Here is a 59,427-nt window from a genome sequence, read left to right on the forward strand (position 1 = left end):
GGCAAAATCCGAATAAAACAAAGCGGGATGTCGCAGCCATCTCTTCCCGAAGTGTCGTAGGGGCTCGGAGACGCGGGAGAAGCCAGCGCAAGCCTCTCCTGGTCCCACTTATTTGGGTTTCCTTAACAATTGATTTACAGACACGTCAATGACCATTCAAATGATTGATTTAAAAATAAGTGATACATCGTAAAAGCAATACAAAACAACAACACAAAGCAGGCGTGTAACAAGGGACATCCAGGGGACCAGGCCTTTCCCCTAGTCACCCAATTGCCTCCCCTAAATCTTATTTAGTTTTTCTCTTCCCTCTTCTGGGCGCTGGGGATCCAAATCAGAGCTTTGCATGTGCTAGGAAGTTAGTTTTTAGACCCACTTAATCAAGGCACCGTAGCCAGAACAAACTGAACAGTCGGAGTGAACAGTTCCGTGGCTCTGGGACACGTGGATAAGTCTGTGGAAAGACCACCATAATCAAGAGGGAAAACATTGACATCATCTCCAAAGATTTCCCCCCACCCCTTCCCAGTTAATTGCCGAATAGACTGTCACTGATTTTTAAAAGTATGTCTTTAAAAAGATCTTAAAATATTTTCTGTGAATCTTATCCATTTGCTGCTAATGAAGTTACAAGGTGGGATGCATTTTTTGTTCCCGGAGAGCGATTGAGTTCTGCGGATTCCTTTGCATTTTTGCTGTTGGCGTTTTGTTAGTATCTTGGTGTAAGTCACATACCTAATGCTTTTGGGAGTAAGTTTCTAAAACCGAATTTACCCTGGGTCAGTGGGCACGATCGACTTTGGAGCTCGTTTAAGGGTTTGCCCGATTGGAGGGAGTCACTTCTCGACTTCCGTTGGTTCGCGCTCTTTCCCGCTCCCGGCTCGGGTAGCGGCTGCGGACAGTCCACCCCGCTCCCCCGACGGCGGCAGACCTCTGCCGCCAAACAGCGCGGAGAGGCAGAGCGCCGGCACTCTGCCATCAGTCCTTTAGGATCCTGTCGCAGGAGGAAAATCAGGTGGCATTCGAGTCAGATAACGATTCAGAAAATGATGAAGGGGAACATGTTTTGGGGGCTAGTCCACGCCTGCCCGGCGGGCGCGAATCTCCGGGAGCCGCGGTTGTGGAGGAGCCTGGGCGTGGGCGCTCGGGCTGCCTGCTTTTACCCACAGCTCCAGGGGGCTGCCGGGGGCTGGGCTTGGACGTTTCGCCGCGGCTCCCGGGGGGTGAAGTGTCGCTCCGCGGCTCCCGGAGAGGTGAAGTGTCGCTCCGCGGCTCCCGGAGAGGTGAAGTGTCGCTCGTAGATCTGGGCGGACTCAGGCTCTGGCTGAAACCCCCGCCGCGGTCCCCGGAGCGTCCCCCTCCTGGGTTGCTGAGGCCTGGTCAATGTCGAATTCTGGCTGGAAATCGCCTAGTGGGCGGGGGTTCCAACCCTCCTGGGGTCGCCGCCCTGATTTGCTCCTCATCCTCCTTTCTCCTTTCAGCCTGCTCTGCGGAAAGGCTAGGAAGCTTCCACTGGAATGGAGCCTGCGGTGAACCAATAGATGGCAAATCGCTGCACAGGAAAAACCCCATTCAACTTCGTACAACTGGGTTCAATCAGTAGCTCTTGAGAGTATCCCTGGGCAGGACGCGGGGACCTGGAGGCCAACGAGCTCCGGGATTCCGGAGCAAATTAAGGATCAGCAGCAGGATGTCGCGGATAGCCTTCTGACAAATTGGCAAAATGCGGGGTTTCGGTAGCCAAAAGCGCGCCATCGACACATCCCCTACCTTGAGGGTGCACGTGACAGTGGTAGACACTCAAGCCCTTAAAAGGAGCGCAACGGAGGTTTATGATTTACACGTGTATGGATGGGCACGTTCACAGCGACCAGCACGGCTTCCATGTGCATGTTGATGTGCTTTAGCATACTGAGACCACGCGGGGACACACATGTCCTTGATGCAGTCACTTTTTGTCTCTCTCTGCATGTGGCTTATGAGCGCACGGTCGAAACATTTCCCAAGGGTACAGAGGTGACACGGGAAAGTGCCCGAGCTGCCCCTCCGCTCCTGCGGCCTCCAGACTGCTCCTGGCGCGCACAGATTTGTGCAGTCCTCGGTGGAACGAGTTTGCTCTCCCTGCGCCCTAACTGGGTGTGCAGCCTTCTGTTGTGTGGCCCTGTATCTTTAGGTAGGGAACATCTTTTGTCTCTCGGCAAGAAGCTTTCCTCCGGGAGAGATAAAGTAATCGATAGGGTCTTTTAAATAGCTCCGCGTTTCCTGTCCGGCGAGGAGTATCAGCGTGTGCACCAAATCTGCTCTGGTATGTCACCTTATCTCCCGTCCCCGCTGTTGTCCCAAAACGCCGCCTGTCAAGGGAGACGCCACCCGCATTAGGACCCAGACTGGGGCCCTTCCGCTCGGGGTCAGGCGCTGCGCCCTAGCTCTGGCCCTGCGGCTTTTTTGGGGTCCTGGGGGGTGGGAAGAAGGGGCAGGGGACGGGATGAAGGTGCTGGGGGCTCCCTCCCGGGGAAGCGCGTGGGCTCATATCACTCAGGGATGGGCTTCTGACTACAGAAATAGCGAAGCCGGGCTGTCGCTGGCTGACAGCGCAGAATTGACGGCTTTGCGCACAAGCTGGCTTGCGGGGCCTGCAGAACTAGGCTTGCCCTTGGCGAGGGCTCTGGGATTTTAGAAAGCGCTGCCTGGCGGGTGGCCACCTTCTGCACAGCAGTAAGGTGCGGTTCCGCTAACAACCAGGCGACTTGTGCTAGGAAGACTAGCTTGCTCTCGAGCCCTGAGGGTCGAGGGGACCTCGGAATCCAGCCACGGTTTCCGCAGTTCTACTTTGCTAGCCTGCAGCAAATTGGAGCTGGAGCGGACTCTGGCGGGTCCAGAGGGCAGGGCGAAGGGGAAACGTAGGGCAAAACCCAGGCTGGTCTTATAGCTTTAGCAAAGGTCCTGTGGTCGGCCTCGGTTTTCCTTCCTGTGACAAACCCTGGAACAATCCACGAGGATCTTCTGCGGGCCAGGCTTTGCACCCAAGTCTTGCTAGGGGCTGGAAGAAGCTCCAAGACTCTGTAGACCCCGGGCCTCTTCCCATGTCTAAGCACTGTTACAGGAATCTCCTTGTCCTCATCCCCCATTCAGAGTCTGCTTTACCTATTTTTTTTTTTTTAAGAAAAATAAACCAAATTACAATAATAAAAACTCGCTGTCCCTCCTCCCTCTCATCCCCAAACCAAGCATGAAGCCACTGGCCGTCTAGGCAACAGGGGATAAGCTCAGCCCGTCCCTGTATTTCCAGACTCAGAATTACCCACAGGGCTCCTCCTGGTCAGTCAGAGGAGTGACTTCTTGGCTTCAAATCAGACTCGCTTCCTTCCGGATTGCCCAGGATCATTCTGGATTACTCCAACTGCTGAGGGAGGACCACCCACCAAAACAGCCAGGGGAAACCCAGACCTTGGGAAAAATTGGTTTCCCCTTCATCAGGATTTATTTCTCTAAAATAGAAATTTCTGTATGGAAATAAAGTAGAGGCAAACATCACTTTTCTCCCTCCTGGTGAAGGAGAGCATTCCGGAATCTCCTTTAGTTCTTCCTTCTCCTGGTGGATCTTTCCTTATTGTCTCAGTCCTCATTTAAAGAAAGGAAAGGAAGAAAAATAATTTGATTATTAGCGGTTGCCAGAGGTGGGATGTGCAGGAGGGGAGTCTGGCTGTGTTTTCTGGAAGGGTGGGTCGTGCATACCCTGGGTGGTGCCTGGGTGCCACCATCGCACTCTGGGCCTGGTGGTTTCCTGCACTTCCTCTGCTGTCCCCTGGAGTAACTCTGTTGACCTGGCTGTTCCGGGCCTGGGTAGACTGGAGAAGGCCTTCCTGGAGGCAGAGGGCACCTCCTCCTGGGCCAGGACAGGGTCCTGGGAGGCCTGCCTTTGAGGGAGCACCTGTTAGGAGAGGCTTGAATTCTCTTCTTATAACAGAAGGAGCGGGGTGAGATGGGGAGATGGAGAGTGGGAAGAACAGCTGGGCTTCTGGCAGGGGATCTCCCGCCTCTCCCTAGATGTGGCTGCCTTGTGCGACCCTAGGTCCTTGTCTTTAGGGGAAGCTGTACTGCCTGTTCAGTGGAAAGTGGAAAGGGGAGAGGGACAGGGAAGGTTGGGAACGGCTCCCAGCCTCATCCTGGATCCTGGGCTCTGGGAGATGCTTCCTAGGTAGGAAGGTAAGCTTTCCTATTCAGGGTATTTAGGAAAGAGAGCTTTCCCACTTCCTGCTTAGGAGAGGAAAGTGAGCTTTCCTGGGCTGCGACCAACCTTGGGATGCCTCAGCCCCCTCCCAGGTCCAGCAGGACAGGAGTGTGCAGCTTTGCAGCCTAGCTTTCGGGACCTTTTCACTCCAGCGTCACACGGCAGTGCCCAGAATAAAAATGAACAACCCTGTGAATTTGCACAAGCCCAACGCCGCCACGGAGTAGCACACAGCTCAAGAAATGGAGCATGCTGGTACCGGGAGCCTCCGCGGCGCCTTTCCCTCAGGGTGATCACTGGCTGACCTCCAGCGTGGATTGCTGTTGCTGGTTTTGAACTTCCCAGTGTGTCTGCTCGTGCAGAAGGTGGACCCCGTGTCTGGCAATTTTTATGCAACCTATGTTGGTGAGATTCATCCACATTGTTTGTAGCCCTGGTCAGCCCTTTACACTGCCGGGTGACATTTTATTTTATTAATGTACTGTAGGTTGAGCAGTCCTAACTGAAATGCTCCAGGATCCAAAGCTTTTTGAGCCTCAACAGGATGCCCCAAGTGGGAAATTCCACACCTGACCTCCTGGGATGGGTTGCAGTCCAAATTCAAGTGCACTGAAAATGAAAATATTGTGTAAAATTACTCTCACACCGTGTAGACATGAAACACAATGAGTTTTGTTTTTAGACTTGAGTCCTATCCCTAAGACATTTAACTTTATGTGTATGCAAATACTACCAAAGCTGAAAAAATGTGAAATCTGAACTACTGCTCATCCCAAGCATTTCCATAAGGGACACCTAGCTTGCACCTCTGTTCATACGCTGTTGATGGACTTTTGGGTGGTTTCCAGGTTTTGTTTGGTTTGGGTGCAGGGTCTGGACTCTGGGAGCTGTGCATGCTGTATCCGGTTTTTGACTGTTTGAGGGGCACCATCGTGAACACTCTAGGACTTGTTTTTTTTTTTTTTTTTTTTTTTTTTTTTTTTTTTTTTTTTTTTTTTTTGCAGTGCTGGGGATCGAACCCAGGACCTTGTGCTTGCAAGGCAAGCACTCTACTGACTGAGCTGTATCCCCAGCCCCTAGGACCTGTTTTTTGATGAACATGTGTACGTGTGCTACTGGGTGATAGATGTCTCGGAGCAGAATGCAGGGACACAGGCTCTTCCTAGATTTGGCTTTACAAGATTCTGTTCAACAGTTTTTGAAATTGTTCCTTCAACTACAGTTTTTCCATGTCCTCGCCAGTACTTGGTATTGTGTTTTTAAATTTGAGCCATTCTGGTGGGGGTGTGGGGATATCTTGTTGTGGTTTTATTTTGCCTTTCTCTAATGATTAATGAATCAAACACCTTTTCAATGTTCATTGATGTTTTTCAAAGACGATTGATCTTTATTTTATTCATTTATTTATATGTGGTGCTGAGGATGGAACCCAGTGCCTCACACATGCTTGGCAAGCGCTCCACCACTGAGCCCCAGTCCCAGCCCCATCATTGGCTTTTAAAATAGTCCCTTTTGTGAAATGTTGGCTTAAATCTTTGGTTTTTTCATCTTGGTTAGTGGAGTCTGCTATTTGTTTGTTTGTTTACTTTTTTTATACCAGGAATTGAATTCAGGGGCGCTTAATCACTGAGCCACATTCCCAGCCCTTTTTAAAATATTTTATTTTGAGAAAGGGTATTGGCAAGTTGCTTAGGGTCTCACTAAGTTGTTGAGGCTGGCTTTGAACTCAAGATCCTCCTGCCTCAGCCTCCCAAGCCACTGAGACTTCAGGTGTGCACCACCACACCAGGCTGTTATTTGTATTTTTTTAATTTCATTCTTTCCAAAATTAGTTTTTAATTTAAAATTTATTTTATCTGAACCTAGCATGCATGAGTCCCTGGGTTCAGTTTCATCCCTGCAAAAAACAAAAAACAAAAAACCTGATAATACAATATAACAATTGTTCATTTTTAATGGAGTACCATGTAATGCTCTGATACATGTTATACATTGTGCATTGTTCAAATCAGGTTAGACCTTTCTGTCTCCTCAAACGTTTATCATTTCTTTGTGGGAAAAGCTTTCAAAATCTTTTCTTGTAGCTCTTTGAAATGTGCAGTATATTATTGTTATCTAGAGTCACCCAGAGTCACCTCACGGTGCAATAGCTCACCAGAGCTGCCTGCAGCTTCCTAACTGCAATTTAGAACCCACTGATGGAATCTCGCTCCCATCCCACCTGGTCTGCCTTCTGACTCTCCCAACGACCTTGCACCTATTTTAACTCCCGTCCAGTAACATACTTGACCTTGAGGTTGTGACACTGCTGGTCTGTATCTGGGTACTTGTGGCTGAGATATCCGGGGCTCTGCTGTCCCTGTGAACGCCTTGAAGACAGAATCCAGGACTGGTTCTGTTTGTTTTTCTCCTGGTTGCCAAAGTATTGTCTTTTGCAAGAATATTTTAATAGCCCATTAAAGAGGGGAAACCCCAACAGAACCGCCTGGATATGAAGAAGACGGCTGAACTGATTATCATGTATCCTTTTTCAAAAGAAATAAAGTGGTGGGTTAACATTTACAAACATTTACAAAGCAAATTAAGTAGAAGAATTAAAATTTTACGAAATTTTTTTCAGGTTTGGTGCTAGGGATGGATCCCAGGGCCCCCTGGGTACCAAGCACATCTCTGCCCTGAGCCTACTCCTCCCTGAATTCCATGAGTGTAAGAGCCACACACAGAGTGGACCTGGAAGGGCTGAGACCTAGCCCTTTTATGGCCCCAGCCCGAGCACTCTCTTCCAGGGAGTCTTTCCTGACTGCTGCAGTTTAGAGAGAGTCACTTGCCTCTTGGCACATAAGCAAAGTAAGGAATATAATTTCATCCAATCCTTCTATACTTTGGGAACTCTCATTTTAAAAAGTCTTTGCAAAATATGGGGTGGGAATATCAAAAGATTATTTCAAATTATTTGACTAATTTCAAGCATCTGCCATCCATTTGTATTCACATCTTCTAGTGAGATCTATTGATGTTTGGTCTCTACTAGCTAGGGACGCTTTGTCATTTTATTTTATGCTGCAATATTTTTGCCAGCTTCCCTTTGAAACTTCATTCTTACTCTAAGGCACTTGATGATGTATATGGGGGTGCTCATCGCTGCTGGGGTTGGAGTCTAGCCAGGACTGGCCATGCTCAATGGCAGAGCAAGGTGGGATGCCTCAGGGCTCTGACCACCCTGGCGCTCCCTTCGGGCGTGCAGGAGTTCCCCAGGAGGAAGCCTGCTCCTACTCTGACCGCGCAGAGCACAGGAGCCCATAAATAGCTGACCTTAGAGATTGGCCTATCAGGGGCTCTGCCTTCCTCAAAATTTCCATCCCAGGCTCTGGGAGGGTGAAGATGGAAGGAGGGAGAGTCCGTGACTCCTCCCCTGACAGAAGGAGATTCAGAGTAGGCGACCGCGGAGGGAAGGAGAGTCCACAGTTTAGGCTGGTGGCATTTGAGGAACACGCAGAGGACAGGAGAACAAGGAGAACTGGCAGACATGTTGTCTGAGGGGCAGGCCCCACCCCTGGTTGAGCTCAGGCTCTGTAGAGCTGCATTCGCCTCCAGAAACTTGCTTAACCTCCCCAGACCTCAGTGTTCCCGTCTGTAAAATGGGATATACTCATAATTTCTCAAAAGATCATTTATGAGACTTAAGGAGGACAATGTGAAATACAGCCTCGAATTCTCTGATGCTTTTCCCATTGAGAAACAGGGCCCATGTCCCCTTTGGTAACTTTGCTACTGCTTCAGTCAACAGAGCTCAGTGATTTCTAGGGCTAGGGAGGCCAGAGAAAGGCACTTAGCTCCTTTCTTTTATCCTTCCCCGGAGCCCTGCGCTTCCAGGCAATAAGCCAGTCACTGGAGGAGGCTGCAGGTGGGACTCTGGTGAACAGGTCTAGCCCAGCGGGCCTTCCGGTCATTCCTGCTGAGGTGCCAGACAGGTGAGTGACAGGCCCACTCGCTGATCCAGCACCTCACTGGTCCAGTTTTCACAGCTGAAGTTCCCAGACTTCAAGGAGCAGAGACCAGCCATCCCTCTGGGTCCCTTCCAGGGTTCTGGCCAACAGAATCATTGTGTAGTGAGATGCGGTCTCCACACCACTAAATTCTGGGACGGTTTGTTACACAGCCATTGATAACCAGAACGCAGTCTGAGCAGAGTCCTCCATTTTTCACTCAGTAGTAGGTGCTCAGCAAACACAGCTCTTGGTGTTACAGTGACAGAGCTGTCCCAGTGTGGAGATCAGAGGCTGTTAACAGAGAAAGAGCAGAGGGCTTGCCATAGGCAAGTTGAGCCTGGTGATCCCAGGTTTTCCATTGCGGCTCCAATTTCACCTCCCCTTTCCCTACCCCCAGAGTCCCAAACCGCAAATAGTCACACAAGGAGAGAGTCCGAGGACCTAGACTTTTCTCATCTTCTAAAAGAATTCTCTAGTGGTGTTGGCAGGGATTGCAGGCTGGGTGGAGCTGGGGGTGGTGGGTGGGGAGCAGAGGAGATGCCAGCCACCACTTTCTTGCTGCAACTAGTAAACCTTAATAAGCCAGCAGCCAGGATGATGGCGAGGTAGAGTCACCTAGTCCCTGGCCCCTGTGGGCTGCTTTTCAGCTGATCGTGTGCTTCAAAGGCTGCCTGCGTTTCAGGCCGCAGTGACTCTGCAGCAAGTCCCGGGTATGGGCACTGCCACCTGCACGGGGACAGATCTGGAAATGTTTAAGAGGAAGTTTAGCTATGTTGCCCAGACTGGCCCTGAACCCCTAGGCTCAAGGGATCTTGCTGCCTCAGCCTTCCCTGGAACTGGGATTGGAAGGGAAATTTTGGGGGATGGGGGGGTTTGTGATTCAGGCTTCCACTCTCCCTCTTCAAGTTCACTGGCTTATCCCTCCTTCCCAGGGACTCAGGGAAGAGACAAAGCCAGGAGACAGCTAAGGGACAGTGCATAGGGCCCAGGCCCACAGAGGGAAGTTTGGATTTTTCCGACATTTTTAATTGGTGCGCTGTAGTTGTACATGTCGACGGGATGTGTTGTTACGTATTTGTACAGGCACACAATGTGACAGTGCCATTTCCCTCCCGTCCCCACCCCTTGGGCCCTTTCCTCTCCTGCTCTCCCTTTGATTTTTAGGAGACTCACCCCCATCTTTCTTTTCCCTTTTTCCTCTCTAGCTTCTTCATATGAGAGGAAGTAGGATCCTTCACCTTCTGAGTCTGACTTATTTATTAACATGATGGTCTCTAGTTCCATCCATTATCCTGCAAAATTATAGAATTTTGTTTTTCTTTATGGCTGAATAAAATTCCATTGTGTGTATGTGCCACATTTTCTTTATCCACCCTTACGCTGATGGACACCTAGGCTGGGTCCACAGTTTGGCTATTGTGAATTGTGCTGCTATAAACGTGGGTATGCGTGTGTCACTATGGTCTGATGGTTTCAGTTCTTTAGGATAAAACTGGTCACGTGGTGGTCCATGCCTAGTCTTTTGAGAGGCCTCCAGACAGGCCCCACAGTGTGAAGGTGTCTTTGGCTCTACTTCCTCTCTAGCATCTATCCTCACTGGTGTTCTCCGTGGGGTCTGAGTGGCCCTAGGTGAGATCTCAGTGCAGTTTTGATTTGCATTTCCCTAATGACATCCACCACTTTTCATGTATTTGTTGACCATTTGTATTTCTTCTTTCGAGAAGTGTCCGTTTAATTCATTTGCCCATCTATTAATTGGGTTATTTGAATTTTTGATGTAAAAATTTCAATTTCTAGATATTAACCCTCGCTCAGAAGAGTCGCTGGCAGAGATCTCGCATTCTGTGGGTTCTCTCCTCACACTCCTAATGGTTTCCTTTGCTGAGCAGAAGCTTTCTAAGGCTTTGGATTTGCCTAGCCAAAAGTTCAGCCGGCAGGGCTGTCCTCCTCGTTTTCCTGAGCTGGTGGCCGGTGGCGGCAGGAGGGCGGACTGGGCTGGACTGCGCATCTTCTTGGGTTTCCTGGCGAGCGCCGCCGGCCAGGCCATCCCTCCTGGACTGGGGAGGCTGCTCGTCCCTCCGAAGAGCTGCAGGCAGAGCGGCACCAGCAGATTTTCCACAACCTGGGGAACATCTGGACGGATCGTTAAGGCGGCTGCGGGCTGCCCTGCAGCGGGGCTCCTCCAGCCCTGGTCGGTTGGCGTCTCTGGGCACCTGACCTTGACCTTCCCCTTGGGGAGGCGGACCCTAGGCTGCAGCGTGGAGGAGAGAGGGAGAGGAGATTGGAGGATGGAGAGAGGGAGCAGAGAGATGGAGAGAGAAGCAGATTGAGAGAGATGGAGAGAGGGAGCCCGCCTCTCTCTCCTCCTCCGGTAGATGGACAGCAGCCAGGTGCCAGGAAGGACAGCGGGCATCGGATTATTGGAGGACATGTCGCTTTGATGAAAACCTTCATCTTCTCGTTTAACGGCCTAAGAGAGCTTTTCTTTTAATCAGCAAAGTGCGCTGAGCCGCTGGGTCAAGGGAGGGTCCTGGAAGAGGCGGGCCGGCAGGAGCCGGGTCTGCCACTCAGGCCTCTGCGCTGCCAGCCGACCCGCCCCTTGCTTCAGAGTAAAAGAGGCCCGCGCAGTCCCCGAGCAAGGGGCCCACAGTGGCCGGGGATGTGGCTCTGGGGGCACTGGCTTAGCAGAGAGGCTCTGTGTCCGCCTCCCCTCCCCCGTACAAAGTTTCAGAGAGTTAGGAGAGGTAAGTTTTGAGGTATGTTGCACAGCAGATGACCTTGGCCAATAATACTGAATTATGTCAGAGGAAGTTTCAAATGTATCACCAGAAAAGGTAGGTGAGCAAGGTGACAGGTGTGTTAATCATCTCAGGTAACCACTTCACATTGTGCACACATGTCAAAACCTCGCAAGGTGCCGTCCGTGTGTGTGCAGTTCTGGCTGCCAACCAGCAATACTACTAGAAATGAGAAGAGCAACAATGCCAACTTCCCAAGGGTCGCCGTCACCTGTGTGGCCTACCTGGCTCAGCTCCAGGGCAAGCTTCACCCTCTCCTTTTCTCAGTCCTCCCTGCCTTATTTATTTTTTGTAAAATGGGGCTAATGTTACTTGTAGTCTTCCTTGGGCTATTAAGAGGAATCAATGCATACAAAGGATGTTATGTACATGTAAATGATATTTTTTCACTGTTGAGAATATGCCTTTGAAGAAATTGTCCCCCACCCCTTTATTACTTGTTTATTTACTGTTTGGGGTTGAGCCCAGGGCAATGTGATCTACCACTGAGCTACCCCTCCTTACCCCTTTAAAGAGTGGATTTAACCTTTGGTTTATTTGGTTTATTCCAAAATAAGGAAGAAAACCAAATAGATATAATGCTCTCTCACCTAAGGGAACACCTCTGCAGATGTCCCAAGGTCATCTATGGGATGTGGAAACTGAAACACCTCTTTGGGGCTGAGTGTGGACTTGATGGGCTTGGACCTTCTCTGACGTGGGGGTCAGTGATGGGCTCGACTGGACTGGACACTGTGGAGGGATGGCCTGCTTTTTTGTCACGGGATGTTTAAACAGCCTTCAGGAAGAGTTCAAAAAGAAGAAGATGCAGTCCTCTTCCGGGCCGACAGTGAGAGGCAGGGTGTTTGCATCTCCCGTCTTCTACCAGCTTCTGTTGTCAGGGTTGGAACTGGGCCAGGCTAGGCAGGAATCCTTCGCACGGCGGAGCAGCCTAGAAGCCAGTGATGCCCCTTTGTATCTCAGTGGCACTTAAGGGTCACCTGGAGTTCTCGTTCGAAGCGGATTCTTGCCCTTCAGAAACTAATCTAGCAGGGTTCAGGAGTCTGCACCCTAAAACCCACACTTCAGGCTACTTCGACGGCACTAGCTTTGACCAAGCTTTAGTCTGAATATTCCAGAGCATGACTTGAGATCATTGTAAGGCTCACTTTGAGGATTTAGAGCATGTGTGTGGAAAAAGAATGTAAAACAGCTCATGACTTACTTTGTATTGATTAACATGATCTTTTGGATACATTGGGTTATATAAAATAAATTCCCATGTAAAACTATGACTACTAAGAAAATTTTAAATTACATGTGTGGCTCACGTCACTATTAATGCTGTTCTAGAATTTTCTCTCTCTCTCTCTTGATACAGATGCAGCTATGGATACTGTTGCATGTAGATTACAAAAAAAGAGATAACTGGGATCATCCATTTCGCACTGACCTGCAGCTCACTCTTACCTAATCCGTCCTGGAGATCTTCTGCCATTAACTATGGCTCCACTTTTTTCTTTTAATTGGATTTGTAGTATTCCATATAGATGAACCACAACTTATGAAACCACTTCCCATTGAAAGACATTGGGCTTTTTCCACATTTTTGCTGCTACAGGTCAATGACCATTATTGCACTTTTTTTTTTTTTAAGACCTACATCTCTTGGCTGAAAGGGAAAACTATAGGGTGACTGTATTGCTTAGTGTCCACAAGGCAACATTTGGGAGTGAAAGACACTGGTATCAGTAACAATTATGGTACAGAGGGGACTGGCCTGTGCTGATGGGGACACGTGGTCACTGGAGTCATGGGAAGAGTCCTAGCGTGTGTCTTGCCAGGGGCGATTCACAGGACGAGAGCTGGAAGCCAGCTCAAGCCCTCCCCTCCAGGCTCCAGGTCCACCCCTGCCATCTGTCTGGTAAATGGCGGGCGTTGGGACAGTCTTCTGAGGCTGGGGATGGGACAGCATGGCAGTGGACCCAAATCTCCACAGAGAGTGCTCAGCGAATGGGAGGCTCCCCTGCCGGAGGCTGGGCTCCCAGGAGCTCTGTGTGGTGTGGGTGGTGGGCAGAGGGCTTGCGAGCTGGCTTCACTCTTGACCACGACTCAGGGACAGTCTGAGCTGCTGTGACCTCGAGGTGAAAGGCCCTGGATCTTGTTACCGGTCCCTCCAGGGAACCTCCTCTCTTCCCGCCTCCTTTCTGTGACTAATTTCTGAAATCTCTGTAACTGAGAAGGCATTGGATGAGATTTCCTACCCTGGGAGGGCCACGGCTGCCCGCCTGGGGCCGGGGGGTGGGGTGGGGGAGGCTGAGCCTCCTGGGCGGCCTCCTGCCAGCCCTGCAGAGCGGAGCCAAGCCGAGGCCCGGGGGGCGGGAAGCAGCTGGCGGGGTGTTGGGGTGACCTCACTGATGACGGCAGATACGGTGCCCCGCGTTAGTGGATTCCAGAGGCAGTGTGCTCCTGACGGAAAGGCCATGCTCATTGTCTTATGGGCTCTGCCTGGCCTGGCTCAGACAGTTCTCAGCTGCTCCATAAATCTTCCATCAGTTCCATCTGGCCAAAAAGATGTCATCACCATCTTCTCATAGCGAGAGGCGGGAAGGTCGCTGTGACACAACTCCCTGTCCCCCTCAGCCCAGGAAGAGGAGGGTCCACCCCGGGGAAGGGAGTCAGCTCAGCGGGGCTGCTTAGCTGGAGCCGGGGTCACAGTCACACGTGGTGGATGCTGGGCTCCAGGAACCCCGAGTCTGGGAACTGGAAGGCGTGCTAGCAGTCATTCCGCTCAGTCGCTTTTGATTTTTTTTTTTTTTAAAGCAATGGAAACCTTACTGAAAACGATATTTTGATGCAGAATCTCAATTTGTAAAACAGAGGGACTGAGAGGGTTCTGTGCCCTTCAACCCTGACTCCTGCTGTCCTCGGTGGCTGCTGCTGGAAGCTGCTGTTTCAGGGCTCTGGCCAGCCCGCGAGAGCACTGGGGCGTCCCTCAGAGCTGGTTGTGGTGTCTGGCTCCTGCTTTAGCACCCCAGCGCTTGGGACACCGTCTTCCCCACACCAAGACAGAGCTGCGGCCGGGGAGGCTGGCTTCATGGCAGGACGGTTCTCTCCAGTGTGTGGGCCTGGAGGCTCTGGCAGTGTCCCTTCAGGTCCCTGCTGAAGGCGGTGACTATGCCAGGCTGCCCAGCCACGCTTGGGCTGAGCAGCGATGGAGTCGCACGTGGGGTTTGTCAGGAAGCCAGTCAAGTGCATCCCAACCTGCACCGAACAGACCCTCGGGCTGGGGTGGTCGCATGCACGGTGCCCACCCGGTGCCCGCCCAGGTGGCTCTGCTTGGGAGGTTCCTGGCGGAGATGCAGGGGCGTCCTGGGGTGCCACCCCCTTGCACAGCTCCTCTGTCTGCTGCCCCCCTGGGCACAGGGGTGGCCTTGGATTTTCATGACCCCACACTGAGCAGCAGTGCTGGGAAGGGGTGTCAGCAGGTAGCATCCAGGTTGGAAGTGGTCTCGGTAATTTCCAGAAAACCCCCAAACACAAAAAACAGAAACACCAGAGGCACAGTCATCAGAGGGGACTGGAAGGGGCGTGGGAACTGGACGGGTCCTGCCTCTGACTCGGCCTGAAGGCCGCAGGGCTGGGCGACGTTGGAGACAGGGGTTTGATTGCTTTCCTTGTGTTCTCCGGTGGAGCTCAGTCGGCATTTCCTTTTCCTCTTGCTTTTTCTTGGTGCTGGGATGACCCCGGGTGCTCTGCCCCTGCGCTGTACCCCACCCCTTTTTTTTCTTTTTGAGACAGGGTCTTGCTAAGCGGCCGGGCTGGCCATCCTCCTGCCTCTGCCTCAGTGCACACCATGCTGTGCCAAGATTCTTCTTCCTGATCATGGTGTAGATTTAAGTTCTAGGATGAGGACAAAGAGTCCCAAATGGCTTTGTCAGTATGGTTGGCCCTCTGCTTTGTGGGCTCAGCCCCTGGGGATTAAACCAACTGCAGATTTAAACCCTTGGGGGAAACATTGCTTCTGTTCCAAACTGTGTCTTAGGGATCATGAGCCATCTAGAGGGGACAGAGTGTAGGGGGACGTGCCATTTTACTAAAGGGACTTGAGATCCCTAGAGTTTGGTATGGGGGGATGTCCTGGAACCAATCAGTTCAGATTCCGAGAGACAACTGTATACACAGTCATACTTAAAAAAAAAATTTAAAAATGTAACCTTAATGTCTCCCTCATTTTTTTCTGAAAATGTTTTTATGTTTTCCTCATTATTTTTTGACATATGGTACATATCCTTAAACCATAACTGCTGATATTTTTAGTAACAAGACCAAAACAGTCTGACCTCCTGGGAGAGGAGAGCTCATGCAGAGGAGAACCAAGGTCTCCTGCCAGCCAGCAGCACCGCTCGCCGTTGACCCTACAGCTCAGGGTTTCGGATCTGGGATGTCCCCTTGGGGCTCCATGTTGAATGCAGCAATGTTCAGAGGTGGGCTTTGGGTAGTTTGGACTGAGAGGGCTCTTGCCTCATCAGTGGATCAAGTTCACAGCCTGTGGCCCTCTCAGGAGGTGGTGGAGACCATAGGCAGGGGGGCCTCAGTAGGGAAGTCAGCCTCTGCCACACCAAGGGGCATTTCTTTGCGGCCCCGCCCTCCCTCTTCCTGGGCTTCCCAGTGACCCGAGGCGAGGAGCTCTGTTCCACGCCCTTCTACCTGGATGCTTCTGTCTTGGAGCCAGGCGCCCAACCTCTGAAACTCTGAAACTGAGCCAAAATGAATCTTTCCTCCTTTAAGTTGCTTTCAGGTATTTTGGTCGCAGGGAAGGAAAGCTCACTAACACACTCAGCTGTCTGAAACTCAGCCTCATTAACCTTTGGGGCTGGGACATTCTTGGCCGTCAAGGTCTCTCCTGGGGGTTGTAGGATATTACCACATCCTTGGCTCTCCCCATAGACACTAGCAGTGCCCCCAGCAATGTCTCTGGGTGTGCTCACATGTCCTGGCACTGGGTGAGCATTACCCCTGGTGCAGAACCATGCTCCAGGAGAGTACAGCGGAACGGGCGAGTTCAGAACAGCTGAGGAACCACCGGTTCACCCGTGAAATCACAGACTGCAATCAAGGGTTGTCGTGTTAAGCCACGAGTTTTATGTTGGTGCTTAAAAAGTTCTAGATTTTGGAGCACTTCAGACTTTGGGTTTTTGGAATGGGGATGCTCAAGTAGTAAAGTCTATGCAAATATTCCCAAATCCCCAGAACACCCCAATCCGAAACACTGGAGCACCTCTGGTCCCAAGGATTTCTGATGCGGGATACTTGAACTGTAATTCCTTTTATTGAAGCATTTGCGACTTTTCCATTTCATTTTTAAATTTATCATCCAATCTTCCTGTAGGGTAGTTGGCAGACACTTAAAAGTCTATCCCTGGGGGGCTGTGGCTGTGGCTCAGTGGCAGAGTGCTTGCCTAGCATGCATGAGGCACTGGTTTCGATTCTCAGCACCACATGTAAATAAATAAATAAGTAAATAAATAAAAAAGGTCCATTGACAACTAAAAAAACCCAAAAACCATCCCTTGAATAGAGAAAAATGGGGAGCAAAAACCTCAGGTTATTGTCTGTGGGTCACATAACTACTAGGAAGAGCCACTCTTTGTGATTCTTGGCCGGGTGTAACTGGAACCCTGAAGTCAGGCTGCCTGGTTATGAGTCCTATTCTGCTACTTATGACAAATGTGACTCTGGGCAAGAAAGAACTTACCAGACCCTCAGTTCTTTCATCTACAAAAGGGAGACTTGACTTATGTGGACTTGATAAGATTTTAATGAGATAGAGCATGGATCAACACTTTTTTTTTTTTTACTGTGAAGGGTCAGATCACAACAGTCTAGGCTTTGAAGATGACATAGCTTCTGTTACCATTATCCAGCTCTGCTGCCTTAGGTGGAAAGAGCCGTAGACAATATGTATTTGAAGGGGTGTGGCTGAGCTCCAGTAAGACTTGATTCACAAAATCAGGCGGTGGGACCAGTCTGGTTCTGAACTGTATTTTGTTGACCCCAGAGATGGAGCATAGCAAGATTTTGGCCAGTGCCAAGTACAAAGGAAATGTTTGATAATTGATAGCCTATTATTGATATTATCATACTATTATTATAATTAATCTTTTTATCAGTCCTATTCTTCTGCTTTCTGTTTTTGTACTTTTTTTCAGCATTGTTGTATGGTTCCATCTATTTGCCTATATGGAGAAATTCAGTTCCACCCTGACTGACTGTGGCAGCCATTTTCCAAGATGGTGCCTGAGTGTCCTGGTATTCTGGAAGGTTAAGAGGCCACTGGTGAGAACTGAGGCTTACAATTCCCTCCCACAATGAGTGGGGTTGACCTTGTAATCAGTAGAGCATAGTAGACATGACTGTGTATGACCTCAGATATTAGGTCATAAGGGACATTGTGACTTCCTTTTTGCCTACTTTAGATCACTCACTCTGGGTGAAGCTGACTGCCATGTTGTGAGGACACTCAAGGAGTCCTGTGGGGATTGGTATATCGCAAGTAACTAGGGCCTCTTGACAAGAGCCAGCATGGACTTTTAAACTGTATGAATGCTCTTGAAAGAACACCTTCTAGTCCCAGTTAAATCATCGGATGACTAAAACTGGCTGATATCCTACTTTAATCTCATAAGATACCCCAAGCTAGAATGACTCAGCTAAGTTGTTTCTATTTCCTGACCACAGAAACTGTATGAGATAACACATTGTTTTTTATAAGAAACCAAGATTTATAGCAATTTGTTATGCAGCGATAGCTAACTAATACACCAACTCTCATAACTGTTCTATCTTGACTAACTGCTGCTTAACTTCCATTAGAGCAGAAGATGGCTTTGAGAGTTTTCTGATCCCTTAACACATTGAGTAACAGAATATTTGTCAGAGCCATGATCACTTGGACATTGCTATAAAATGTTTTTGGGATTCATGGCTTCAAGTGATCTGACTCCATTTTTTCCATCTACTCCCATCTCCTGAAACCCTGATGCAACCCATATTCAAGTTACACTGAATTTTTCATACTCTGTGAACATATTAATAACTTAATCATTTATTGTGTATTCTCAGGACATTGGGTCCAAGCCCATGGTTTTCAGAACCTCTCTATGGAGAAGATACTAGTATTAGCACCACTGTATGTGGATCAGGAAGCTGCTTACTATGGTTTGGGTGGCCCCTCCAAAACTCCTGTTGGAATTTAATATCCACTGTGAGGTTTTAGAAGTGGGGTTTTTCAGAGGTGATTAGGTCATGAGGACTCTGCCTCCACGAATGGACTCATTCACTGATGGATTGATGGATTAATGGGTTATCTTCAAAGTGGGTCAGTTAGGCTCTGTTGCCATATGATCCCCTGGGGTGCCCCAGGACTCTGAGACCCCACCAGCAAGAAGGATCTCACCATATGTGGCCCCTCAAACTTAGACCTCCCAGCTTCCAGAAACATGAAACGAATAAAGCTTAATTCTTTACAAATTCCCCAGTCTCAGCTGTTCTGTTATAGCAACAGAAGACAGACCAAGATAGCACTTTAGAAAGATCACGGAGCGAGAGGATCAGCTAGCATGTGAAGTGACAAGCCTGACGGTGTGGTCTGAGCTGCTCTGACGCTCTGCCACTTATGGCTCCTCCCTCTCCTTGCCGACAGGATGCCCTCTTTGGTTGCTCTCCCCCTTCTCCAGCAGGTGAGCACCTACTTCTATTTAAAGGCTCAACTATCACCTCCCCCTGCCACCTTCCCCTGACATTCTTACCCAGTAAACAAATATTTATGGAGGGACTAGCAATGGACAGGCATAGTTCCACAGGCTGGGCATGCAGCAGGGAAAACAAAGCAACAAACAAAAATAGAAAGAAAAACAAAGTTCCTGCATTTAAGGAGATAGCATTCTGATGGAAGAAAATAAACAAGCAGATACATGAGACCATTTTGAAAGTGGAGCTCACGGCCATGCGGATGGATTGGTTCAGGGGATAAAGGAAGATAATACCTCAGTACCCAAGTGCCTCTCTTAGGCAACTAGTGTCATTTCTTGTGGGTGGGGAAGACGTGAAGAAAATCAGTGTGCGTGTGTGTAGATACTCAGCAGTAATTCAATGACTCCCTTTTAGACGAGTTACATTTTAGAATCTATGGACATTCTATTTCTTAGTGGGCAGTTGTCCTGAGTCTGCACTTCACTGCCTATGCCTGGGATGGAGAAATGAATCTGAAAACCATCAGTGTGCAGATGGTGTTTAAATCCATGGACACGGATGAACTGAAGCAGGAAGAGTATGTATATAGAAAAGAGGGCCCAGGTATGGTCCTGCTTTTGATCAGTTTAGTGCCCTACCTGCCCACAGCTCCATCACACTTGTTGAAATCGTATGCTCCTCGGTGCACATACATTGAGGTAGGATATGTGGGAAGATACCATGTTTTATGTCTGTGGTCACCATGCACAATGGAAAACGTGATCCACAGTAGGTGGTCACCAGATGTTAACATAACTACGTGATTGAATAGAGAATGGCTCTAGCTGGCCCTGGTCAAGTTCTCGCTTTTGCCCTTCCAGAATGTAGCTCACACCCTAACCTGAGGCGGTCAGGTATCTGATGCTACCCTGGGGAATTGCCCTCCTATGAGTGGCTGTCAGGAGATGAGATGGTCAAAGCCAAGCTGTGACTTAGGGGTGTTGCAGCTGAATGGTCCAGAGCAGGACAGATGGGAGTCCAGGAAGGAAGAGACTTTTAGGAAAGTGAGGAGGAAAAAATCGAACCATTTTCCCAGGAGATGCCAGCATGTATAATATAACAGTGATTTAGCAAATCATTAGAACTTGAGTTGTTAAAAAAAATCCAGGAGGGACAAAACTAATTAATGATGATTGTTAGAAGGGATCTCAGAGTCTCAGGGAGAAGGAGGAGGAGTAGGGGAACAGGATTCAGCTTCATCAAGTTGTGCTAAGTGCTAGATGTTTTATATAAGTCATCTCCTTTTTTTTTTTTTTTCCTGGCAACAGAGGTGGAGCCTGGAGGTACTCGACCACTGAACTACCTTCCTACCTTTTTTTGAGACAGGGTCTTGCTAATTTGCCCAGGCTGACCTCAAACTTGTGATCCTCCTGACTCAACCTCCTGAGCATCAGGAATTACAGGTGTGCACCATCACACCTGACGATTTTGTCATATTTATTTCTGTGTTTGCTTATTTGTGGTGCTGGGGATAGAACCCAGGGCCTCCTGCATGCTAGGCAAGTACTGTACCATGGAGCTATATCCCCAGTCCTGTGTTTTGAGAATAAGCAGAGGCTTAACATCAAATGCTGGGGAGGAGATTGTTGAGATGGGTCTTGGAATAGAAGAAGGTGTTTGACTGCTGGAGAAGGGGAGAGAGTGCCACAGAGAGGGGACAGTGTGAGCAAACAGTGGGCTCTACAAAGCAGAGAGTATCTGAGAAGCCCAGACTTGGAACTCTGATGTTGGAACCCGTGTTTGTTCAGTTCTCTACTGTCAAGAAACGAAAGCTTGGTTGGCAGAGAGTGTATTAAAAAGCGACTCAGTCCTGAGGTCAGAGTTGAGTTCTGTCGACAACAGGAAGGCACCCTCTCATTGTCTTCTGGCTTCCATTGTTGTAGATGGAGTGTCGGCTGTGTGTCTAATTCCCAATCTTTTATAAGGTTATTTATCTTCTGCTCAGTTCCTTTACCTGTTTTTAAGGTTTTATCTACAGCTTTGGCTTTTGGTAGCCTTTTAAAATGATGTGCCTAGATATGAATTCCCTTTATTTATCCTGCTTGGGATTATCATAGGGCTTAAACATATGGTTATGTTGATGTCTCTTTTTGTTTTGGCAAATTCTCAGCTGATGCCTTTTCAAATTTTTTTTTTGGCTATATTTTTTTCTGTTTACCCTGAGTCCCTAATAACATTAAAAAGAAAATCCATGGGCTGGGGCTGGGGCTCAGTGGAATAGTGCTTGCCTAGCATGTGTGAGGCACTGGGTTTGATCCTCAGCACCGCATATAAATACATTAAATAAAGATCCATTGATCTTTATTATAAATAAATAAAAAATACAAAGAAAATCACTAAAACTATCTTTTAAGTTCCTAACTTTGATTATTTTATCTTTCAGTCCTAAAATTTCCATTTGGCTTTTTAAAAGTAGTTTTCAGTACTCTGCAAATATTCTGTCATTTCCTTGAACTTGGTAAGCATAGTTACTTTCAAGTCTTGATTACTCCAATAGCTAGAGCCGCTGTAGGTCTGTTTTTGTGGTTTGTTGATTTTTCTGTTTTTTTTTTTTTCTCTTGCTCTCAAACACTACTTGGAATGCTTTGTGCTTCATTCCTTTTTTGTGTGTGTGTGGGATTGAACCCAGCAGTACTTAATCGCTGAGCAACATCCCCAGCCTTTTAAAATACTTTTTAATTTTTATTTTTTATTGTGCGAGAGTGTCTCACCAAGTTACTTAGGGCCTCACTAAGTTGTTGAACCTGGCTTTGAACAGGTGGTCCCCTGGGCTTAGCCTCCTGAATTGCAGGGATTACTGTACCTGGCTGCCTCATTACTTTTTAATTGTGTTTTGGGCATTGTATTTGCAAACTTGTAGAATTAATTTGAGGCCTCAGATGATGCAATGTTCTTCCTAAAAAGATCTATGTTTGCTTCTGCTAGGCTTTTGGGGCTCAGCAATATAGAGTTGCTTAAATCTAATTTCAGGGCTTTGGAAAGCTGGTAGCCAGCAGTAGTCCCTGCAGGGCTGCTCTCCTGCTGGTTCCTGCTTGTAAAGTGCTCCCCACTGCAGGCCCAATCCAAAGCAAGCCCCAGTCATACGCTTTTTTTTGGGTGCTAGGGATTGAACCCGGGGTGCTCAACCACTGAGCCACCTCCCCAGCCCTATTTTGTATTTTATTTAGAGACAGGGCCTCACTGAGTTGCTTAGCACCTCCCTGTTCCTGAGGCTGCCTTTGAACTTGCAGTCCTCCTGCCTCAGCCTCCCGAGTCCCTGGGATCACAGGCCTGCACCACTGCGTCTGGCCCAGACATACTCTTGGTGGGCCTCCGATTCAGCTCCTCCTCCGTTAGCTCCGTGAGACGCTCAAAAGTGGCACTCACCCTCTCTGTCACCCCTTGCAGATTTAGTCAACCCTCCCAGATCTGACACAGCTCAGAGAATGGTCTCATCTCTCTGGGCCTCCTTCTTCCCTGGGATCCTGGCTGGTAATTCTTCACTATTTTGTTAGCTTTCTCAGTTCTTTAAGAAGGCTTTAAATTTTTCATTTTTTTTTTCTTTGAAGAATCATCAGTTTTATTAAAAGCATAACAAAGCATTTATAAACAACAACAAAGTAAACCAACAACAGAGTCACTGGATTTATTCCTTCCTCAGAAGGACATTCTGGCAGACAAATTCTCACCCAGAAACCACTTCTAACGAAAGCATGCGTGACTTTTCTGCCAGCGTATCTTGCCTCTGCACGCCTGGTCTCGGATCCACATGCTTGAGGCAGGGTGCCCATCATTTAGGATTACCGCCATCATCATCATCATCATCATGACCCATGTGTAGTTTACATTTATTGAGAAGAGAGGTGCGATGATTTTACTGCTGTCTTTGAATCTGTTAATGTTTCCCTGATTTTATTTTTGGTGCTGAGGCTTGAACCCAGTGCCTTGCAGCGACCCCCGTTTTCAGTATCAAGCGGAGGCACGGCGGTCTCCTTCCAAGCGCCTCTTTACTTTCTTCCACTTGTCTGGCTGCAGGTCTGCTTCTCTAGCTGTGCTCAGCAGCAATGCGGGTCGCTCTGAATTACTTAGTTTGCTCTTACTGGCAGTGGGCGCTCCCCCTTCCTGGGATCAGTCCTCAGATCTGTCACTAATTGCAGGTGGGACCTGGCGTCTGGGGGCTCTTGTTTCCTGGTTAGTCAGACGGGGAGGAAGACCCTGGGTTTGCTGCCGCAGAAGTTCCTGCAGGAGCAGAAGGGACGAGTGACCTGGAAACGTGGACCCAATACCAGGGCAGTGCTGAAGCCCACTGTTCCTAATCCCATCGCAGGGCCTGCATCGGGCCTCCTGTCACTTCCTCGTCACCAGGTTGGTCAATGGTGCCCTGCTCACGGTGGCAGTTTGATCTTTTTACATTTTATTTAAAAATCTGCTTTTAGTCTTCTCTATGTGCTGCTGGGGATGAAACCCAGGGCCCCCACAGCCTAGGCGTCCTACCACTGAACTCTTTGTTCCTCATTATTTTAATTTTATAATTCATTCCTTCATTTTCGTGGTGCTGGGATGGACCCAGCCAAGTGCTCCGCACTGAACGACCGAGGTGAATTTTTTCCCTTCTTTTCCCACGTGGTTGCATTTCTGGTGTTCGTGTCCCTGGAGTTCCTGCGTCTGGTGACCCGGTGTGCAGCCCTGGGAGCCAGCCTCCAAGCCGGGACCTCTCTCGGCAGCTCCCTCCCTCGGCAGCTCCCTCCCTCGGCAGGGCCCCTCTGCTCAGTTTGCTTACTTCGGCCTCTGTGAACCGCCAGAGCCAGGGCTGACCCCGCTGATCTGTGGATGTGTGGCCGAGACAGGTCCCAGTGTCCTGCCTGGGCTGCGTGTGAGGGGAGTCCGGGCTGCGACGTGATGGCATTTGTGACAGGGTGAGGGAAAGAGCTGGCTGGCCGGTGCTTCAAGGTGCGATTAGATTACAGCGGCTGCCTGTCTGGCGAGGTGGAGACTCTGTCCTGCTGCTTTCAGGCACAGTGGGACCCGCAGTCACGCCCTGGCCGAGCCAGCGGCCTGCCCATCCCACAGTGCCATGCGGCCCTGGGCCTGGGCTTTTTATTTCTTTACTTCTTGTCCTCTGGCTTTATGCTTTTCTTTCTTTCCGAACGTGTGTGTTTCCGCATTGACAAAACATCTGTTGAAAAGTTGCTGGCCACCTGGAATCCTGTCACCGTCTGCCCTGTCCCTTCTCTTACTCCCCTGGCCTTCCGTGTGCAGATCAGTCCCCTTGGAGGGGTTGGGGAGGAGACCCTGGGTTTGGGTGCAGACTCACCAGTTTGAACCTTTGCTTGACCATTTACAACTGAGTGACCCTGAGCAAGTGATTCGGTTTTCTCACCTGTGAAATGAAGAGGGTGATGTCCGTCTCCTGGATCCCACGAGGGTTTCCTGATAAACGTGGTGTTTCTGGTGTGACTTTGGCTCCTTGGATGCATTCAGTGAGCAGTATTTCCTTTCTCTTTTTAGTTTCTTGGTGTGATTTTGGTCATTTTCTGTTAACTGGTCTGGGTAGAGTGTTCCCATGAGGAGTGAGTGACTTGGTTGTGGTCAGGGTGTGATCTTGGTGTCAGGTCCTGTTACCCAGGAGCTGCGGGAGGTGTGCAGTACCCAAACCAAGGCGGGAGAAGGCAGGACCAGGAAGAGGGTCCAGACAGATCCTCGTGGAGGTCACCTGGGGGTTGGAGGCTCCTGTGGCCTTCTTCTCAGGGGCCTGCTGTCCTCCCATCAAAGTGCCATCAAACTGCTCCACCCTCTCTGATTTTCCGCCCATGTGTCCTTTTTCTGGAGCATCAATTTTAGGAGTAGGAATTCATGATCTTGCACCATCAGACATTTCTATATATTTTTAAAGTCTTTTTAAAACAAATACTCTATTGTAGTTTCCCACCCTCTCTAGTTTGCCAGAGTCAGGTCCTGACATATTTTTTATTTAATATGCTTAATTGAAATGGACTCACTTTTGTTTAAAAACTCAAAGTGTTATTTCAGCCTTGACTTATACAATAGTACTGAATAAATCAGGGTTAAGGCATAAGAGGCGTTGGGCCCGACTGGGAGAAACTTACAATGATGAGTTCACGCCCAAGAAGAACGTGGCGTGGTCTCGGTAACTGGCCAGAGCAGGGCAGGGTTCCAGGGTGCTGCTTTCTGCTGTCTTTCTGTATGTCTGTCTCATAAGTCATGGCCATGCTTGCAATTTCTTCCCGTTTTTTTTCCACTAATATAAAATTATAAGCATTTACCCTATGTCATGAAATATTCCTTTCAAATTCCATCTTGGGGACCGAGTTCTCTGTGGTGATTCCGGGTGGCTTCACAACTTCACGGGAACTTCCTGGGACAGGGTCTCCATCTCTTGGGTTATGGGACTCCAAGGAGGGCAAGACGCCCCCACTGCATTCACAACTTGAAGCTTGAGGCTGAAGGACTCAGGTTTTGCTTTGCACTGATGTTCCTGTGGCTGATCCTTCTGTTACAGTTAGGGGTAGTGAATGTAGTGACTTTCATCTGTAGTTTGAGGTAGGAAATTCTTGTTTGATAAAGTGATATGAAAAGCCAAATAAAAATATTATCTCTCATAATAAGCTGGGTTCTCCAGCCCAGAGACTCCAAACAACCTGCTAGAAATGAGAAGGTTGCTGGAGGCCACACCCAGATCACACGTAGGTGACAAATGTTTCCGGTTCATGATCATTCTAGTTTGTTCTGGGCTGTTCGTCTCCCCCTTCCCGGACATCCAGAGGATGGTATAGGATTCCATAAGGAATCAAGCATCTTGGGTGCTCACAGCAGAGCTGTTTGCAAAGCCCAGCTTCCAGCCTGCTTCTGAGACCTGAGTGGCCTTGCCCGTGGGCATCCTTCCACATGTGGTGGCTCTGCCCAAGCTGGCTGCTGCACCGGCCGGCCTGCGGGCTCTCTGCCTGAGCGCCTGCACCCCAAGGCCCATCAGAAGGATTTGAGTGCCCAGAGCCCCCTGCAAAAGCGCAAGTGGGAAGCCAGCATAGACCCAGAGCACGTGAGGACAAACATGAGCGGCGGCTGGGGATGCTGTCCACCGGCTGGCAGCTGGAGAGTCGAGTAGCAGGCTCGGCAGGAGAGGGGCGCGCCTGAGTGGTTTGCACGTCTCAATGGTCCCTAATTAAATATCTCGTTTGAACAAAATGGCTGAAGACAGCAGAGCCGGCTGGCTTCTCCCAGAGGGCTGCGGGAGCCGTGACTCTGGTTGTCTTTTGGGACTTCAGTGGACACCACCCTGAATGGCCAGGTGTCAAAACTGAGTTCCGAAGACCGGGATGGGTGGCCACAGACTGACCATCAGCGCTGGAATGTGGGACTGTACGGGAGAGCCCTGGTCCTCCCAAACTGGGGACGATACCACACCAACAGTGAGAGCGACTTCCAGAAGTGTAAACGACAAGCGAGCCCCAGCTGAGCTGGTTCCGCGTACGTCGTCCCTTGTGGTCGCTGAGAACAGGGAGGCCGGATTCACGTTGCTGAAGTTCAGGATTTTCATGGTTCTTCTAGAAAATTCATCTCTTCGCAAGGAGAACTGTGACCGGAGGTGTTTTCATCAAGTCTCTTTCTCCCAGTTGCTCTCCGCCCCCAGCTTTATTCTGGCTTAGACTCTCAGCCCAGGCCACCCAGGGGCAGTGGGCCACGGACGGGGGCAGCCCCGGCAGCTGCTCCCTCCAAATTCCCTGGGATTCGAGGCGGGCGCTGGGTGATTGCACCGCTGTTATCTGGGATTAGCTATTTTCGCTCCCTGTATTTATATCATGGAAGCAGCAGCGCGAAGCTGCCAGATGCCAGTGTGGGCAAGCTGCTCCTTCCTCTGCACGCACCTGCTGTTCTGTAACACCCGGCAAGGTGGCAGTTGGTGGGACCAGACCTGCCAACCCGCCACCCCTTCCCAAATGTCCAGGGTGGCGATGGGAGACAGGAGAGACAGCTCAGCAGGGCCTGGAAGCGGCCCAGGAGGAGGTGGGGGAGGAGGGCTGGCAGCAGTCCCTGCGGAGGACGCCTGTCACCTCCCTAATCCCCTGAAGTCTCCAAGTCTGGGAGCCCTCCCCGCCTCCCAGCCCCGCGGCACGGACACACCCCACGCTTCCCCAGGATTAGGCAGCCCAGAAGGGTGCACGTGCCCAGAGTCCCAACCGTGAGTGCAGGGAATTCGAAGACCCTGCCCCTCCTGGGTGTCCACCTTGGAGGACAAGGGAGGCTTGTCAGCTCATCTTCAGGAAGCGGCCACGTTTTCTGGAAGGCGTGCTGTCTCACGAGGGCTGGGCAAGAGGACCTCAGCAAGGGTCCTAAAAAGGCAGCCTGATGGCCAGTCTCTGGCGCCTCCAGCGGGGCTTCCTCCATGCTGACTCGATCCCTCTCCCGGGCAAAGGTGGACAATGCCAGGCCGAGGCTGAGCCCCTCAGGAGCCTGGAGGCCACCAGATCAGGAACAGGCCTCCGGCAGAGCCTGGGGTTCGACCCTCATGAATCCACCTGGGAGAATGGACCTTCCGGCACCAGTGCCTGCAGGTGCCCGCTTGGCCGGGGCAGGGGCGCGCTCCACGGGGCGGGCGACAAATGAGCCCCTGCAGGTGCTTATTAAAAACCGGAACGTGCCCTAGTGTAGAGTCTCCCAAAGTTCAGTTGTTTGCACAGCCAGGCAAGATAAACAGAGTGTGTGTCCTTCATCCCGAGTAAGCGGGCCAGAGTCTCCAGTGCTGGAAGTTGTCAGATTTTGGAATATTTGCATAGCCTTCCCTGGCCGAGCGTTCCCAACTTGAAAATCTGAAATCAAATTGCTCTGACATCGGAAACTTGTAAGTTTCAGAGTTTTGGATTTTGGGATTAGGGAGGTTCAACCTTTAATGAATTAAATATGTAAATAAAGGTAGGAGCTTTTATTCCTTTTTTTTTTGTGTGTGTGGTGCTGGGGATGGAACCCAGGGCCTTGTGCATGTGAGGCAGGCACTCTACCAACTGAGCTATGTCCCCAGCCCCAATAAAGGTAGTAAAAATAAGTGCATTAAACCACTGTATTTATTGAAATATTTTTATTGCAATTTATCCACTTAATATAGCTTTTTTCCAGTTGAGTATCAAGAAATTGTGAGTTTAAGGATCAGTTATTTTTTGTCTTAATAGACTTCAAAGTAAATACCTAATATATATGTATATATTTAATATTTTAAAAATATTTTTTAATTGTTGATAGACCTTTATTTTATTCATTTACTTATATGCAGCGCTGAGAATTGAACCCTGTGCCTCACATGTGCTAGCCAAGTTCTCTACCACTGAGCCACAACCCCAGTCAATATATATATATTTTAATCTAGAAACTATCACATATTGGGAAATTCTGTTCCAACTAAGAGAAAGTCAGGAAACTGTGGGGAATCGAGGTGGTCCTGGTGGGCTGGCACGGGGTGGGAGGAGACACATTCGGATGGGGTTTTTTGGTGGGCGTGGGCTGGAGGGCAACTCGATTGACAGGAGGCAGAACAGCATCACACGTCTGGGAGTATTCAATCCCTGAGCGAAAAGGAGAGATATCACTAAAATTCTCTGTCTTGGTGTGTTTTCTGTTGCTGTAACACAGTACCAGAGAATGGGTAAGTTTTAATGAAAAGAGGTTTGCTTTGACTTGATGTTCTGTAGTCCAAGGTGGAGGACCTGCACCTGGTGACAGAAGACCTTCCTGCAGATGGCAAGAGGCAGGAAGTGAGCATGGGTGCATGTCCTCTGATCTCCTCTCCTTATGAAGCCACCAGGATTCAACCATGGAGCTCTGGTCCTGACCACCTCCAGCTGCATGTCAGATGCAGTGTCCGCCTCCTCTGTACCTCACACTGGGGACTGAGATCCAGCCTGTTGTGGAGACCAACCACCTCTGAGCCACAGCACCCTCTAGTGCACGGACACGAAGCTCCCTCTTAACCCAGAGTGACGTTTCCTGGCCCTGTCTAGGCCAGGACTGCAGATCACCCGGCAGGCTGAGCAGTGGCCACCCATGCTGAACAGGCTCCTTCCCTGCTGGAAGGAGGTGGCGTGCTTCTGTGCTTCCCCGCCGGTCACCTCCTCTGCTATGCAGGCGTCACAGGTCACTCTGGCCACTTTGGAAATAGGTGACAAAGCCATTACTTCGCTGATGAAAGGCACCAAGACGATGTTTAGTCACGGCGGGCGCGTGGCCTCCTCTTTCCCAGTGTGTTTGTCACGGAGCTGAGAACGCCAGGCAGGCGATGTCAGGGCTGCTTCTTCACTGAGTGTAAGACTGTCAGCGTTCCCAGCACGAAGGACGCTTTTTAAATTTGATGTTGACAGCTGTTTCCTGCTTTGGGGCACTGTGACTATCGTAAAGAATATTGCACTTCATATCTTTGGTCACACGGCAATATTCCCAGTTATTTTCTAGGACTCGGTTCGGTTCCCAGAAGCAGGGCAGGTGTGGGGTGCTGGGCGTGGGACGTCGCCCTGTGTTCTGTGGAGCGCGTGAGCCTCTGCTCCACGTGCAGCCGGGACCCACGGGGGCCTTAGTCATGTGACTGGGACTGGAAGCGTGTGGATTTCAGATTTTTTTGGAAGAGCGGCGTATCAGTTAGAAGGTACCCGGGGGATGGAACCAAGTCTGAAGGGGTGACGTTCACTTCTGTTTCACCCACGCCGCACACAGAGCCTGAAAGACGGTCTCCCTGCGCTGGCTGGATGGCCTTGAGCTCCTGGGCCCAGCGGTCCTCCTGCGGCAGCCTCCTGATTGCTTGCGAGCACAGCACCTGCGACGACATGTTTTTAATGACTTTAGTAGGAGGCAGGGTTTCACGGCGTGGTCTCTTCCACTGTGACGTCACGGCACGCTTCGGCCTTGGAGGACTCTGCACTTCAGAACTTGGGATTCAGGAGGCTCAGCCTGTAACAGCACCTGAGGGCTGAGGCGGGTGGGTCTGGCCAGGCAGCCTGAGAGCCCAGGGGGTTGCCAGGTACCCCTTTGTGCGTGCGTAGCGTTTCGAAGCTTGTGCACCTGTTAACCAGCACACGTTTAAACACAACGAGCCCCAGCTGCGGCCAGTCGGGGAGCAGAGGTGGACTCTCCCGAGGACCGGCTTCCGTCCTTGCCCGGCTCCTGTCCTTGCCCGGCTCCTGTCCTTGCCCGGCTATTCCGGTGCAGTGGCCCTTGGGGAAGGGTCTGTCCTGCAGGCTGCAGGCGCTCAGTGAGAGCAGCTCTGCTGCACTAAGACCTCGGGACCCCAGGGTCCTCTGGCTCGTGGCCACCAGCCTTCCAGAGGGGAGAGGGAGGAGGCGCAGGAGGCCAGCCCCGGGGGGCTTCTCCCGTCACTGGGGGCACGTGGCAAGGGACACTCCCGACTGCCAAGGGGTCCTGGGAGGAGCACCTGTCGATCCCAGGGGAGGCTGGGGAGCGAGGGTGCCAGGTGACCGGTGGCTTCCTCCTGGGACAGTTCTCTCGCTCTGGGGCTGGGGATGCGAGCAGGGCCAGGCACGCCAGGCGAGCGCTCTTCCAGGGAGCTGCGTCCCGGCCCCGGGGACTCTATGGAAGAATGGTAGGTGTTGTTCCTGTACTGACTGTTTTGCGGTCTTTCCTTTTAACCGAGCCCATGAAGCTGAGGCTAACAAGAGGGCGTGCGTCGGGAGTCGTATAATAGGATCCCTCTGTTTTCCTGGGATCACCCCTCGATGGATCTCCAGCGGTCCCACGGGTCGGCTGTGTCGAAGGGTGTCTTTCTCACATCCTCGGGCAGGAGGGCAACTCTGCCCTGGAGAAACGAGCAGCCTCCGGAGGAATGTGCAGGGATGAGAAGGCACCTGCCGCCCGGCCACCTACCCAGACACTGGGCGGGAAGAGTAAGAGAAGAAACCCAGGCCTGAGAGGGCAGAGAACGCACCTCTGGGTCGCCCGCCCGGATGTGGCAGGACCAGGTCACACTATGTCCTCACTTCAAAGCTGGTGCACTTGGATCCACTGACAAATGTCGGTAGAATTATCGTGCCCTGTCTGCATCCAGCCAAGCAATTAATCCTGTCAAGCTCCCCAGAAACAGTCTTCCAACCCATGTGATTCTGAACCCGTTGATGCTGGCTTTTTCTTCCTTATTTCCAAATAATGTGTTTATTAAGTTATCCTTTTCAAAAAATAATAGACATTCCCATTAAACTGAATATTATTGTCGCAGTGCTGGGGATGGAACCCAGGGCCTCAGGCGTGCAAGCGAGTGTTCTGCCACGAGCTACAGTCCCGCCCTCAGGTAATCCCCTGATTCATCAGTTGTGATACTGCTTGACTTTCAGTTTGCAGGAGAAGGTTTTAGGTCACCTATGTCTTCCACTTCCCTTTTCCTATAGTGGGATTTTTCTGAACATTTTGCAAAATACTTATCATTGACACGATGACTGAAAACATAGTCTGATGATCCACTGTGATTAAGTTTACTTCCTTGTACGACGTTTTTGCTTAGTTCTCTTTGGCTGTCCATCAGCGGTGCTCCACTTTCCAACAGCTCTGTAAACTGACCTGACTTCCGGAGGGGTCGCCCCTATCAGATGATGCATCAGGTTAATATTTTTCATGAAGGGCTTGCTCCTGCTCCTGAAGCTTTCTGAAAAGCTGCTGGTCCTGATGTCCGTTCATCTTTTTCTCGGGGATTTCATTTGCCTTGTGTCGATTCTTTTTATTTCAATCCTTCGTCTTCTTTTATTTCTTGGAGACTATCCTTCACTAGTTTTCTCAGAAATGGTGTAGAAGTGCTAAGATTTTGAGATCTTGCATTCTCAAAGTGTCTTATTTTAATCTTTCCATTTAATCTACAGCACAGTTGGTTATAGACTGAAATGACAAATTTTTAAGATTTTGAAATCGTTTCTCCATTTTTCTCTACCTGCTAAGAAGTCTGTTACCATTTTATTTTTTGATCCTTTTGCATGTGATTCTCCCACCCCCATGAAAGCCACTATCTTTTCTTTGCTGTTCTGAAATTTCAGAATCATGTTCTTTAGTAAAGTTATTTTATCACTAGTCATCTAAGAGCTTTGAGGACTTTAAAAATCTGGAGACTCATTTCTGTAATTTTGTGAAATTTTCTTGTAATATTATTATTAATTGTGGTACCAGGGATGGAACCAGGACCTCAAGCATGGTAGGCAAATGATCCACCACTGAGCTATATCCACAGCCCTTTTGAAATTTCATTTTGAAAGAGAGTCTCCCTAGGTTGCCCAGGCTGGCTTTGAACTTGCCATCCTCCTACCTCAGCCTCCTGAATTGCTGGGATTACAGGGGTGAGCCACCAAGTTCAGCTTTCTTGTATTATTTTTGTGATAATTTTCGTTTTGCCATTTTATCTGTTCTCAGATAATGTTTTCTAGAACTCATGCTGTGTAATTCTTTGATGTTTTCCTCTGAGAACCCTGCATCATCTTTGTGTGCTCTGAATTTCTTAATTTTCTGCTTTGTTTCTGTCCTTCTTGGTAAAGTTCTTCTTCAGGATCTGGGGCTCCTTGCCTCTCAGTTCATATTTAAATAGAGGAAGTGGATTGGAAGCCCTACCTACTCTTAAAAAGTTTAGATCTAATTCATATACCATTAGATCCACCCCTTTAGTGTGTACAATTCAGTGGCTTTTAGTATATTTACAATGTTGTACAGGTAGCACTATTATTTAATTCCAGAACATTCCCTGTCCCCCCTCATGCCCCCCTCCCTCTCTCTAGTAATTACTAACCCACTTTCTGCCTATGTAGGCTGTGCATTCTGGCATTCATAAAAACAGCACCACGCAGCATATGGCCTTTTGTGTTTGACTTCTTTCAACTGGCATGTTTTCAAGGTTCATCTATGTTGTAGCATCTATGTCTTCATTCCTTTAACTTGCTCAATAATATTCCACTGTATGGATATACCACATTCTGTTTATCCATTCACCATTTGATGGACTCTGTATATCCTTTATGGAGGATTTTCAAATGACTCTTGCTTTCACTTTGTTCACCCTTTATCTCATGTGAGGATTTGATGCCTTGTCTTCCTGAACTTTTCTGGGCTTCTGTGGGTCCCTCTACCCGACCCTACAGGCCCTTCAGTTCAATCTGCCTCCTCCGTGCTGGTCTTTTACATTTCTGTATGTATGCTCAGGTTTACCTGTTGGGATTAAGGTGTACATGTGTCCTGGCTTTGTGGGAGATGCAGTTTGTGCATCTCTCTTTTCTTGTCCTTCTGTGATTTTTCAGTGATTTCTGTTTGCCATTTTGAATCTGGAAGTCCTCACTAGGCCACGCGGCATCTTGTAAAGCACAGTAGGTGGAAGAGATGGTGAGTGCTGGGGAGTCATTCATCTGATCGACTCATCCCACCAACATTTCGTGATCACTCATTATGTCCAGGCCCTGTCATAGGTACTGGGATTCAGGTGGCCATGAGAGGGACACATTCAAGGACCTCACACTCCCCTAAGATCCAGCGAGCAAACCCACAGTTACTGATGTGCAGTGGTCCCCCAGACCGTGGGGCCCCCAGATCCCCTGGGGTGCTCTAGCCCTTCTGTGGGGAAAAGCTGGGTGTGCGTGAGCCCACACACTGCTCCAGACTCCACGTCATCTCAGGACGACTTCTGACCCGTGTTCAGGCTGTGTAGACGTGGCTACACTGCAGGCCTTACGGTATAATGAGGTGAGCCGTCTGCACGTGCTCAGTTCATGTGCAACTTCCCTCCACGGTCAGCTGAGTGGGCAGATGTGAGCCCTGACCTGAGCACTGTGGGGACTGAGGCGGGTTCAGAGGCCGGGCCGTGTCTGGGAGCAGCACCCGGGCCTGGGGCACCTCCCAGGTCGGGCTCACGTCTTCCTGAGACCCCGGAAGTGCAGGGGTGTCCTTGCTGCAGGGAGGCCTCCCTGGGGCCGGAGGGAGGCAGAGCCTGGCTGTGGTGCGGCCCCCGTGGTCCCCGTGACGAGGGCCGGTGTGGGAGGCGGCCTTGCAGGCTCTGCCTCCAGAGACCCCAGGCGAGCGGCGTGGGCCAGGAGCGCCTTTGAACCCAGCCCCGCGCTGGGTTTTCCTCAGTGCCTGACTGTGCAGGAAGCAGCCAGTGAGGCACAGGGGCCCCGGGACGGAGAGCAGGCCGAGCCTCCACCCGGGAAGCCTGAGCTGCCAGCGAGGGTGAGCGAGGGGCAGAGCTAAGGAGGCGCCTGGACTGCCATCCGTCCAGTGCTGTCACAGGGCCCGCGGCTGCCCCGGCTACTTTTCAACATCACGCTCCCCTGCCTTTCCTCCTCTCCCGCTTCCTGTCAGCGCGAGATGAAAGGGGCTGACTTCGCACATGTCATCCCAGGTCAGGCAGGAGGCAGGCCCAGCTGGACGCAGGGTCCTCTCTGGGCTTCTGGAGAGAGGCGGAGGGGCGAGGGGCCCGGAGGGGATGGGAGGCTGGGGCGGCGGGCAGTGGGGCCGTGGGCTGGCTTCATCCGGCGTCCCCTCCAGGGCAGAGGCAGGCCGGGGAGGGGGCGCTGTGCCGTCAGGCGTGGCCGCACGTGGGGAAGCCGCTTGGACCCGCGCCTGGCTTGCTCCTCAAGCAGACGCCCCCCTGGGGCCAGGACGCTCCTCTGCAGTCGTCACAGCAGCTGGGAAGGCTCAGCGGAACAGAAACCCAGGGTCCAAGCTTGCTGGGCCCAAGTCCTCGGCCACCCCACAGGCGCCTCTGGCCCTGCCAGGCCGCTTGGATGGAGGAAGGTGCAAGACCTTCAGAGCAGCCGCAGGCGCCTCGAGAAACGGGTGGCGGGTAAGGACCCGTGGGACGTGACTGTGGTCTACACAGCCGTCGGGTGTTGCTGATGGTTGAGATTCTGGAGACCCAGAGGACTCGGGCGGCACGGCGTCCAGAACTTGGTGACACACACATGGAGGTGTCACCACTGTGACACGGACACAGGTCCCCAGGGATGCCTTCTGCTCCCTGCCTGGTGTTTCGGGCCAAGCCCAGGTCCTGCCCCCGGGGGCCCTGCAGGGCTCCTCTGCCTGCCTCTCCAGGGGCTGCGGGCTCCTACGTGGCAGAGGCACACCCGCCTCGGGAAGGGACGCTTTCAGGTCCTAATCCTGGCCTGGCACTACCGAGCTGTGTGACTTCAGGCCAGTCACCTCTGGCGGCCTCCGTTTTTAACCTAGGACAGGTGGGAAAAGAAGGAAAGTAGCTGCCACCGTGCGGGGCTGTGGGTCCCCAAGTGGGACGAGGCACACGGGGTGCGTGGTGTGGGGCGCTCGCCACCGATGACCGCAACCCCGGGGTGGACGAGCCAGGTCCACTTGAGCAGGGGACTCTGCTGAGGCCATTTCTCCAGCCCCTCCTTGCTCCCGCTGGAGTCCTGCTGTCCTAGGACAGAGCCGGCCCAGGGCCGCGTCCGTGCTTTGCTAACGCACCCTAGAAAGGCCTGTTTTCTTAGGAGCTCTGAAGACCGTCTGGGTCCTGGCCCGCAGGAGCGTCTCTGCTCTGGGCTCGGAGACGCCAGCAGTCCAGAGCGTCAGGACCGTGTGACCCTGGACTCTGCCTTCTACCACGCCACACCCAGGAACAGTCCTGCTACCACGAGGTGAGGACTCCATGTGGCCTGAGACGGGACGCGGGGAGAACGCCTGGTCCTGTTCCCTGAGCAATCCAGCCCCGCGCGTTCTCTTTGTGTCGGTCCCCGTAAGTGTGATTTTGAGATGTCTGCAGTAAAACTTGAGAATGAGTCTCCGCATTCCTCCTTCCAGGTCTATGAATGTCTTCATCGTCGGAATGAGTGCACATTCAGGAGGAAGGCTGTGACCGTCACTTGCCGCTTGTGACTTTAGTGTCCAGAGGTCAGCGTGGAGGTGCCAGAGGTCATGGCCACCTTGCCGTTTCATTTGCTCTTCTGCTGAACTCCATCTGTACTTTCAGCCGGTCACTTCTGGGATCAGTGCGGTTCCTGCCTCTGCCCGGTGCTGTGGGAGGTGGCTTGTCCTTTTGTAGCCTCTGTAATGGCTCCTTGAGCACCAGGGCTGGCCTGGGGCAGCGAGTCTGCAGCTTGGCGGTCAGGCCGGAAGGACTGAGGACTGTGCGCCTGTGCGGGTGGGAATTCCAAGCTCAGTGTCCCTTCAAGGGAGAACGGCAGGGGCGGCAGGACAGGGGCCGGCTCCTCCCTGTGGGCTGCTCTGGTTTCAGAGGGAAGCCTGGGGAGATGCCCACCTGGGTCACAGATGGACCTGGGACCCTGAGATGACAGTCGCCAGGCGGCCCACTGCCTCTCTTCAGTTTCTGTCCCACAGAAGAGGGCAGGGCTGGGAAGGAAAGGGGAGATGGGGGGGACGAATGTGTGCGTAGCCAGCATTAATTAATCGCCTGATGCATGCCGAGCTTGCTGAGTGGTTTGTACCCATCAGTGCTAAATTTCATAGCCAGGTGAGACTTACAACTGCTGTTTTATAAAAGAAAAATCAGACTCAGAGAGGCCAAGTCATTTGCCCAGGGACAGTCAGCTGCCAGATGCAGGAGACGGGTTTGAATGGAGTTGGAAGGGGCCTCAAGCCGTGCACACTTCACCTGAAACTGCCGGGAGCCTTCGGACAGGAGCCCAGACTGATGGCAAGTTCCCGCCTGCCACCCCACGGCCCGGTTACTCCGTTCTCTGACCCCCCTGGGAAGCTCTGGCCTCTGTGGCCCTGCAGGTTTTACTGGTCGGGATGTGGCACCAAGCCTCTGTCCCCCATGCACCCATCCTGGGCCCTCGAAGGCGCTGGAAGGTCAAGTGGCCTGCCTCCCTAAGGCCGGGATGTCCTGGGCCTCCTGCCACTGAGCCACACCCACCCTACCCTTCTCTCCCCGATTTCATTAAAAACAATACTCTTTAGGTTAAAACTCCAAGAAAGTGTTAGAAAAAGAAAGGCAAACAAAAATGTCCTAGCCACTGTTGATTAAAAAAAAAAAAAGCCTTCCAACGGAGAAGAGTGCAAGCAGCACGGAGGCAGAAAACCAGGAGCGACCTCCTGGGATTCCTTCCAGAATTTTCTTTTGCACAGATCGACAACTAGTCCTCTAGTTGTTCAGGGATATTTACAGTGTCCACCCACGGGGCCGCCCTGTGCACGTCCTGCCTTGTGCGTCTCCCATCACGTGGCCGGCTCCCTGTCCCGGCAAGTCCTCTCCCGAGCGGGGCGGTGCGCTGTGTGCCCCGGGTGTTCCACGAGGCCTCCCGGTGCGGGCGGGGGTGTCTGGTGTTTCCAGCGTTTTCTTCAGCGTCACAGCGTCACAGCCACCGTACTCCGTGCTCCCTGCAGCCTGGGGACCAGCCCCGCGCACCTGCGGAGGGCCAAGCCCGCGGACGCCCACCTGCTGCCCCCTGGTGGCCATGCCGGGGAGCCGCAGGCCGGCCCCGAGCGCCTGACTCCGCGGCGATCATCAGCCTGTTGGTGTTACAAAGGGAGAAACGTCTTGGGCTCTCAACCCCCAGGGCTGCCCAGTGGCTGGGCCCAGCTCCACCTGACTCCCGGAGGCAGCTGTGCAGATGGGTCAAACGGGGCTGGCCGGATGCTGCTGTGTTTGGGGGACTCGTTGACAGTAATGGGGTGCCCGCTAGGTGCCCTTCTGGGTGCTAAAAGCAGGACAGCCCTTAGGCTGAAGTTTCCACTTTCAGACCTGTTGGAGTCAGGTAAGTTTGGCTTCAACACTTACTTGCTAAGTCCTTTCATCAGTTTACCCACCAGCCACTCACCCACCCACCCAGCCACTCACCCATCCATCCATCTACCACCCACCCACCCCACTCATCCACTCACCCACCCATCTCTCCCTCCATTCATCTGTCCATCCCACTACCCACTCGTCCTTCCTCACCTCTCTCCCTCTTCCCTTCCTCCTCCTCCTCTCCCTACTTTTCCCCTTCCTTTCAATCATTCATAACTAACCTGTTCAGTGCCCACATGTGCACCTTGTGCTAAGTAAGCTCTGAGACCTTGGATGAGTTACTTTACCTCCTTGAACTTGGGCTTCCGCATATGTAAATTGAGCACAACGATATCTGAACTTGGCAGAGTCGTTGGGAAGATTAAATGAAATAACCCGCAGGTGAAGCACCCTCCCCAGATGCTGGATGCCAGTGCCTGGCCCTTGGACTTCCAGCCTCTAGAGCCACAAGCTAAATAAACTTGTGTGCTTTACACGTCACTCGGTCCGTGCCATCCAGTTACAGCAGTAGGGAACAGACCAAGTCACGAGCTGGTCCAACTTCCAGCGTCTCCTCCCTGTCAGGCAGCCCCCTGGCGGGCAGCGGAGTGCTTTCCTGGAGCTGCAGTCCCTGCCCTCCCCTGGGCCCTGCCTCCAGCAGCTCCACTGCCAGCTGAAGCATACGCCCCAGTGGGGTTCAGAGTGTGGAGTGTCAAGCCAGAGTGTCTGGGCTTGAGCTGTGCCTATTGGCTGTGACCTTGGACGAGTAGTTGGCTGACTTGTCTTAGTTTACAAATCTGTGAAATGGGAACCGCACTTCTACCTCTCTCGTCAGGCTGTTTTGAGCAGCTTAGATGAACTAATATTTTAACAGTTCCTGGTGCTCTGGAAACATTATGCACCTGTTAGCTGTTACTGTCATTGTTCTCTGGTTGTAGGTACAGTCACGTGCTACGGCATGACGTCTCGGTCAGTGCCAGGCTGCCTATGATGGTGGCTCCGTGAGATCAGGATGGAGCCAGAACAGGAATTCGTGCTTGAAGGGTTGAGAGAACAGGGTCCTGCAGGAGACGGAGGGGTCCAGGAATGTGCCCCCTGAGGGGTCCAGTGGGAACTTCTGCAGACCCCAACCGGCTCCTTAAAATGTGGAAACCTGGACCCAAGACCAGAAGGCTCACTAACAGGGCAATGGCCACGAGCACCATCTTTCTACAGGCAAATCTGTGGTAAAAAGAGAACACACGGAGCAAGCCACAAAGGACTCTCTGAAAGGAGTGTCACCCCGAGACGCGCCTCAGGCAGGCCCTTCAGGAGGGATCCCGAGGAGGGCACTGCCGTCAGGGACCGCGGCGCTGGGTGCGTGAGGCCGGGCTGCAGTGCGAATGCATTCTTAGTTTTTAACAAAAAAGTTTGACAAATAAAGAAAACATTTTTTTGAAAGCTAAAAGCTTATTGACAGGAGGCATCACAATATCAGACCTTAAACTAGACTACAGAGCTACAGTAACAAAAACGGCATGGCACTGGCACCAAACAGATAGTAGGCCAATGGTAGGGAACAGAAGACACACAGGCAAACCCACATAAATATGGTTATCTCATACTAGAGAAAGGTGCATAAACATACATTGGAGAAAAGATAGCCTCTTCAACAAATGGTGCTGGGAAAACTGGAAATCTGTATGTAGCAAAATGAAATCTAACCCCTCTCTCTCACCCTGATGAAACTCAACTCAGGTGGATCAAGGACCTAGGCATTAGACCAGAGACCCTGTGTCTACTAGAAGAAAAAGTAGGCCCAAATCTCCACCATGTTGGCTCAGGACCTGACTTCCTCAACAATACTCCTAAAGCGCAAGGAGTAAAATCGAGAATCAATAAATGGGATGGAATCAAACTAAAGAGCTTCTTCACAGCAAAGGAAATAATCAACGTGAAAAGAGAGCCCACAGAATTGGAGAAAATCCTTACCACCTGGCTCCTTAGAATGAGCATTAATCTCTACGATATATAAAGAATTAAAAAAACTTAACACCAAAAAACAAAATAATCTAATCAATAAATGTGCTAAGGAACTGAACAGACACTTCACAGAAGAAGAAATATGATTGGTCAGCAAATATATGAACAAATGTTCAACATCTCTAGCAATTAGAGAAAAGCAAAGTTAAACTACACTGAGATTCCATCTCCTTCCAGTCAGCATGGCAATTATCAAGAACACAGGTAGCAATAAATGTTGGTGAGGATGCGGGGGAAAAGGTTCACTCACACATTGCTGGTGGGGTTGCAAATTGGTGTGGCCACTCTGGAAAGCAGCAAGGAGATTCCTCAGGAAACCTGAATGGACCCACCATTTGACCCAATTATCCCACTCCTTGGTTTATACCCAAAGGACTTAAAATCAGCACACTACAGTGACACAGTCACATCAATGTTTATAGCAGCTCAACTCACAATAGCTAAACTGTGGAACCAACCTAGGTGCCCTTCAAAAGATGAGTGGATAAAGAAAATGTGGCATATATACACAATGGAATATTACTCAGCCATAAGGAGTAAATTATGACTTTTGCTGGTAGATGGATGGAACTAGAGACTATCATGCTAAGTGAAATAAACCAATTCCAAAACACCAAAGGCTGAATGTTCTCTCTGATATGCAGATGCGACTCACAACAAAGGGGAGGGGAGGGAAGAATAGAAGTTCATTGGATTAGACAAAGGGAAGTGAAGGGAAGGGGGATGGGAATAGGAAAGACAGTGGAATGAGTCGACTCACTTTCCTGTGACCAGCGTGACTCCAGGTCTGTCCAACCACAAGAATGGGCTTATGCTCCATGTGTGTATATGTCAAAATACACTCTGCTGCTGTGTGTAGCTAAAAATAACAACAACAAAAAGAACAAAAAATGACTTATCATCCCTACTTATGACCAGCTTTTTTACAAGGCTTATGGTATGTGGATATTAGGGAAGAAAATGTGCACAGCTGGGCGGTTTGTGTTTTAAGCTAAGTGTTGTTACAAAGTAGTCAAAAATTTAAAAAAAATTTAAAAGTTTATAAAGAAAAATGGTTACAAGCAGCTAATTTGGAGGACTTCTGTGTACACTGGGGACAGTTGACAGTCTGCCCTGTCCTGCGCCTTCGCGTCCCTGGTGCTGTCACTCGCCCAGAGTGACTGCCAGGCCTGCAGGCTCCGTTCCCGGCCAGGGCCCTAGACAGGGGCACCGATTAAAAACCCTTTGTGCTGTATTTTTGCTGAACCATTTCCGTGTTCAGAGACAGAGCCTCCTGGGGTGTCCCAGTTGCCTCTGGATTCTGCACCGCCGTGCCCTCTGGCTGGCATGGACGGGGCCACTCGCTCTGGTTGGTGCAAGGAAGCCGTCACTGAGGAGGGAATCCGCTCACCACCTGCTTTTCGGCACGTATGCCCACGTTTAGCGACCCGAGCCGTATTGCATCTTCCGACTGTTGTTTGTCCCTTAGGGGGACAGAGGCTTCTCTTTCTGGGACTGCCAGACTGTTTCCACCTGGCCTGGTGGGCAGAGGAGTCAGAGGGGTGCGCCCGTGCGCACTGGACCGAGAAGCACAGGGAGCGGAGGAGTCTCCTGGAGAGCAGGCCGTTCCTCCCACCGTGGCAGGGCCTTCCGAGCCTGCTCCGACCCGGCGACTGCCGGGCAGGCTGTGTCTCAGTGTCCCCAACACCCTGGCCTGCCATGCCAGGCTAGCCAGCTCCCTCTGCTGAGCAGGAGACACCTTCAGCCCGCCACAGGGGTGACCCTAACAAAGGCGTTATCTTGTCGCAGCCCCCGGGCTGGGCTGCCTGACCCTGCTCTGGACAGCGTAAAAAGTCAGGCCCAGATGACAGAGGCAGAATTTAAAGCCCTTTCTGAATGGCAGCTGGGCTTTGAGCTGTCAACCAGAGGCCAGTCGCCACGCTCGGGCTGCGGGGCTCTGCCCAGAGAGGGCAGGGCGGTGATGCTGTGCAGAGCTGCCCCTTTCTCTATTTAGCATTCCCTTGATAATAGCCCCATTCATTCCTCTGCAGGCCCCTAATTGCTCTGCCGTGGAGGGATGACAGCCTAATTATTAACTTCACAGAATTTGAACTTGGGCTGTGTCAACAAAGTCCATCTGCTGTCACCAGGGCCAATCTTTGCCCTTCATGTGGCAAAGGGCAGGTAGGGGAAAAAAAAAAAAAAAAACTTGGCTTGGTTCCAGTTCAAGTAGATTTTTATTATTTTCTGGCCTCAAACTATATGCAGAGGGGCAAAATGTTCTTCCCTCTGTGCTGGAAGCTGGGGTCAGCCGGTCACTGCTCCCCTGGTTGAAGGGGCCATTTTGGTCCCCAGAGACATGGGCTGTGAGAACTAACAGGGGCCTTAGCAGCTCTGGTGGGGATTAATAACTGGCCCACTTCAGCCCACAGATATGTTATTTGGTAGCAGAATATTTAAAAATTTTTTTCAAAAAATTGAGGTAACATTCACATTACAGCTGGGCACGTGGTGCACACCTGTAATCCCAGCAGCTCGGGAGGCTGAGGCAGGAGGGTTGCGAGTTCAAAGCCAGCCTCAGCAAAAGTGAGGTGCTAAGCAACTCAGTGAGACCCTCTAAATAAAGTACAAAATAGGGCTGGGGAGGTGGCTCAGTGGTTGATGTCCCTGAGTTCAATCCCTGGTACCACCCCCCCAAAAAAAATTCACATTACGCAAAATAAACCATTTGAAAACAATTAGTGACCTTTTAGTGTATTGACAATGTGGCACAACCGTCACCGTTAGCTCCCAGATGTTTTAACCACCCCGTGGGTAGCTCTGTGCCCATCAAGCCCCTGCCCCAGACCTGCCACCCCCCATCTGCTTCTGTCTCTTCTGAGAATTTCCGCGAGTGAAGTCTCGCAGCACCTGTCCTTCCGTGTCTGCCTTCTTTCACTTGGCGGAGCATCTCTGAGTTCCTTTGTGTTGAAGCGGGAGTCAGTACTTTGTTCCTTTCTGAGGCTGAATCCATCTTTGACAGCCAGGTGGAGAGACGGCTCATGATGGTCACCTATGGAAGTGTGCAGTCCTGCAGTTCCATGAAGATGGGCTTTGGAGAGGTGCCCCCATGACCAGGATTAACTAGTTTTTGAGACTGAAAAATCAGTTCAGGGAATCCAATTCACTTCCTGGGGTTGAACTGGCGGCCAGAAGAGGGAGCCTGGTCCTGTAGCAGCAGGTGCCTGACAGACGAGGGAACTGGGTGGCATAGGGACAGGCTGCGCTGAGGACCCAGGTCCTCGCTCCCACCAGCTGTCAGAGTTCCTGTCCTAAGGGGGTGTGACCCTATGCACAGGACACATTGAAACAGAGATGCGGATATTAAAAACACCACCATTCAGCATCTGAGTGTCCTGCCAGTTTTGTTGACACAATTTTGCAAAGTAATGAAAGTGTACTTGAATAAAAGATCGTCCTTGTGAACAATTTCATGTTCTGCATTCCTCGTGGTCAACGACGGAGTGAGGCTTGTCCTCCATGGACTCCCCCGAGTTGGGCGGAAAGGCAGGCTGGGCCTTGGCTCTTCTGCTGCAGGTGGGCCCCTTCCCACCCCCGGGGCCGGCAGACCCCCAAGCCTGGGTCGGAGCGGACGGTACCCGGCGGCCACCAGGCCCACTGGGGAGGCAGGGAGACCCCCGAGTCTGTGTCCTGCGCCCCAGGGCTGGCTGTCGTGGGGTTAGGGCACGTGTGCTCTCACGGGGCGGGGAAGCTGGGCTCTGGGTGGGTGCGAGGCTTGGCATCTGCTCAGATCCTGGGCCGCGAGGCTTCCCGTGCACCCGCGCCGTCTGAGCCGCGCTGCGCTCGCCGTGGCCGCCAGATGGCGCCATGCACCAGGAAACGAGCTGGCCGGTCCGCGTTTCTGGAAGGGGAAATAAAGGCAGGGCCGCGACGGCTCTGGAGAGGAGAGGGAAGCGAGCCACAGCCACGGAGCGTACGTGCGCCACGCAGGACGAGAAGTCAGGCTGAGAGCGGGCGGAAGCACAGCCGGCCGGGGCGGAGCCAGGGGGCTTGCGGATGTTGTCATGGAAACGGTGAGCCGCGGAGGTGGGGAGGTGGGATTCCTGCGGGTTCTCGGGTTGCACAGGCCAGGCTGGCCCCAGGCTCAGGCACTCACGATTTGATACCCTCAACCCGCCTTGTTTCTGAGCCTCAGTCTGTTGATGGACTGTCCCTCTGGGTTGTAGGACAGACGAGAAACCTGGAACCCAGCCGCCCGCATCCCTGTGGAAGGCTCACACGCCTTGCTGGGAAAGTACAAGACCCTTCGAAGGGTTAGGGCTCTCTGCATCCATCAGGCCCCGGACTGTCATCTTTGACAGGTCTCTCTGGGTGCCTGTGCATAAGAACATAAAAAGCGCCCTATATTGATTTGGTTGTGTTGGATCGGTGAGGGAATGTACATCGTAGAACATCATCGAGAGTCCACGCTGTGAGGTGGACAGTAAAGACTACCGGTCATCAGCTTTGGAACAGGGTCAGGAAGGCTTCTTGGAGTGGATGGGCTAGAGCCGGCTCTTAGAATACAGGTGGGGTGTAAGAGGAGGTTAGAACCCTAGCATCCGGGGCTCAGGGCCCAGTTTGAACAAAGCCTGATGCAAGGGCCTGGGGTGGTGATGAGTGAGGCGCACAGAGGACCTGCCTGCTGCTGTTGGGAGGCGAGGAGAACTCCAGGAAGGGTAGAGTGGAGGGCACCCGTGGGAAGCCCTGGGCGCCCAGCTGCAGGACTCGCGCTGGCCTCAGCAGTCGCTTCCAGATGCCTGTCTCCAGGCAGCCACCAAATCAAGGCCATCGTGGCTCCAGGTCCTCCTACCTTGGCCAGCTCACTGTTGGTACAGACACCTGCCAGGTGTGCAGGAGGGCCGTGTGGGAATGGGCTTGGGGGCCGGGGGCTGAAGCCCGTCAGCAAGGACATGGAGACCTAGAGCCCCAGGGTCTCCGCAGCTCACGGCCTCCTGGCTGCAGAGGCCTTGTCTGCGAGGGTGGGGCGTAGAGGCTAGGAGGGGGCAGGGCGTGATGGTCTGAAACGCTCAGAGGTTCTGCTCCAGACAAGCACACGAAGCCTCACCCCCAGCTCAGCAGCCTCACTGAAGCGGGAGTGACCACCACTGCCCGCCTTCTTGCAGACGGAGGGTCTGCAAGGGTCTGAGGAGCCCAGAAGGCTGCTCGGGGCACTTTACAGGTGAGCACCGGCCCTGCGTGGACTACTGTGGAACTAGGATGGGTTCTGGGACAGCATGTGCTTCTTCATCGACAGCTTGCAGGCCCCTGGAGAGGCTGACTCAGGAGTTGGTCATGGACCTCAGTGTTTCTGGTAAGTGTTCCCTAAACTGTCCCTGGAGCAAGACCCGGGACTTTTTTGATGCCATTGGCACAGGGACCCCACTGTCTGACTTGTTGCTCATTTTCTGAGAAGAGGGACTGATGTTTTCGGGCACATGCGTTCTTTCATTCCATTCCTTGCAAGCCGCATCAAGTTGGTGTGACCCTCCCCATGGTATAACTGACGGGGGCTCGGAGAGGCCGGAGGTGCACAGCTGGTAAGTGGCAGGCAGAGCTGTGAGCCAGGCCTGTCTCCGGGCGCCAGGGACGTCCAGTCACTCCAGTCAGACGCAGCGCCTGCAGCCAGTGTGACCCAGCTGCTGCCTGTTGTTGCCTCTCATTTCCTTGTCTGAATCCGTATGTCCACTTCTGTGCTGCTGACCCACGGACAGCAGGCATGGGGGAAATCCTGCAGAGAAGGTGCCCAGGAGACAGGAGGGTGAAGGAGTGATGGAGCGGAGCTTAAGGCTGTGAGCCACCTCACTTGAATCCAGGGGTTTTGAAATGTTTGGCTGAAGATTTCTTTCCATTTGCTAAGTCTAATCACCATCGGTCATCGTCACCATCACTGCCATTGTCATTGTCACAACCCCAACCATCACTACGGTCACTACCACCACCACCACCATCACCATCACCACCAGCACCACCCTTACCATCATTACCACCATCACTGCCATTACCACCATTACTACCACCACCATCACCACCATTACTACCATCACCACCACCACCATCACCATCACCATCACCACCATCACTACCATCACCTCCGCCATTACCACCATCACTATATCACCATTACCATCACCATCACCACCACCACCATCACCATCACCACCATCACCACCACCACCATCACCATCACCATCACCACCATCACTACCATCACCTCCGCCATTACCACCATCACTATATCACCATTACCATCACCATCACCATCACCACCACCACCACCACCATCACCATCACCACCAGCACCACCATCACCACCATCACCACCATCACCTCCGCCAGCTCCACAGTGGTAGCAATAGCGTCGGTAACAGCGCCTGGGCAGTTTTCATGCGCTGGTGGCTGGGTCCGCGTGACCCTCTCAACAGCGCTATGAGATGAGCTGCCACCTGCATTTCACGCGTGGCACGACTGAGGCCTGGAAGAGGGAGAGGACTCACCTGAAGCTGCTCAGCGAGAAAGAGTCAGCTGGCACGAGAGAACCAGCCCGCCGTCCCCACGGGTCCCCGCAGACCAGTCGCCTGGACTGAGAATGTTTGAAAGCGGCCGCCTCCACGCTGAACAGGGTTTCTCCTTGTCGTTGTTCCCAAGCGATACACGGTGGCAACTCTGTGTGGAGTGCGCGCCACGTGAGGTGATGTGGGCGGGCTCTGTGCGAGTCCACGCCACCTCGCCCGGGCTTGAGTGCCTGTGGGCCTCCTCGCCTCGGGAGGGTGCCATCCCTGTGGACGCTGAGGGCCGACCGTGTTCGAGCCCGGTCAGGATGGCCCCCAGACACGTGCTGCCACATGGCCCCTCCCAGCAATGGCCCTGCGGCTAAGAGCCAGCCACGGCCCGAGGTCCACTGTGGGGTGGATCTGAGGACCAAGGGAGGAGCATCCTTTAAGAGCTGCCCGGGGCCCCAAGCGAGGCAGTCTTGCCATGGGGGTCCCCAAGTCAGCAGGCGGAGTAAGGGGAGCCCTGAAGCTTCTCCAGGTTCACGGCCCCCAGCCTTCTCTGCCGCCTCCTGCTTGTGTCCGGCCTGAATGGCTTGGTCAGGGCTGCGTCCAGGGGGAGCTTGCCAAGGAGGCAAGGCGCCTTGTCCATTTCTGTGCTGCCTGCTTCTGTCCCCTAGGCAGCACTGGATGTGTGCACGAGGACGTGACCAGATGAAGACCGTCCCCGGGGTGTGGTGAGCGTGGATGGCCCAGGGCCTGGCTCTCTCTGGACTCTGCTCTGTCCTTTGCAGTGGTTTGAACGGCGCCTCCAGAACTCGTGACGAGATGTCACTGCCCTTGGGCGGCATGAGGTTGGGGCCTCCCAGGGACAGGCTGGAGCGGGTGCTGGGGTGGGTGTGTTGGGACGCGGCCCCTCGTGCCCTCTCTGTCTTCCGCCCTGCGAGAGGCCCTCGGCTGTGCCGTGACGCAGCGGGAACGTCTTGGACATCCAGCCTCCGCAGCTGTGAGAAGTGGACCTCTGTTCCCTATACATGACCCGTCTCAGGCGTTCTGTTATCGGTGCAGCAAGGGGACTGAGGCGCCCTGGTTCCCCCGGGAGGCGTCTGGACAGAAGCGGTCCTTTAGCTAACGATCGAAGCTGGACAGGGACGGTTTGCGTCCTAGGCAGCCCCTCGCGGCTCCCGAGGCCTGCAGGGCTGGCTCCGTCGCCCTCCTGGGCCCTCCCTGCTGTGTCCCTCTGAGCTGGCTTCCTGGTGACTGCTGCAGGCGCAGTCTGCCCTTGTCAGTGCTGGGCCTGTCCCCAGATGCCCCTGTTCTCACCTTGCTGGGACCTGCCTGCCCTTGGAGTCCAGGAGGGCGGGTGCTCCGTGGCCGCTGGCTCCTGATGCCCTTGGGACAGCGGGAAGGGCCTGCCCTTGTTCTCCTGGTGGGTGACCTTGTGACGGCGGCACTGCCCAAGCCTGCCAGGCCCCTTCCTCACAGTGTCTCAGGAGCACCGTCCCCAACAAACCTTGCGGCCTCTCTCGGCTCTGCTTCCAGGAAAGTCACCCTTCTCAGGCAGGCCAGCTCCCGCCGCCACCCACCTGGGTCCCCTGGCCTGACTCTCGGGCCCCTCCCCGTGTAGCCCCATGTTGATGGGCCGACCTGGGATTGCAGGGAGGGACTGACCCCCACTGGGTCACATAGACAGAGGGGCGGCCCGCTCAGGGGTGGTGCAGTTCCCAGATGGGGTCACGGGGACTGGGCAGGTCCGTAGCCAGCTCCCCATCTCCAGCCTCCCCGCGGGCCTGTTTCTTCCTTCTGTGCTGACCTCCACATTTCAGATGCTCAGGACCTTCAACTTGGAGTACGGCAGGAAAGAATCTGCCCCGAGTCATTCACACTTCAGTCAGAATTAAATGGATGCATTTAATACATTTAATACCAGGGCATTCCTAAAAGGAGGAAGCAGGACAGGGGCTAGAAGCGACGTGGCAGCAGCTTGCCACTCGGTGTGGAAGTGTCCTCTAAGACTCAGAGCCGCAACAGAGGGCACAGGGCGCCCAGCTGGGCAAGCCCGCGTAGGTGGGGTGCTGTGCAGGGAATTCAGGTGAGAACAGGGGGCAGCTGGGCCTGGGCATCTGGGGCACAGCAGAGCAGACACCTTGGATTGACCACTGAGGAGCGGAGGCCGCTGGCCCAGGGCCGCCCCCGGTCAAGCCCGACACCTCAGCCTGGCGGGCGCAGGAGCTCTGGGCCTGCTGCACGTGGTGCGGGTGTGGAGGGGCGGGCGCTGGCTGGCCCGGCGAGCCCCTGGCTATCCTGTCACAAGCCGGCATGGGAATTGCTTTCTAGAACTTACAAAACCCTTTCACATACATCGTGTTTGTTTCTTTTGGAAACTCTGCAAAAGGTGCTTGTTCCAACTCTCCGAACAAGATGAGACTGGCCCGGCCCACAAGCCCAGAGCGACAGAGACGGGTCACCGCTCTCAGCTGCACCCAGCTCGCCCCCGGCACTGCCCTTGTGAGGCCTGCGGAGGGGCTCCGGGTGGGAGACGGGAGCAGGCAGTGGCCGGGCATCGTGGGCGGGCTTTGGGACAGCCTCTGGAGCGTGCCTGCTCCTGCTTCCCTCTCCTCCTCCGGCGCACAGGGCATTCCCACCCCGCATCCGGGCCATGGCTGCTGTGGCACTCTGGCCCTTTCCAGGAACGGTGGGTGGGGCCGTCCTGGTGTTTTTCTGATTTCAAAGAATTCCGCCAGCCTCTCAGAACTCGGGTGGCCAGCTCAGGGCCGTGCTCCCTGCCCCGCCCCTGGCGGGCCGCCGGGTCTGCAGGCCGCTTTCCTGCCCCCACCCGGCTTTGCTTCTCCTTCCTGTTCCCACCACCTGGCAGTCCCACCTCTATTCCCTCTCTGTGCTTCCAAACCTGCAGACTTGCAGGCTCTGCCTGCGGCTTCCTGGTGGGAGACACTACCTCAGAAAGGACCCCGGTTCCAGCCCCAGTCCCCGGGAATCCAGCCCAGCCTGTCGGCACCCCATACCTGCTTCCCAGCCTGTAACTGCGGAACACAGGTGTGCACGGTGGGACGGGGTCGGGCCCAGGCCCTCTCCCAGCCGGTTAGCCTTGGTGGCACCTCCCGGGGTTCTGAGTACAGTAGCCTCCTCATCCTCAGAGGACGTGTTCCAAGACCCCTGGTGGGTATCTGAAACTGCAGATGGCACCAAACCGTGTACGTCCACGTGTCTTCCCATACATGCATGGCTGTGATAAAGTTTTGGCTACTCTAGGAAGGACTTTATGGCTCCTCTGGCATATCTGAATCATCAACGCCATGACTCTAACTCTGGGCCGTTTTTAAGTTAAACAAGGGTTGCTGAACACTAGCACCACAACACCACGGCAGCCTATCTGATAACACAGACACCTGCTGAGTGATTAACGGGAGGGTAGCGTATACAGCTCAGATACACTGCACCCAAGGGTGATCTGTGTCCTGGTGGGAGGACATGAGAGTTCACCATGCTACTCAGAATGGCATTTAATTGAAAACTCATGACTTGTTTATTTCTGAAATTTTCCACGTAGTATTTTCAGACCATGGTTGACAGCAAATAACTAACTGAAAGAAACAAAACCACAGCAAAGGGAGGGGCTATTGTAATGTCGAAGGGTGAGCCTACGGCAGCCTTCATGTGCAACAGGGTAGGGGGAAGCTCAGGTAGAACAAGGGGCAGCTACTGCTCGTTGTATGCTCTGGCCTAGGTGCTTAACGTGCCTGCGTTGTCTTGCTTTGGGGTTCACGGAGGGGTAATGACTTTCCCAAAGACCTATAGCAGGTCAGTGGCAAAACTGGATTCCCCTGGCTCCACCTTTATCTGAATAGCACCCCTTTTTATTTCTGACCCAGGCCTCCTGGAGTTGCAGGCCCTTTTATCAGACTCCCTTCAGGGCTCAGGTCTGCCAATCAGTGCATTCCTTCACAGTGACCATGATGTAAAGAGATCAGTGAGAACCTTTGGGAGGGGAATCTTTCTCCTGTGATTGTAGCAGGAAAGAGGCTATCAGGCTGCAGCCTCTGGGGGATGCTAAGTGGCAGCCTAAGATGGAACCACACAGAGGGAGGCAGAGCCAAGACACAGAAAAGAGGTTACTGAGTTCTCATGGTGCTGTCTGAGCCTGGATCCAACTATACCTGAAGCTGGAATACCTGACGCTTTTAGTTGAGTGAGCCAATAATTTCCCCTTATTGGTTTAAGCTAGTTAATATAGGCAGCTGCTACCAGCAACCAAAATCATCTAATACACTTGCCAGGACCTGCTCTAATCCCATGTGGATGATGTGGTTCAATCTGTCCTTTTGAACCTCCTTCTGCAGGAAGGCTTCATGGTCAGAATTGCCCCCAGGTGGGTCTGGTGCTTCTGTTACCTGTATTCTCTCCAGGCTGCTGCAGGAGGTATTTTGGCCAGTGAGGGATGTTTTCTGCTGCTCCTGTTTTCACACGTCGCCATCACTCTTGAGTTCTGGACCATGGCCGGGAGCCACCTCTCCCGAGCCTCTGACCTCATCGCGCACGTGGGGTCTGCAAGCTCTCCCAGGCTTGCCGCTCCCCCTCCGTGGTTTTCATGGTCTTTGTAAGTGCACGTGAAGCTCCGTGTGGCAAGCTCTGGTCTTTGGGGCCCCTTGAGTTGGGGCTCCAGCGTCGTGGGATCTGTTCTGTCTGGCTTCCAGCTGCTGCAGAGGTGCCCAGGGCGGCTGCTAACCCTGAGGCTACGGCTCGGCGCTCCAGCCTCTTGCTCCCTCCAGAGTCCACTTTAGGTGGAGGACTGAAGACGCAGGCTTGGCTAGATAGTCCTTCTCTTTCCTCAGGTGGGTTTGGAGTCTAGGAAGTTCTGCCCCACAGTCTAGAAAGTTCTGGCTTGATCTTGGACAGTACTGGGATGCAGAAGCTTGCTGGGTTTAGACTCGCTCGCTCGCCTAAACTGTCTCTTTCATTCTTCATTTTGCCAAGAGGAAAACTGAAGCAGAAACCGAAAAAGACCCACTGGTAGCTGAAAACCTGGCCTTCACAAGCTCTGGATCCCAGGTGGAGTATCTCTCTGCCACGTTGGTCCTCCTGCTGCTTTCGTGGTTCCTTCCCTGGGTGGGGGGACAGCTGTTGGGGCTTTGGAGGATGTCATGCCTCTCATGACATCCTGCATCCCGGCTCTTGGGCCTGATGCAGGAAGCGTGGTGTGTCCACAGTGGCTGGACTCAGGGTCCGTGGGAGAGGCAGACAACTGGATTGAATTCTTTAGCCCAGGAGTTATAAATATGTCCGGGAAGGGAAGGCCAGAGCTGGCGTCGCGGACAGCCCTGCTGGGCTCCGGGAGAGGGGGCTTTGTTGGAATGGTTGAGCATGCATGGCAGGGGCGGGGTGGGGGTTTCAAGGCCCCCAGAGGCTGCAGGTGTGGCCTCCAGGTCACCCTGGACACCTGCAGGCTTCCCCTGGAGGCCTGACTGCAGCAGGCGGGTGGCAAGGGGGGAGGCCAGGGCCTCTCCCTGCTCCCAGGCGCGGGGAGGAGTCCTGTGGGAGGCAGGAAGCCCGTGCCTGTACACACGTGCCTTGGAGGGAAGGGTCATTAGAAGAAGGAGGAGCCCCAGGTGTGGGAACTGCCGCCCTCCCTCCACCCGGTGCTCCCTTCCCTTTACTGTACAACCACATCTTGTCCTTCCTTTGGGGAGATCTCAGACCCCATGATTTGGGTGGGGGTGACCTCAGCTCTTTGCCCCGGGGTTAACCTGTGACTCAGCCTGGCTGATGGACCATCATATCCCACTGGCTGCAGCAGTGAACATGTGTCCCAGGCTAGAGCAACGAGGCATTGGTAGTCAGGATCGGCTGGGTTGAGCTGCAGTAACAAATCAATATCTTAGTACATCTTTACAACAAACGTGGCTTTTGGTTTTCAGATCTCCCTCTGCTGGTAAAGACAAGTTCTCTCTTGCTGCTGGGATTGCAAAGCTATGGGATCTAAGTCTGGGGAACCACGCTGCAGGTGGTCTACCTGGGAAGGAAGGAAGCTGTCATGGAGGAAAGTGGAATGGAGAAAGATGGATTCCTGATGCTACCCTGTGAGCACGAGGATCAACCAGGCCTCATTCCCATTACCTGAGGCAACATACTTCTGCCTACTTTTCTTCCTTCACTTATTTCTTCTCTCCCTCCTTAATCCTTCTTCATCTTCTCCCTTTTCTGTTTCTTTGGCTTAAGAAACTTTGAATCAGATTTCTGCTGCTTACAACCAAAATCATTCTATCATATAAATCCAAACTCTGTTTTCTCTCAGTGGCTTGTTCAAAACTCACCTCCCCCAAGCAGCCTCCCCAGATTAATGCCCCTTTTCTCCGATTCATTTGCTGTGGTCAAGGACGCCTCAGGATCTAAACCTTTGATTTGCGTAGTATCATTTTGTGCTTGTTCATGTACCTTTTTCTCCTGTTGGTCTTTGTAGATGCTCTCCTGTAGTTATTTGCAAGTCAAAGGGTATTTACTGAGCTTTCTGCTTCCAGGTTGTACTGAGCTGGGAAGGAGGGGGAGTAACAATAGGAGGTTCCAACTGCATGGAGGTAAAAACCCCTCATCAGAAGCTTCTTTCAAGCTGGGGGAGCCTGGGAAGAGGTCATGGAGGAGCAGGCTTGGTCCTGGGTGCTGCCATCGACTGCCAGGGCAGGATGCAGGCCTCCTGCTTGTCCGATGAGGTGGCCAGGCACACGCTGTTTCTGGAATTGTCTCCGAGGCACCCGTCCCCTAGTCCTCTCCCTCTTGAAGCCGCATCGCCAGCAGACTCTGGCATTCGTTCTGCAACCAGTCAGGAAGTATGACAAGCTCCTCTAACACCTTTTTGGTCACGTTGGCATCACGTCGCCTAACGTCACCCAGTGCCCAGCATCTGTCTACCGCCTGATTTCCCCACCACCAAGCCTACCCGACTGAGCCCTTCCTGGATTCTTCACCTGCGAGCTGGTTCCCCTCGGGGTGGGGTCCTGCCTTGCTGGCGTCTTCACAGCCCTGTCCATCTGGGAACTCCAGGGGTCCCTGCTGTGTCCTCTGCTGCTTCTCTCTGCCCAGCTCTCCCTGGGCCACCTGCCCCTTTCCCACCGGGCTCCTTGGGCTCCAGGATCTGGCTGGTGCCCACCAGTGCATTGCAAGTAGACTCTGCTGGCTAGGACAGGTGATGGGGACAGTAAGCTCCTTCTGCCTGCTGCCAAATTGCCTCCTCCTCCCCAGGAACCATGGTGTCCGTCCACGTCTCCCGGAGACGTGGGTGCAGGAGGAAATGACTCGAGGTCCCTTGGAGGGACGGCAGTGGCACTCAGGAAGGCCAGGGCAGCAGGTCTTGCTCTTCGGCTGAGAGGCCTGGTGCAGGGTGGTGACGGAAGCACAGTGACGGTCGCTGTGGGTCTGGAGGGACTGGAAGGGAGCAGCTTGGAATTCCACGTGCTCCGTCTTGTGGCTTTCTTGACGAGAGCCCGAGAGCCAGTTGAGGACAGAAGGGCTCGGCTGCACACGTCCAGGGCCAGCAGCACTGTGTCTGGAAGCTGCTGAGCTGTGTTGGCGGCAGGGTTCCCTCCCTGCTGGCCGAAGGCCCACTTCCCAGGGGACCGGGACTCTCGGCCCACCGCCTCCCTGTTGCTTATCCTGTCTTCGAATGAGTCACTGCTGCTTGTGACTTATTGACAGGCCTGATTTGACCGGGCAGAGAACCCACAGCCGTGGGTGGCCACCAGGCCCTCAGCAAAGAGCAACCCGGTGCTCCTAGGCCTTGGGACTCCCGGGTCGAGTCTAGACTCCTTCAGGTACAACCTGGGGAGGTCACTCATCCCTGGAGAGGGTTTACTTCGCTGTCAGTCAGTGATAACAATTTCCGCCTTGCTGGGAGGGACTGTCAGACATTATCTTTTTTCCAACACTGATCTCAATGTGGTCTTGACCTGAATTTTCCTGCTGGCTGATGGCTGGGGCCTCATCTGCTCATTAGCTGTTGGGGTATCTCCTTCTGAGGTGCCTGTTCAAGTCTTTTGCTCAGTTTGGTTTCTTTAGTTTCCTATAACTATTTTAATCATGATGGACTGATCCCCAGACACTCTAACGGAACCATGAAGTGACATCTGTGATCCTTCTGTCTCCCAGAGGGCTGCCTGGGACCCTCCCTGCTCTCCTGGTCCTGGGCCACATCTCTGTCCCCAGACCTGATTACGATCCCCTCTCAGCTTACGCCCTCATTTTGGCGGAGCTTCCTGAGAGAGGATACTTGGAAAGGAAATTTCTGGAGAGCTTGTGTGCTTGAAAAATACCTGGATGGAGCCCCTTGACCGGTGATCTGACTGGGTGTAGATTTCCTTTCCCTTAGAATGCTGAGGCAGTGATCTTTTGTCTTCCAGCTTTCTAAATTACAATTGAAAAATCTGATGTCATACTGATCTTCGATCCTCTTTATGTGACTTTTTTTTTCCCCTTCTCTGGAAGCGTTTAGCATTTTCCCCTTTATCTGTAGGAGTTTCGAAATTTCACAAGAATTTGTCTTGTTGGGGAATTTTTCATTGACTGTCTTGGGACCTCTGGAGGCCTTTTCAATCTGGAAGCCTCTGTTTTCAGTTCTGAACTATTTCGTAGATAATTTTCTCCCTCTTTGCCTTAGTTTCAATGCTGAATGTCCCCCAGAGGTCAAAACGTACTAAGGCTTGGTCCTCACTGTGGTGCTATTGGGAGGTGGAGGAACCTTTAAGAGGTGGGGCCTGGTGGGAGGAAGTTAGGTCATTGGGGGCGTGTCCCTGGAGGGGATTGTGGGACCCTGGTCTCTTCCTCTTCCTCTTTTGCTCTTGAGCCTCTGAGATGATGTACTGCCCTTGCCACTTGGTGCCCCTATTAGTTGCTTACCAAAAGCAGTGGGTTTCCCACCCAAAGCAGTGCGTCTATCCCATTATGGTCTGGACCCTCCAAAACTACAGCCCAAGGGACCCTGTGCTCTTTAGGAGGTGATTGGCTCAGGTGTTTTCTTAGGCAAGGGAAACCTGACTCACATCAGCGCTTCCTTTTTCCTCTCCTGGAACTGGCTGCTTGGGTGTCAAGTCTCCTAGGCGAATCCTCTAGACTTCCTCGTTGCTTCCCTTCCAGAGTCCATCTCTTTCTGAGAGATTTTCTCAAGTTGATCTTCCGACTGTTTTCCACATTATTCCTCTTATATTTTAGTCCCCAGAAGCTCTTGTTTGGTTTTCCAGTCGTTCCCCTTCGTCTCTCCTGCAGAATGACCGTGGATACCTTGGAGGCGTCTGTGAGTGTGGCAGGAGGCCCTCGGGGCCAGATGGTCGGGGACGTGAAGGAAGCCGAAGCTTTCCCACAAGGCGCCTCGTGGAGTTTCACTCCCCTCTCTGCTTCCTAGAGGACCCCAACCAATATCGCTTTGGAGGCCCCCGGCCTAGAAATACAGTTTGGAGATGGCGTCCATGTCTGCCTCAGGCTGTCTGCAAACAGAGGCTGGCAAAGGAATCTCGTGCATTCAAGGCCGAGGGAAAGAGGCCTCCTCCCAGGGAGCCAGCCCGTTCCTCTGCACAGCTGCAGCCAGGAGGAGCCCGAGTCCTCTCTGCCAGGTGCTGGCCGTCATTTGAAGGGTCACAGCAATGGTTTCTCTGTTCAGAGGCACTGGGATGACTCAGGGCCTGGGGGCTAGGGAGTTCTCTGCTGGTCTCCATTTTCTGTTGGAATGTAGGGAATGTGGTCAGTCTTTGTCACTAGGGCATGAGGAGGACTCCTAGCCTGGCCCTCCTTCTGGACACTTGGGTCATGGGGCTTTGGCTGACCCCCTTCCCCATGTCCTCCTCTGCATAGGTCATGGTGTTCCCAGCCATGCTGTCCTCCTGGAAGTGGGAGTGTCCTTGGAGTTCCATGCTGGGGAGGAGATGGGACCCGGCAGGCGCCCTGCCCCGATGCTTCCTGAGGGACCCTGGAGAAGGGGACACCCAGGGCTGCGGGCGTGGCTTCTCCGCCCCTCTTTACCGTCGTCTTCCCGGGGCTGTCGGGAGATAATGGAGCTGTGTCCACTTCTGGGGAGGGGACTCCCTCTGTCTCCCTGACCCCTGCACCCAGGGCAGTTCTGTGGTTAGGTGCAGCGGAGGGAGCCTGGCCCCTGCCCGTGGGCCACTGGGTGGACGTGGGTCACCGTCCACCTGACACACCGGTTGCAGAATTCATCTGTCACAGGGTCTGAGTGTGGATCTGCTGCGGCGCTGGGCGCGGCCCCGGGGCCATGGACCTGGGGCCCCTGGGGTGTGTGGGTCTGGCGCGTCCCAAAGGTGGTCTTCATTGTCCTGGTGTTGTTCTTGGTTCAGAAACGCTGGCGGCTCTCTGGCCTTTTGAAAATCCACCCACTTACTCTGAGAGGGCCTCTGGACCCCGGCCTGGGCTCCACTCCGGGCCTTTGTCCCTCACACTGTTTCGCTTTTTAAAAACACATTTCTCTCCATTCCGGCTGAGTCACCTTCCTTCTCCTCCTCCCCATCCGCTTCTCGACACTCCCGGAGCCGGAAGGAGCCCTGTCCCCGTCCCTGGCTTCTGCAGGCCAGAGCTTTTCCAACTGTGGCGCTCTCAGGAGCCTTGGCACCGAGCGCAGTGGGCGCTGGCCCCAAATCTCTCTCCTCCCCGTCTCTGTCGATTTCTGCTTTCCTTTCTCATTAAAGACGTTTACTAATCAGTTTTTCTGTGAGTACCTTGCTGAGATTTTCAGAGAGCCTGGCAGGAAGGGCCCTCTGCTCCCTGGCGTGGGTCTCGCCCCTGCCTGGCTGAATTTGCCACAGACTCTTCCGTGGAAGCCACAGCATCTCGGGGCTGGTCTGGGGCTGCTCCCCACTGGACGAGCCTCTGCCCCACACGCCTGCGTCAGGCAGGTTCCCTCTGAGCAGGCCTGGCTCCTCTGGCCTGTTCCTTAAATGCTTGAAACTCTCCTTAGTGTCAACAGGACAGAAGGGTGGGGAGGAGGTGGCTCGTCCTTTCTGTGATCTTGGCTGTAGTTCAAAGCCACCCAAAATGACCAGGAGGAAGAACAACCCACTTTGCGTGGAATTTCGCTGCTTCATTTCCTATGTGTTGTGACTTTTCATGCAGCTTAGTCATTTTATCCTCGAGATTCCCCTTTGAGCGAAGCAGGGTGGCTGCTGGTTTCCTTATTTCATAGCTGAGGAAACAGGCTTAGAAAGTCTGACAAGTTGGTCAAGGTCTCAGAGACAGTCCTCATCTATTTTTTCAGTTTTTATTATATTTCTTTCTTATGCCCAGAGACATTTACCTGGTAGAGGTGGCCAGATCCATCCACTTGTCTTTGTTTGCTGACTCCAAAATAATAGCCTCCCAGTGATTTTAGTCCTGATACCCTCTCACTGCTTCTGGGCCTTGTTGATGAGCACAAGGATATATTTGCTTAGCAGTTAAAGTGCTTGGAAACTTCTCCGATGTGACCTCTAGGCGTTCTTTTGGACAAGAGTTTTCCTTCGTTCGTTCACACCGTGCACTGGCTGAGTTGCAGAAGCTGCCGCTGTCCCTGCCCTCAGGGAGCTTGGGTCCTGTGCCTGTCCCAGTACAAAGGGTGAAATCAAGATCCCAGCTTGGATTGCAAGAGTATGCTACAAGATCTACCAGGCACCCTGGGAGAAGAGCGACTACCCAGGACTTTGGGGGATGAGGCACCACGTGGAGATGGCGGGTGGGCAGCCCCAAGTGCTGAGGCGCCATCTTGAAGAGCCCTTCTGGGACGTGATCTCCAGAGCCCGTTGCTCCATCCAATGCCATGGGAAGAGTCGCATCGCCCAACCGAGCCCTTTCTGAATTCCTGACCCGCAAAATCATGAACAACAGAAACTAGTTTCACATCTACAAAGCTTTAGGGGGGCGGTTTTGTTACAGAGCCACAGGCAACGGGGATGGAACTCCAGAGACGGATCATTCTTCCTCAACAAGGCCCTCTTTGGGGTCTAGGTCCTTCACAGAGTCACTCATACCTTTGAGGCAGTCCCCATGTCCTCTAGCGCACTGCTACTGTTGATGTCGGCACTCTAACTTGAGAACCACAGGAAATTCCAGAAGCTGCGTAACGGAGACTGGGGCCAGTTTTGGTCCTGTCGCACCTGTGAACAACAGCCCTGCCTCTGAGGGCTCCTCAGTGGGGCTGTCCTTGCCTCCCCCAGGGCACTCAGGCCGCAGGCCCCCAGGTTCCGTCAGGGGGTGGGGTCACTGCCGCGGGTGGCCCCACATCGGCCTGAGTTTAAGTTGACTTGTGACTTCCTCGGTCCCCTAGGGGAGTGGGTTTTTTCCTTTTGGGGAGTGACAAAAGCTGAATTGCTCATGCAGGCGGCAACGCGAGGCCACTGGACCAAGGCTTCTTCTTCTCTTCTCTGCCCACAAAATATAATTCACATAAAACCTGTTTTCCGGCCAAGGCCTGTCCCCTCCTCAGCGGGGGGCTCTCTTTTCTGTTGACTTTAGGACAGATTCAGATCTCCGTCTCCAGGTTTGGGGCGCGATGCTCCAGCTCCCTTGGGAAGCTGCTTGAATGCACAGTTGGAAACCGCCTCCTCCCGCCCGCGGCCTAGGGATTCCGAGCCACTGGGCTGGAGCAGACCGAGGGCTTCGTCTGGTGGTTCCGCTGGTGTCTCCACACCTGGGAGGGAGCTGGCCTGTCAGACGGAGCGGGATGGGCACAGGGGTGGACGTGCAGGCCACCGCTGGAGCGTGCTAGCCTCGTGACTGGCGCAAGGCAGATTGAAGTGTCTTTGAGCCTTAGTTTCTGCATCTGTAAAATGGGGCTCAGAAATAACATCTTTAAGCACCTGACAGAACAGGAGGCTCTTAATGGAGCCCCAAGGATCCATGGCTGTCAGAATGAGGGTGCCCGTGGAGAGGAGCTTGGGGGAGAGCCCGGCTCCTCAGACAGGCTGGTGACAGAAGAACCTTTTAAAACATTACCCACGAGCAAAGACAAGCCACAGGGCACTCAGCTCTCCCGCCCGCCTTTATTTTAGCTGGAATCTCACTGCGCAGAGGAAAGGTGAGGGCGGGAGTTTTCCTTCTAACTCCCGGGGACTTGGTGCTACAGATACGAGTGTGATCGTTCTTGCCCTAAACCGGTGTAAAACAGGAATGTTACTGATAGGTCTAAATTAGAGAACGGAGTCGGCGGGACTCCAGGCCTGGAGTGGGCAGACCCACGGCCAAGGAGTCGCCACCAGTTTGAGTGCAGACTCTCTACCCGACAGCCACGCGGGGAGGGGCCCGTCTCTGCCTCGGTTCCTTCGCCAGAGAAATGAGGACTTCCCTATTATTTGTGGGGCAGGGTGGGGATGAGATAATGCATGCAAAATGCCTCCTAGGGCACCAGGCCCAACGCAGGTGCCCCCATGTGGTG

General features: G+C 52.7%; 2 long non-coding RNA genes across 2 annotated transcripts; both read left to right on the forward strand.

The window, feature by feature from the left end:
• The first annotated feature begins 1,559 nt into the window (after nucleotides 1-1,559).
• LOC124987551 (uncharacterized) lies at nucleotides 1,560-39,161 on the forward strand. Its single transcript, XR_007109206.1, has 3 exons — nucleotides 1,560-2,305; nucleotides 35,553-37,468; nucleotides 38,421-39,161. It is a non-coding gene; the product is annotated as an uncharacterized LOC124987551 (long non-coding RNA).
• Nucleotides 39,162-43,426: 4,265 nt separating this feature from the next.
• LOC124987397 (uncharacterized) lies at nucleotides 43,427-51,056 on the forward strand. Its single transcript, XR_007109184.1, has 3 exons — nucleotides 43,427-43,556; nucleotides 44,780-44,836; nucleotides 51,006-51,056. It is a non-coding gene; the product is annotated as an uncharacterized LOC124987397 (long non-coding RNA).
• Nucleotides 51,057-59,427: the final 8,371 nt, after the last annotated feature.

The sequence above is a fragment of the Sciurus carolinensis genome, chromosome 6, assembly GCF_902686445.1.
Source record: "Sciurus carolinensis chromosome 6, mSciCar1.2, whole genome shotgun sequence".
Classification (NCBI taxonomy): domain Eukaryota; kingdom Metazoa; phylum Chordata; class Mammalia; order Rodentia; family Sciuridae; genus Sciurus; species Sciurus carolinensis.